Genomic DNA, 72,089 nt, shown 5'->3' with positions numbered 1-72,089 from the left:
AGTTGGACGCTTAACCAACTAAGCCACCCAGGCACCCCTAATTGGGTTGTTTTTTTTATATTGAGTTTTGAAGGTTGTTTATATTTTCTAGATACAAGTTCTTTATCAGATACATACATTGCAAATATTTTCACCTAGTCCATGGCTTGTCTTTTCATTCTTTCCAAGAGCAGAAGTTTTTAATTTTGATGAAGTCCAATTTATGAGTTTGTTCTTTTATAGATCGTGCTTTTGGTGTTATAACTAAGAAATCTTAACCTAACAATGTCACAAAGATTTTCTCCTATGTTTTTGTAACAAGGTGTTTTCTTTTTAAAGTTTATTTATTTTGGGAGAGAGAGAGAGAGAGAGAGAGAGAGAGAGAGAGAGAATGAGCAGGGGAGGGGCAGAGAGGGGGAGAGAGAGAATCCCAAGCAGGCTCCACACCATCAGCGTGGGGCCCGCTGTGGGACTCGATCCCACAAACTGTGAGATCATGACCTGAGTTGAAGAGTTGGGCGCTTAACCGAGGGAGCCACTCAGGCACCCCTACCTACAAGGTTTATAGTTTTAGCTCTTTTTTACATTTAGATCTATGATCCACCTTGAATTAATCTTTGTATGTGGTACAGTATATGCATTAGAAGTTCTTTTGTTGTTGCTTTTCGCTTTTGTATATCCTATTGTTCCAGCAACATTTGTTGAAAAAACTATGCTTTCACCACTGAACTATCTTTTCATCTTTGTAAAATAGTCATCAGTGTATGTGTAGATCCCTACGTTCTTTATTCTGTCCCACAGATCTATTTCTATCTTGTACCACCACCCACTGAGTTTGAAACCAGATAGTTTTAGTTCTCCAATTTTGTTCTTTTTCAAAGTTGTTTTGACTACTCTGGGTCCTTCACATTTCATTTGAATTTTTAGAATCAGGTTGTAAGTTTTAATTGGGAAAAAAAAAAAAAAACCCTGCTGGGATTTTGATAGGGATTGACTTAAATTTATAGATCAATTGGCAAGAATTGACCTTTTAATTATATTGAGTCTTCTGACCCATGAGAAAGTAGACCTGTCCATTTATTTAGGTCTTCTTTAATTGCAGCAATTTCTTGTAGTTTTCAGTGCACAGGTCTTACACATCTTTTGTCAGGTTTAGTCCCTAAACAGTTCATATTTTTTATGCTATTGTTAGTTGTACTTAAATTTTTTTGCAATTTGATAGTTGCTAGTATTCATTGACTTTTAAATTTTGAGTTTTATTTTTAAATTTCTTGGGAGGTTTTTTTTTTATAAATCTGTTCTTTTTTGTTGCTGTTGTTTAAAAGCACCCCATACTTGGGATGCAAAATCTTATTGAAGAATGTAAGTTTTTGCTTTAAATTTTCTTCTGCTCCCTGAATAGTCTGTTTTCTCCAGGTTTCTCTGTTGTTGCTTATTTGGGTCTTTATCTTTCATGTTAAAGTATTGATTGGGGCAGAGGGGAATCCATTCATATTGAAGAGAAAGACACTAAAAAGCCAATTAGAGCTCTGCATGCATGGGCGAGCACGGTTCACTACTAGCCATCTCTGTAGGGTAACTGTCCATTTCACAAACACAAAAACCCCCAAAATGTTGGAGTCTGTAGGGATTTTTGCCTTTGACTGGACAGGTTCTCCAGAGAAGAATTTTCCAATCTTTTTCCCAGAGAGCCTAGTTCCAAGAAGGCAGAGGGGGTGGGATGAGGACAAGGTTCCGAAGGGGAGTCTCAGTTTTCTGCATGTAGATTTTCACTTAATTGTCGTTTTCAGGATTGTGCTTCAGCGTGCATCCTCTCTGCCTTTGTTCCTAAGTCTGATGCTTCTCTAGTTGAATTTCTTAAAAAAATAAACTTCCTTTCTACTTCCGGAGTACAGGAGAGGTAGTCCCCTTTCAGGGTAGCATATGGAAAGGAATCTGCGGTTTAATTGTTCCTTTTAAAGTCTTTCAACAAATCATCCTGTTATGAGCCCTCTCTCCCTGAACTGGCAGAGTTCTGCTGTGCAAACTGGCATGCCTATTGGCACTTTCCTCTATAAGCTAGGTCAGTTACCACTTGTCCATTTGCTTCCCATTTTCTAATGTTCGTTGACATCTCTAATTCACTAGCTTCTGCTGTCCCGTGTGGATTTAAACGTGTTTATCCTTTGCACAAGGGTGCAGGCCACAACATTTATCTAGAAGTCAAACAGCTTTTGAATTACCAATAACCCTCTGTGGCAGTCCTGACCCTTCATTGCATCCAATGAGGCTGTGGGGCTAAGTCTAACGGAAGGAGTGAGGCTGAAAGGTGGAGTCTGCTCAGTAATTAGTAATTTCAAATCCATACGTGGTAGTTGTAAAGATATATAAGAAAATGTAAATCACTATTTCTACAATGACAAACTGGTTAAAAAAATTGCAACATGTACGTCAGACAGAATGGCCCCAATATAACAAGAACAAAAACAATGCTTATAAATCAGTAAAAGGATGCACGCTAAGAAAATAAATAGGGGCACCTGGGTGGCTCAGTTGGTTAAGCGTCCGACTCTTGATTTTTGGCTCAGGTCATGATCTCACAGTTCAGGAGTTCAAGCCCCACATCAGGCTCTGCACTTAAAGTGTGGAGCCTGTTTGGGATTCTCTCTCTCCCTCTTTGTCCCTCCCTCCTCTGCTTATACTTTCTCTCAAAATAAATAAACTTAAAAAAATTTTTTTAAGGAAAAGAAATATGGTTAAAATATATAAAAATACATTACAATAAATGTGCAAATTAAAATAATATTGAGCTAATTTTCACCTATGAGATTAACAAAGTTTAACAGTTCAACCTTAAAAAAAATAGTTCAGTCTTTCTTGGAGTGAGCAGTTCAATTTGACAATTCCACCAAAATTTGAAATGTGAATAACTTTTTGACCAAGAAATGCCAATCCGGAGTATCAGGTCAAGAGCATATAAAAAATTTTTTAATGTTTATTTTTGAGAGAGACAGAGACAGACCATGAGCGGGGGAGGGGCAGAAAGAGAGGGAGACACAGAACCCAAAGCAGGCTCCAGGCTCTGGGTTGTCAGCACAGAGCCCGACATAGGGCTCAAACCCACGAGCTGTGAGATCATGACCTGAGCTGAAGTTGTACACTTAGTGAGCCACCCACGTGCCCCCAGAGGATCAGGAGCATATAAACAAGTGCTCAAAAGCTACTTGCAAAACCCATCGGTGTGAAATTAAGTTACCATTCTATCTCACGGTGAATATTCTGCAGAGAAGATGATAGTGAACTTAGAGATGATTTTCCTTTTGTTTACACCTATTTGACTGAATCTTTTGTAATAAGCATGTCTTACTTTTATAGTTAGAAAAATTAAGAAAGGCATTTTTGTTTTATTCATTTAGAAGCAATTTTAAATAGTTAAGGGGCACTGGGTGGCTCAGTCGGTTGAGCATCCAACTCTTTATTTCAGCTCAGGTCGTGATCTTGTGGTACATGGGATCAAGCCCTGTGTTGGGCTCTGTACTGTCAGTGCAGAGCCTGCTTGGGGATCTCTCTCTTCCTCTCTCTTTGCTCCTCCCCTGCTCACGCACGCTCTCTACCTCTCAAAATAAATATATATATATATTTTTAATAAAAATAAAATAGTAGTTAAGGCTATGACCTGGGTTCAAATCTGAGCACCACTCCCTCGTTCAGCCTTCAGCAAGTTGCTTCGTGTCTCTGTTCCTCAATTTGCCATTATTACATACGGTCGTTTTAAGGAGTAGATTAATGTATGTAAAATGCAAAGAACCTGCTTGGCATGCAATAAGCACTTGATATGCACTAGTTATTATTTCATTTTGGAAAAACAAAGATTATTTAGTGATTTGTGTTTAGGTTGTGTAAAAATGTCTCTATTGTCAAAACAGCAGACTCAAAATGCCAATAAGTCAATGGGACGAGACAAAAACAAAATTACAAGTTTAAACACTGGAAAGGAAAAGACAAAGTGCAATTATTTTCAAATGCTACAATTGTCTACCGAGGGAAATCCAAGATACTCAATTTAAAAATTATCAGGATTAATAAGAGAATCCAGTGGAATGGGAAAATAAGGGTTAAGTATTCTGAATTCAATAGCTTAACACTATAGTAGCAATAACTAGTTAGAAAATATAATGAAAGTTTCAATTCACAGTAAAAATAAACAATACAGCTAGAAGTAAGCTTCACAAGAAATATATAAATTCCACATCAAGAATATCACAAAAATAGGGGCACCTGGGTGGCTCAGTCGGTTGAGCGTCTGACTTCGGCTCAGGTCATGATCTCGCGCTTCGTGGGCTCGAGTATGAACATTGTTTTTTAGACATACTACTATTATACACTTCATAGGCTATAGTATAAACATAATTTTTATATGCACTGGGAAACCAAAAAATTCGTTTGACTTGCTTTATTGTTTTATTGCAGTGGTCTGGAACTGAACCCACACTATCTCTGAGGTACACCTGTATTTAGACTGTGGTCAGCAGAAGCCCCCAGAGGTCCAACCAGGTTTCTGTCAGAAAACTAATGCAACTCTATTAGTTTTCTATTCTTGTCATAACAAATTACCACACGCTTAATGGTCTGAACAACACAAATTAATTACCACACAGTTCAATAGATCAGAAGTCTGACATTGGTCTCACTTGGCTAAAATCAAGGCTGTGTTCCTGCTCGGAGGTTCTGGGGAGAATCCACGTCTTTGCTCATTCAGGTTGTTGGTATAATTCAGTTCATTGCAGTTGCAGCACTGAGACCCCCATTTGCTCTCTGATTGTCAGCTTGATGGCTGTTCCCAGCTTCTAGAAGCTGCCCACATTCCTTGACTTGTGGCTTCCATCCTCCATCTTCAAAACCACCAATAGCAGGTCGAGTTGTTCCCATGTTTGAATCCCTCCTCCTATCTCCTCCCTCAATGCAGACAGAAAAGTGTCTCAGTTTCAAAGACTCATGTGATTAGATTGGCCCCACCTGATAATCCAAGATACTCTCCCCATATAAAAGTAAATTTACTCACATCAGCAAAATCCTTTTTGCCATAAAGGTTACATAGTTACAAGTTTTGGGGATTAGGACTTGGGACATCTCGGTGGGCAATTAAGTATGTGTGCTCTGGAATCCTCAGGGGTTGGAATTTGGTTCTAATAGCCAATGGCTGAACAACCTTGGACAAGTTACTTTAAATTTCTTCATCTTTGTAATAATGCTGGCACCTATCCCAACTATCATAAGAACTATGTAACACATACACTTAGGAGTGCCTCACATACATAAATGCTCAATAAATGTTAGCTATTATTAAACTTAAATGAGGAACCTTTTCTTATCTCAATTAAATTTCATCTTATTCTTTCCAACTCAGGGCCACAGGCTGTCAAGATAGTTTTTAATCTCAATTCTGTGGTCTTCAATATTATAACTTCCTTTTAGATTTGTGTTATCTTCCCCTTGATAAGCATGCTTGCTCCTTCCTCTCGGTCACACAGTTAGGCAAGGTCAAGCTGCAGCTTTGGCATGAATGGAGACAGCTCTCCTCTTTGAAAACAATTTCATGGGACAGACCCTGACTCGAAGGATCAGGTGCTAAGAAAGGGAAAGGAAATACAAAGATTCCTCTTGCACTTATGGACATTCCTAATCTAACGGCCCCTTTCAAAATGAGAAAAAAATAGGGTCACTGCAAAATGGCACCCAAGGCCTACTCGAAGACGATTTATTTTTAAATGGATAAAGGAGATATTTACATCTCCATTTTATACATTAATAAACAACAGAGGCTCAGTCCATTTTAAAGGACTTGTTCAGGCTCATTATAGCTGATAAAGGGCAGAGTGAGGCCATGAACCCAGGATTTCTGACTCCAAATCCTACCGTCTTTCCCCCTTAGCACTCTTCCTTCTAAGGGTTCTGCTTACCACATCTGGGAACTGGAAAAGCCCCAGAAAGGAGACAACTAAATGATGGAAGAAATCTTGGGTCTTTGATGAAAGAAGAGATACTTCACTGGAAGGAAGGAAGGAAGGAAAAATTGGAACTCTTTTCTTCAGCCTAGAAATGTTACAACTGAGAAAAAAAAATCAAATCCAGACTAACAAAACTAAGATTGATGGGCACTATTTGCTATAACCTAGCTGGCGCCTTTCAAACTCCTGTTAAAGTACTTCTTCACAGAGCATAAATGTATCCAACTCTATATTTCCGTGTAGTGCCAGCAAGAAATATTCAGGTAATCAGTCTTCATAACAGTGAGTTCCTGGAAAAAACTTACAAATTGATCATTAGGAATTATAGTGTGTTTTCCCATTTCCCAGCAGTATGATAAAGAGGCTTGACCAAGGGAGTATTATGTCAAATACATCACACATACAGCCAACATAGGTGAAAATCCAGTATTATACTTCAAAACTCCGTATTCATAAAAAAAGGGTCGATATGTACCACATCCTGGTTGTGCAAGAGATCTCAATGTACTATAACATGTGTATACAAATATATGTAATTTATGTATATTTAATACTAAAAGTGAAATTCTATCATACAAACTTCTCTTAAACAGTTTAATTTTGTCTGCCTTTAGAATTTAGGAGGGCTTTTGGGGTTGTCTGGGTGGTTCAGTCAGTTAAACATCCTACTCTTGGGTTTTGGCTCAGGTCATGATCTCCCGGTTTGTGAGTTTGAGCCCCACATGGGGCTTCTCACTGACAGTGAGGAACCTGCTTGGGGTTCTCTCTCCCTTCTCTCTCTGCCCCTCCCTTGCTCACACTCTTGTCTCTCAAAATAAACTTTTTAAAAAATTAAAAAAAAATAATTTGGGAGGGCTTTTATTGAGATCTAGGAGTAAGCCAAGTCGTAAAAAAAAAAAAACAAAACAAAACAAAAAAAACAACCCAACAAAACTGTCCAACTAGGTTGAAATAATTAGAACCATCAACTTGTTGGATTTTCTGTATCTGAGCTATCCTACTTTTTAATCTATAAAATCCTTTTTTATTGCTGAAAAATTCTCAAAGGAGCAGCTGACCATGAATTTGAAATGACAATGATTGGGTTGTGACCGCTTATATTTCCATCCCAAGTGTCAGCCCCATGGCAGTGCAGAGGCCCTCTCCAATGGAAGTGCCCCCTATCGGTCCTAAAGATTTGTATGGACTACCACCAGAAGTATTTTTATATATATTATTTCATTGTGAGGTAAGTAGGACAGATACTATTATTCTCATCTTACACATAAAGGATCTAAGGTTTAAGGGACCTTAAATGACTTCACTCAAGGTCACACAGCTCATTAGTAGAGTAGCTGGGACAAAGAAGCCAGGTCCCACAATCAAGGCACAGTGTCTTTTCCTGCATTGTATCCACTCACCTGTCTGCCAGGACAGAAAGGTTTCTTCTAAGAATCTTTGGAAGTTGGCAAGATGATCACAGCAGGACTTTTGGTTGATATAGTGTGACTATAGTCCAGACAGACTATAATCCAGGTCTTTCCAGTAAGGTGTCGCCCATTTAATGGAGCTATTTTTAAAATGCCTACGATCACTCCCTCTCACAAGATGGGCAATACACAGTGAGATTTTCTTGTGATCACAAATGTCTAGATTTTTCTCAAAGCCACGTAACTTTGGGGGGAACAAAATAAAAATTCTAACTACTGTGTTTCTTTGCTCCCACTCTGAGTCGGAATCATCCGGTGTACCTCAGATACTGCAAGCTTAGAAAGGCAAACCCAATACCCAGGTATGCCAACACTGTCATTCCCCTCCTCCATCACATAACCTGGCCCCATCTATCTTACCCATAACCCGCATTAAGAGGTGGCTGATGTCATTAGGGAATACCATGGAATGGAACCACTGTTGCTTGGCAATGATCTCCTCAGCTAGCTTCCCATAAGCTAGGATAGAAATTTCTTCCCCTTATCCAAGCTACTTCTGTGACATATACCAGCTTTAAGGATCTTCACATGAACATTCCAGATGCAAGAAATTGGTAGGCAGCCTGATCCTTTCCTCTATTCACTAAAAAATTTGCTACCGAGGGCAAAATTACTAGGCAACAAGAATAATTAATTTGATCCATTTAGGAAACCTATCTGGATAATTCAGACAAAAAAACGCCTGTTACTCAGGAACAATTTTACCGATTTTATCCAAATAATTTCAACAGCCCCTTTCCTCAATTGAGAACTGCTAGGTCAGAAAAGAAACAACAAAACACCACCAAATAGAACTGCTTTCTTGAGCAAACAGCATCACCCAGCCTAAACCCTACACTGTATCAACACTAGACCTAGGAACCATTACTACAATCCAGCTCTCCTTCCTCAGTCTCTGCCCTTTGCACCAAATACAATCACATGCTCTTCATTGGAAAAGCACCACAGCCCATTAAACAACCTTGGGTTATAGTTACAGCTCAGTCCAATGTGTCACACCTGATGGCAAGTAGGTTGAGGGTGGGGCCCTAAGATGTTTGCCCTGTGCATTTTCAGGGTCTTACTCTATAATTTATAAACCATGTGGTCCTCATTCACACATAATGGAAATAATTCCCCAAAGTGGTCCTACCTTCCTCAGAAACATAAATGAACTAAGGAAAATAACAGGTTTTACTAACTGAGACTAGCGTTTAGAGCAGAAACTCTAGGGAGCACAGGGTTATTACACAGCAGGAGGAGGTACAATAGGCTGTGAAGCGATTTTGGTCTTTTTGGTCCAGTGGTAGAAATTTCAGCTCAAACAACAGCACTTTGCTGAGAAGTATCTTGCTGCTAAATAAACAATTGTATGAGGCCTTTTTAGAACAATGAATTTGGATTGGCAACAGCTCTGTAGATATTACTTATAACAGTTTAGCAAGAAAAGCTCTACCACGATTGAGGTCATTGATATTGGCATCAGTCCTCTCAATTATTTTGTATTAGGCAGAAAATGCTTAGGTTTTATCATGTATCATACAGACGCATAAAACAAAATGCATTAGCCTTCTCATTTTAGATAAGTCTCCTAAAGCTCTCTTGAGCAAACCATGAGCAAAAATTTATATATTATATACATAAACATTTTTGGTTTCACGTATTATTTTCTATATAAGCCAGTGTCTAACTGCTCAAGGCTTTGAAGCAACTATGAATGTTAGCAAATGGATCAAAGTCCAAATACAATCAGGTAGACTGGATAAGACAGTCTATGAACTTTCAAGGAAATTTGGGTAGAATTATAAACGTCTGCCTGTAGGCTGAGGCTCCTTAAGCGAAGACAGCTCAAAACTTAGGACAGAGTCCCAGCAGAACCTGAACTGAGCAGCTAGCGCACTACCCTGGTTTAGGAATGCAGAGAAATTCTACTTTTCACTTATGGAATCATCCCTCCCTTTCCCAAACCCTCTTTCCCAACTGCTCACTGTTCACAAAACTCCAGTGGGCTCTTTCCTGGCTCCAACTCCCCTGCCCCATAGTCCAGGATGACAGACGAGAAGCGACCGGCCATCAGAGCAATACAACCATAAACCAGATCTAGAATCACATCTTCTGCTGGTGTTGGTAAAAGTAACCCACTTTCCCCCTATGCCCCACATTCCTTCCTCAACCTATCTAGCCAGCTACATGAAAGTCCTGACGCACTCACTGTATTGACCCTTCTCTAAACTGAAGGGTCGCTGGGCCAGACCTTTTTATTCCCATTTTAACGTGTACAATTCCATGGCATTTAGTACGTCACAATTTGGTTAACCACCACCACCATCTAGTTCCAGAGGAATATCATCACACACCACCCCCACCAAAATCCTGTACCCATTAGCTGTCACTCCCCATTCACCCCTCACCCCTCCCCCAGTCCCCAGCAACCACCTATTCTATTTTCGGTCATTTTACCACAGCAATTAATACTTCAGGCAAATACAGCTAACACTTCCAGTCACTGGGAAAGATCAATTAACTTCATGAAACAAAAGGGCTTTTTTGTTTATATAAGAATCTTAAGGATTAACATCTGGGTTTTACGTCAAATTGAACTTCAGGTCATAGCATCCCTACAAGGTTTTGTTAAACTTTAACAGATCACAGTATCTGGGCTTCTCATCATTAGTTTGTGAAACATAATTATCATACCGCTGCCCTTCACACACCCACGCAGTGCTAATCACTCCTTGACCTCATTTTTCCATTTTATAGAATTCATAAAAGAACAGATTTAAATATATTACTCAAAGATCAGAGATTCACTAATTGATTTTTAGTTCCTCCTACTTAGGAAATAGTGTTTCCTATCTGGGAAGATACCTTTGCCATTCTTCTATTGGTTCCTTTGTAAGCTCAAATTAACCTACTGACTGTTAAAAGCTAACTGTCTGTTTGAACTTCTAATGTCTGGTATATTCCATGCACTTAACAGATATTAAAAAAAAATAAATGAGTTAAATGTCCAAGAAGCCAAATGGTTGCAAGCGACATTTCTGGAATGGTTTTTGTCAAAACTAAGGCAAAATCTGCAGATGGACTGGCTATCAGTAGGATTCTAGTTTCTACTCATGGAATCGTTCCTCTTCCTCAGCCCTCTAACCGTCTGACCCCGCCACCTGCGAAATCCTCTTTTCTAACTGTTGCAAATCATGCCAAGTATTACTATGCAACACAGGTGTTATCTACGTTTTTCTCACCCTACTGTCTTAAAAAAAAAAGGTATTTCAAATAAACAAAACCACTTCAATAACCATCTTAACAACCTAAGTTTCACAGTCCTAAATTATAATCAGGTTTCAAGTCCCCCAACTATCCCACTGGTATTCAGTTACCTAATTAGCTAATACTTAAATTATGGTAATAATCACAATATTTGAGGCCATTTACTAGTTTACTTTCCAGACTTTCAATAATCCATAACTATTCCCCAGAAAGAATTAATATTGCTCTTGATTTCTCTTGGTGTTTCTCAGGAGAAGAAAACAAATGATAACCAGATTATCAAATCAACTCAAAGCAAATATTTCAAGGTTGTTCAGTAGCTTTGGTCTGATTACTGTGTCATATTAGGGAGCTGTGTATGTTTGCAAATCAGAAATTGCCACTAATTCAGTGCTTCTACTTCATTCAATTAAATTCTGTAAGATTTACATAAAAGGATCGAAGTACACAACGGAGAGAATTTTTAGGTTGAGTATATATTAAAAGCAACTCACTAACAAACCTACAGAGAATAGCTTCAGTATAGAAAAGTGTCCAGAGGTATTTGACTTATGTTTAGACTTTATGGTACTACTTAGGACAAAAAAATTCAAAGTGGGAAAATACAATGGGAGTCATAAGCCCAGACTGTCAAAAAGATAAAAATAGCTCAGTTTAAAAACAGGGCTATCTGTCAAACAATTCTCTGTACTCTTTCATTTGTGTTGTTTGTACACTACAATGGCTTAAGGTGAGATTTAGGCACTTAAGACATTCTTAAAAACGTCTAGCTAGGACTTCAAACTCAAAAGGGAACTCTGAAGACAGGAGTCTACGGAGCATGAGCAAAGTAGCCTATGCTCACAGTGGTTTCCACAGCTGTCTAACTTAGTTCTATCCTCTTCTGTTTCTTTTTTTCCCCACCTGCTGGTATCTCTCAAGATAGCAAAATGGCAATACAGTCCCAGGCCTACCTCATAAATGCAGACCACACGACTTTGGGAGAGCATCTCCTTACCCCTTCTTCAACAAATCCTAGGCTTCACTGCCTTTGGATCAACCTAGGTTTACCAGTTCAACCCAGAACCAGATTAGGTTAAAGCAATGGTTCCCAATCCAGACAATCTGACACCTTTAACATTATGCTCAAATAAACTTCCTTGACTATACCTACCTACCCTCCCACCTACCTACACACACATGCATGCACACACACACACAATATTTGAAGGAAAACAACATAAAACCTTAATTATATAAAACCTGACCTGCATACTGTGAAGCATAAATGTTCAGGAATGGTTACAGTAGAAGACAAAGAGATGAGTATGACTGCTGCAAATGAAAACTGACCCTGATGTGTTATAATATCAATGTAATGTCAACTCAATCGTTCAATGACCTAATTTTCCAAAATAGCAAAGAACTCTCGGAAACACTGCAATCATCTTTCCTTGATTTACAAGGTAGTTGCATTCCTATGAAATTCATTGTACTGTATACAAAAAGAGTTTGTATTGACAAAATTCTTTTTTTTAAATGTTTACTTATTTTTGAGAGATATAGAGAGCAGGCATGCATGCACAGGTAAGGGGCTGAGAGAGAGGGAAAGAGAATCCCAAGCAGGCTCCTCACTGTCAGGGCAGAGCCCAAAACAGGGCTTGAACTCACGAACCTTGAGATCATGACCTGAGCCAAAGTCAGACGCTTAACCGACTGAGCCACCCAGGTGCCCCACCTGAAGAACTTTTTAAGTGAAGCAAAGTTCCTTGTGCTTTTGCTTCCTAATTATGGAAGAATGCTCTATGGCCAAAATTTCTTTATTCTAGAAAGAATAGAGTATCAATGGTAACTACTAAAAAGCAGTTACCTAGCAACCTATCCTTGCAATAAAAAAAGAAAAGAAAAGATGAAATGTAACTAACCCCATTTGGTAATTTTTATTTTCTTCTCTGAACTGGAGTCCTAGAAAATATAGTCTGGATAACCAAATCACTAGGATGTTCGTAAGTCTCATGTCAGCTGCAACCGTAAATTTTATTTGAGGTAATACCCTCAGCAGGAAAGTGAGGATTTTAAAAGGCAGCTTATATTCCTTAACTCAGTTATACAGATCTATTTTCTAATATTTAATGGGATTTAGATATGGGATAGGATTCCAATACTTAAAAAATAAACTCAAAGCTAATATTATTTCTTTATAGCTATAGCATCTACTCTTTCATGTTCTCCTAAAAGCAGAAAGATAGCACAAAAAATGTTTATCTAACATTGTTGTTAAGGCTAAGGAAATACGGAATGTTGCCAAAGCCAATTCCATTCCAGGATCAGATAGTATCAGGTATTAACAGTAGTGACACCCAAGTAAACTGTCAAAGACATTACTGATAACAACAGTATAGGGCTGACATACCAGTGTCTAGATCAGCAAGGTATAACTTAACAATACACCTTAGGAATTTACTCATCATTCTGCTGGGGAAAGCATTAAGACAGAGTTCATATCTAAAAGTCAATACCATTTAAACCAAATCTAAATTAAATAAGACTTGTCACCATCCATGGGTTTGTTTCCTAAAATCTTAGGCACAAAATAATCTAGAATGCTGACATCACTATTAGTTTTCAGAAAAGGGAAAGGGAGGGAGACAACTATTACATAAACTCCGAAATTACCTTTTAAAATAAAGATAATTTCATTTTGCAACAAATGTAAAAAGTATAGGGGAGGGGGAAAAAAAAGATTTGGTTATCGTAGAGTTAGGTAAACATAAAATTGGCAACGAATGAATGAGGAACACACAGAGCCCAGTATCATACACTTACAGTTCATACACAAGGTGCCCTTGGCATAACTTACTGGGTTCCATGTAATGCCTCTAGATTGAATTTAAATTTTTCTAGATCTTTAGAGGGCTAAAGGGACACTGGTTCACAGCTGTTAAAATTCAAGGGGAAATAAATGTTAACGTGTGTTTACTTTCCATCTTAACTTCCTATTCAACAGCTCTAAAATGTTTTAAACCCCTGCCTCATTTCTAAATGGATTAAGGCAGACTGTTTTTATGTTAAAATTCAAAATAAAACTTTTACAAAAGATCTAAATAGAACTTCTACTTGGAAATTTGTTTAAAAGTCTCAAGATCACAAAACTGCTACTGCTAACTATAGACTTCAGTTATTCTAGGTAGATGAAACATATTCCCCTTCTATTAAAGATAAATATAAAATGGCTACATCACATTTTTATTATAAAAAAGCTATGAATTTGATAACAAGTGTGCTATAGTCTCTTAATACCATGTTTAGTCCTTACACCTCCTTGAGATATATTATTTTCCAAAAAAAAGGAAAAAAAACAGTTCCAATGGGAGAAAGAATGTTTAATAAATGGTGTTGAAACAAATAGCTATCTGGTTTGGAATAAAAATAAAATTAGATCCTTACACCTTGCACCTTGCACCATATAGAAAAATACATATATTACTGATGGATTCAAGAGTAAAAAATAAAAATGCAAGTACCCAAAATTCTACATCCAATATTAAGGGGTTCACGAACTCCCTAAAGCCCATCCATGGATCTCAGGTTAGCAAGAAGAGGAACTGTTAATCATAACTTCCATTAAAATCTCAATGCCAAACACCACATGTGTTTTCAAGATCAAGTCACATGCAACAAATGAAGATGAACACATTAACTCATTGTTGTAACTTTATAAAATCTCCAAACTGGAACTAGAAACAGGCATGTCAATACAAATGGACAATGACTTAAAAAAAAAAAAAAATTACACCAATTTAAATAAGTTTGAGTGCATACTGTACAAGTGTACCCATGTCTGTTAGCCTTTCAGAAATATAAAATCAGCTAAATCTTTAGTACTTAAAATTCATTATGTGCAATGTTATTCTCAAACTTGATTAAAATACTTAATAAATACAAGTTATGTTTAATATGAATAACTGCAACATACGTAAACATCTAAACATATAATAGGAATTCTATAATATTAAAATGCAATACTTTCACCTGCATTAATCTCATACACAATGGAAAAATACTTGCAGATAGTTAGCATTAAGAATGCAAATATATTTTCACTGTGGAAGAAAAATAATAAGATTAGAAATCATATATTTGAGTAATCTACAAGGAAGCTGTAGATAGTCTACATTATGATATTCTATTTTAAAATGAAAACAATTCAATATTTAACTTTACAACAAATTTACTCAAGGCAAAATATTTGTTTATTACAGAACAGGATCTTAAATCAAAGGAAGCAAGGCAACATTAGATCAACAATCTTAGATTTTTTTTAATGAAGTGTAGCTTTAAAACTGTAATAAAGGTGAACATAAATTCTAACATGCTCTTCTCTTCTTATAAATGGGATGATGTAGAAAAGCAAAGCTTCAATGTGTAGGGATTGGAACCATCTGTAAAAATTAAAAAACAAAGTTAACAGTTCACTTCATCAAACTTTCAAGATTACCTTGAATTAGCAGAGTCAATTATTTCACCTTCGTATAGCATCAGGAGCAGAAACATAAAGAAGGAAAATGTCTATGCAAGGAAAGGGGAAGATTACTTCTGTACATCGCTACCGGCAGTTAACCTACATGAAGACAGGGACTCTGTCCACGGTTACATTCCTACTGCTGAACATTATCTGACACACAGAGGAACTCAATGCTTCTTAGTGAATTAATTAATCATTACAGATAAATAGTATAGGATTAGGCTTATGTTCACCAGCAAAGCTCCCTTTGCAGAATATATTAGAATGGCAGTTCCTCTATAAAAGCCAATTCAAATACAGGCTGGGAAATGGGACAAGACTGGAATGTATAGGAAAATATTAATAAACTGAAAAAGTTCCAGAAGATCTACTATTAAATTCTAAAATTACTCAATAAAAACAGTATGATCCACAAAAATTTTTCCATTTTATACATTTTTCCTTAACTTTTCAGACTAGACAGAAATAATTCTTCCTTACTTGATTATGCAAAGAAATAATTCTGGTATCTTAATGTATTAAAAGCTATCATCCTTCAAGAAAAACATTCCTATAAAGGAAAAAGCTTATAAATAACAAGTATGTGCATGACACTGGAGAGGATAAAAAGATAAATAATTGTTCTAGCCTCCAAGGAGTTTAAAATTCATATACTATCTTGTCTAGGTCTCAAATATACATGTAATTTTAAGCCTTTAAAAAACTTCTATTGAGGGGTGCCTGGGAGGCTCAGTCAGTTAAGTGTCTGGCTCTTGGTTTCGGCTCAGGTCATGATCTCACGGTTCATGGGTTCAAGCCCTGCATCGGGCTCCACACTACCGGTGGAGCCTGCTTGCAATCTCTCTCTCAAAAATAAACTTTAAAAATAAATAAATAAAAACCTTCTAATATTAAGCTATGATTCACTACCTAAAATTTACTTTTGTGACTAAAAAGTTAAATGAGGAGATATTCCTATTTATTTATCTTTTAATTAAAATTTTCAAACATAAAAAAATTTATAGATTAGTATGACAAACCCCTATATATCACCTAATTTTTTGTTTTAATTTTTTATGTTTATTTTTGAGAGTGAGAGAGACAGAGTATGAGTGGGAGAGGGGCAGAGAGAGAGGGAGACACAGAATCCAAAGTAGGCTTCAGGCTCTGAGATGTCAGCACAGAGCTCGATGCGGAGCTCAAGCTCAGGGACCACGAGATCATGACCTGAGCCAAAGTCGGCCGCTTAACCAACTGAGCCACCCAGGTGCCCCTCTATCACCTAATTTTAATAATTGTCAAAATTTGACAGTCTTATTTTATCTACCTACCCTCCACACACTTTTTGGGAGCTAGAATATAAAAAAAAAATTTTTTTTAACCATTTATTCATTTTGAGAAAGACAGAGCGTGAGTGGGGGAGGGGCGGAGACAGAGGGAGACACAGAATCTGAAGCAGGCTCCAGGCTCTGAGCTGCCAGCACCGAGCCTGACGTGGAACTTGAACTCACGAACTGTGTAATCATGACCTGAGCCAAAGTTGGATGCTCAACCGACTGAGCCACCCAGGTGCCCCTGGGAGCTAGAATATTTTAAAGTAAATCCTCAAGATGTTATTCTACCCATAAATTCTCAGTGTGTATTTTTCCTTTCTTTCCTCATCATACCTAATAAAGTTAGGAATATTTTTTCTTCCAATATTTAGAAAAATAAACTTTTAACACCCTTTAGATCCAGGATCAAAGTACACAGCACAACGCTTCAGAAGTTATATACTTGAGTGTTCTTTGCATGGTAGAAAAAGAGGCCATTTACCATTTTGGAAAGATTAAACAGAGAGACAATTTCATTTGATACAAATTAAAACCAGTATTCATGGTAAATCAAATTGTGGTACATCTTTACCATGAATAGCTACTATGCCTATGCTTTTAAAAAAAAAAAAAAAAAGTGGCTTTGCATGTGCTGATACAGAAATAGCTCTAAGACATAGTAAATGAAACCAGTAAGGCAAAGAAGAATATGTACAGGAGAACCATTTTGGGGGCACCTGGGTGGCTCAGCTGGTTGAGCATCCGACTCTTGATTTCGGCTCAGGTCATGATCCCAGGGTCACGGGACTGAGCCCCACATTGGGCTCTGCACTGAATATGGAGCCTGCTTGGGATTCTGTCTCTGTCTCTCACCCTCTGCCCCTCTCTCCTGCTTTTTCTCTCTCAAATGAAAAAATAAAAGATTCTCTCTCTCTCTCTATCCCCCCTCAGTCCCTCTTCCCAACTTGCACTAACAACAACAACAAAGAAGAACCATTTTGTGGGTGTGCCTGGATGGCTCAGTCAGTTAAGAATCCAACTCTTGATTTTGGCTCAGGTCACCATCTCACAGTTGTGAGACTGAGCCCCTCACCTGGCTCCACACTGAGCAAGGAGCCTCCTTAAGATTCTTTCTCTCTCTCTCTCTCTCTCTCTCTCTCTCCCTTTTTCTCCCTCTGTTCCTCCCCCACTTTTATACACACACAGGTATATATACACACACAGCTGCATGCATGCACCCTCTCAAAATATTAAAAAAAAAACAAAACATTTTATGTAAATTTTTAAAATGTAGATATACATACACTGGAGGAGGAATAAAGAAGACAAACAGATTATAAGTTGTAGAAACCTTTAACTTTCATTTTGTACCCTTATGTGCTTTAAGCTTTTTAACCATATAAATGTATGTATTACTTTCTTCTAAAAACATCAAGAGGGATTGTGGGAGCCAGCATCCAAGATGGCCTCGATGATCCACCCTTCTGGTATTCATAGCCCTGTACAGTCTCCTCCCACACTGTACCACAGTTGGTCTGTGCAATTAAAATACAGCATAAATGATAGTACGTCATTTCCAAATATTAGGGTATAAAATACATTGTGGCTTCTGGTTTGGTTTTTGCTCTCATTTCCTTTGGATCACTTACTCTGAAGAAAGCCAGCTACCATGAAATGGCCAATGTAACTTGACTGGACTTGCAAAGGACCACATAAGTGAACTTGGAAATGGATTTCCCAGTCCCCAAGCATGACTTGAAATGACTGTAGACCCAGAAAACAGCTTGACCACAACCTCGAGAGATCCTAAGCTAGAAATACCCAGCTAAACTGTCCACAGATTACTGACCCTCAGTTTGCTATCTTAAACTGCTGAAAGTGGTAATCTGTGATACAAGCAATAGGGAACTAACATAAGGATTGTGTGGGGGGTGGGATTTATATGCCTTTTTTCTTTGTACTTGTCTATATTAAAAAGACAGTAAGTGTTACGGTAAAATTACTAATGTTTTGACAGTAACTGCTATTGAATAATTATGACACAATTTCACTTACTTGGAACTCTTATCTGGTAGTGATTAAGTGCGGTAAGAGCTTCCACTGCATCAGTTTTGCATTCCCATTCTAACAGCCCAGAAAGTGTTTTGGCAGAAGCTAAAACAAAACAAAGAAACACAAATCCAGTTGTTATTTGCTTGTCATCAGTTTAACCAGAAAACCTAAAAAGAGGGAATGTGCACTTACGTTTTGCATCAAACACTTTATATTTGATGAATGTAAGAACTTCATGGTCATTACATAACTGTCAAAGAAATGTAAAACTCCATTAAAAATATGGCCAAAATAATAATATTCCTGTTTTTTTAAGAAAGTAAATTTATGGCAGCATTTAAGACTGGCATGCATGAATTAAATCAAACACTTTTTAGATTAGTAAGTTCTAGGAGAAAATCAACTAAAAAAAGTGATATTCTATAAACTATGTAACTTATTTAGTGCTATACAATAAAACCACAAACTGGTAACTGAAATACGTATTTTCAGAGCTGACCAAGATTTATCTAGTCTCTAAGGTAGGGAGTGGAGTTCCAGAAAATCAATTCTTTTCTGAAATATTTCCTACATTTAGGCAAAAAGGTAGGGATAGATAACATTTTTTTATGGGCAAGATTTAAAGGCATAGTAAAAGAACTTTCTGAATCCAGAAGTAAGGTCTCTCACTCTCAATCCAACTCTCAAAAAGACTGAGCCACAAACCAACAAAAGACTAATGCAGAATGGAAGCCAGAAAAGTACAATGACCAAAGAATGAACTATAAAGTACCAAATAAATAATAGAATACTATTAACATCAAAAGTAGATGAACAGCACAAGACTTTAAAATGAGGCTAAAATATTTTAAATTTTAAAATAAGACAGAACATTCTGCACAACTCTATTTCAGCACCCACCTTGGTAAAGGTCTCCTCTGTGACACACAATGGAACATTATAATAATGCAGCACGCACGAGGGCGGCTGAATTATATTCTTAGATGCTTGACCAGCACTTGTAAAGCGATTATTTTTGCTCATTGCAAAATCTTTGTAGCTACTTGTACCATCCTCCAGCTCAAATATTTGACTTGGAACAACTGAATGTTGTTTAGACACACTAAAGATTGGGAAGGAAAAACGTACAGAACATAGCTTGTTAGATAAAAAGCAGCAAGTAGACAGTCTCGAAATGTTAATACATATGCCTGCATTCAATTTTAACAAATAAGACAAATGTAGCTATTTTAAATGTGGTTTAAATATTTAATATTTTAAACACTTATTTGAATATTTAAATTTAGTTTGAGTTATAATCCATCACTCATAGCTTAGATACAGTCTTGTATTAGGAAACTTTACATAAAACTTGCCCATTTTTACATGCTGTTTTATGGTAACACTAAAAACTAGGTATAGGTGAGCAAAACCTGAATTATATGACCCTAACATACTTTGTCTAAAATGGTAACATTATAGGTGCTAGTTTCAAATGTGCTCTCAATTACATTAAAATATTCTGAAATTGAAATTAATGTTTCTAATAAAAATGAAGTTTTTTTTAACACTTTTAAAATTTACCACTTAAGATAATTACCAAACATTAAGTCTTTTCCCAAATAATTTGACATTGTTAAGGTGTGTGACAGCTCTTTCTACAGCATACTCATCACCCATTTCTACCAGTGCTGTACCAGGAATGGTCTTCATAAACTTTACCTGTAAATACAAAATCCCAAAAAGGTGACTATTTATTTCCCTTCTACAGTAACAGAATTTCTGAAAGATAGTTTGATTTAAGTGGTTGATGTCAAATACAGAAGATCACCTGGAATCTTGACTTTATTCTGCTGTGCTATTACACACTCCTAGCTCTTATCAAAATTCAACAGTTAAAAAGGAAGATGATAGGGGCGCCTGGATGGGTCAGTCGCTTAAATGTCTGATTCTTGATTTTGGCTCAGGTCATGATCTCATGGGTCATGAAACTGAGCTCCCACTGTCAGCATGGAGCCTGCTTGGGATTCTCTCCCCTCCCACTGCTTGTGTGCATGCACTCTCCCTCTCAAAATAAATAAATAAGCTTAAAAAAAAAGGAAGACTATAATTCTATTATATAGCACAATAAAGAAGAGCACAGGCTTACCCTGACTCTGCTATTTATTGTGTGACCTGGGGCAATTTACTTCACTTCCCTGAGCCACAGACTTCCCTATAAAATGGAGATAACGATAACGTCTAGTAGGATTCAACAATATTTACTCATTCAACAAACATTTACTAGGTGCCTCAAATATTTTGATAAACACTGTGTGAGGTGCTGGGAATTAATGGTGAACATAATAGACACAGTCTTCTTGAAACTTATATTCTGGTAGGTAGGTCAAAAATTTTAAAGTAAATAGTAATTACCGACTTTTCAGAATGCTGTTAAGGCAATACTCAAGATACTGTAAGAAATAATACAAGATGGCCTTGAGACAGCACTGCCAGGAGGAAGGCTTGTACAAGGTTAGGGGCACTTTAAAACACAGGCTTTACTTCACAAGTTCTCATAACATCTTGGACAGAGGCCATACTTATCCTCTTATATTATTCCAATTTTAATATATAACAATGTAGTAATGAGGGTTAGATGGGTTAAAGTATGATAATTATTCAGCATAGTACCCCGCCCCTTGGAAAGTCCTTAAAATAGCTATTCTGTACCACTAACATTCACGATACCTTGAATATACTCCCTTCTTATTTGTTAGCCTTAAAAGAACACTACAAACATATTTACACAACAAATGCAGCATAGCATTTATACCCACCCTTGCAACTAACTATCCTTTTTAACGGGCTATCTTGGCATTTCTATACTGCTCCTGTATTTAAACAAAACTCAACTATAGTAGAACTTTTCAGCTTTGCTTGAAATCAACTGTCTTCTTGTGCGCAAAATTTCTATACATTGATTTAATCCAATAACATCCTACAAATCTAATAATGACTAAATATATTAAATATGGAGCTCTTATATTCATGAATCTCAAAAAAAGGTGAGGAATAATTAACTATATATAGGCCTTTTAAAGGATTATCATAACTTGAGATTAGTGTATCATAATATATTATTTAAAATGTTTAAAAATTTTGGGGGCGCCTGGGTGGCTCAGTCGGTTGAGCGCCGACTTCGGCTCAGGTCACGATCTCGCGGTCCGTGAGTTCGAGCCCCGCATCGGGCCCCTGTGCTGACAGCTCAGAGCCCGGAGCCTGTTTCAGATTCTGTGTCTCCCTCTCTCTGACCCTCCCCCATTCATGCTCTGTCTCTCTCTGTCTCAAAAATAAATAAACATTAAAAAAAAAAAATCATGACTTAAAATGTTTAAAAATTTTTGAGATATGGGACTAGAATTGTTCAAATAGCACACAGAAGATTTTGCATTTATCACACAAAGTGATTTATGTTTCTAAATCATGAGACAATTAGTTCATAACACAAAAGACAAAGATATACTGAAGATGTTGATTGAACTGCCTGATTCTGATTATCTACAAATATGATAAGCACAAAGAGACAACCTAAGTGATAAGGCTAAAATACACACTAAAGCCCATTTAGTCATCAAACATGCAGTTCCTAAACCTTAACTAACACCTAGGTGTCTTAAGATAAATGTCTGTGTGAAAAAATTCTGGACTACTTCTCCCAGTATTGCTAAATCTATCCCCTGTATTCCTGGCTAGTTACATAAGCAGAGATATCCCATATGTTAGCCCTAGACCAAAAGTGGAATTTTCTTTCTTTTCTAAATGTGGTCAAATTGTTATGTTGAGGAAATTCTTGTCTCAGAGATTTTCTGAGTTGCTTCCTCAGATCAAGGAGGCTTCAGAATTAATAAACCAAGTAAGAACTAAGAGTACCAACTATTCAAGCCATGCTCCCCCTCCCACACATTTATGACTCACATGCTTATACCTTTTTATTGTAGTGAAAAGGGAACACTAAAATCACTTAAAACAATAGAGAAAAATAACATTACCTCAGTACTGAAACTCAAATTGGCAAGGGTATCGAACAATTGGTGACTTAAGACTACCGGTCACTTCCCCAGTTAAATTTTCCATGATTCTTTAAAAAACAGTTTAGCATCTACTTTAAGATAAGAACTATTTTAAGTATTTATATCAATGAACAAAACATCACAGATCCAGGGAAATAGATGCCTAGTGAAAACAAGGTTACAGCTCTTTAAAGATCTTTAAAATATATAAAATTTAAATGTTTTGCTACTTTTTGAGTGAGTATAAGCCTCCAGACAAAGTTTTGGACACAGTCTTTCAAAGTGGGTCAGTTTCAAATACTGATAGAGCTAAAAGCACATTGTTCCTCAGAAGATACTAGAACTCTAGCATTTGGAAGGCCAAGTATATAAATCCAGGATTTTCCTAAAAATTCATGACTTGTGCTCAAGCTCCACGAAAGTAACTGCTCTTTCAAATTCTACAGTTCAACATGTTAAAGCTAGACAGAAACTCTTTGTAATGATAAAATTAATACAGGCTTTATGTCTATAATACTCTAGTGGTTGATTAAACCATTTTGGACTTCTATTTTTAAAGTATTTTTAGTACCAACAACCTATACTGATGACTTACCAACAAAAAACAATTTCTGAAGTTCCTACCTAATGAATTTTTAGCGTACATTGGTTACTACTAAAAGAACTTGTATGTTCCCAATAAAAGGCGAAGACACATGTATTTACTGCCTTTTCAGACTTTCCTGCTAGATATCCTAGCAAAAGAAATTAATATGAAATGAAACTTACCTTTTCAATATTTCCATATAAGCAGAATAGGTTGAACACTCTTGAACAATTCATTTTTAGCTGATGTAATCCACTAACCATTACAACTGAACCAGACGGATTTCCTCCATGCATGTAAGAGGAAGAAGCCTGTGGTAACGGATACGCCACAAGCTCAGGTGTATCTCGAGAGCCCATTCTGTAACGACTTGGTAAAGGCAATAATGGACCATGGGAGCCTATAAAAATGATACAAAACAAAACACAACTTTAGCAGATACGCTTCATCACACAAAAAGTAAACTCTTACTATTAGCTAGTTTGGTGTATGTCCCAGGAAAACTCAAATGTGTTAATATTCAAATATAACCTGTGGGGATTAATAAAATCTGTAATTCTTTGTATCAGATCCTATATACATTGACCTGCACACCCCTGCATATACATCAGGCTTTAAGTTTGTATTTTTAAAAATATTGTTGAACCAGAAGTATACAAAATCAGGCCATAGATAGTGGGAATAAGGGGAAATCAGTGTAAAACTTTGGGCTGCTGTGTATAAATTATACCTCAAAAGTTTTTTAAAAGCCTCCTGCCAAAATCTTTTGGAGGATAATACAGTAACATACACAATGAAATCTCAGAAACTATCTCTATACAGATATAACAAAAGGAACATCTCTTTAATTCCAATGAAAAGCTGCCTCCTTGAATATATTTTACTATAATGTGCTTTCTAGTTAGTATTTTATCCCCCAATTCTAATTTAGGAAACTAAACCTCTAAATTTAGTTAATATCTCACCTACTCAAAGGTGTCATTTATTCAGCACCCTGCACTATCTGAAACAACATCAAGAGCCCAGAAGAAAATAATGGCTGAGTTGTCACAGAAACACACATAAATCTATGTCTCGCGCTGAGAATCCTTATTAAGAATCAACATGCTAACTTTAGAGTAGTTCTAAACAACTTTATCTGGTTTTCCCATCCATAACAGATTGGAAGTAACAAGAAAAATAAAGCTAAAGTGAATGGAACAGACAGGAATGAGGACGGAGTCTGGAGAAACTGATACTAAAAGCAGGCATAAGGCACATTCACAACAGCAAGAAGAGAGGCGTAAGAACTGAGAAGCAACTAAGAAACAGACTCATAAACTGGAGGTTGTGGGAGGCAAGGAGGGAGGGGGGTGAAATAGGAAGGGGATTAAGAAGTACAAACTCCCAGTTACAAAAAAAAAAAAAAAAATTAAGTCTCAGGGATAAAAAGTACAGCACAGGGAAAATGGTCGATAACACTGTAGTAACATTGTATGGTACCACACTTCTCGTGGTGAGCACTGCATAATGTATAGAATGTCCAATCACTATATTGTATAACCGAAACTAATATAACAGTGTATGTTAGTTGTAGTTCAATTAAAAAAAAAAAAAAAAAAGCAGCAACTAAGATGGAGATATAGCTCAGAAACGTAAATCCATACACCTTCAGTGCTCCTGAGTTAGTGATTACATAATCGAAGCATACTCTGGTAACATGCAAAGGTCTTCTTGATGTGCAAGAAACCAATCCAAAAACCCAAGTCTTTTCCTCATTTCTCAAGAAGTAAAGCGTATATAATACTACTGACTTTCATTTTTATCCAAGACTAAGGGACAACTGTCATCTACTAAGTAAGTCACTAAGAAACTACATCTTGGTATTCACAGCATGCTATTAGAACTTATGTGGACTCCAATTCAGAATTCAGTATTCTAAATACAGTTGCCATTCATAACAATTCTGCAACACTACCACTGAGCACACACACAGTGTGAATTCCTACAACTTCATGAAGGCAGAAACACCTTATCAATTCATCGTTATCAGTGTTGCCTTAAATTGGAATTCAACTGCTCTTCCTGCTGGGAATTGATAGTTTATTAAAACAATCAATATAGCTCATCAATATATACTTGTTAGTAACTATACATATTTTGGCCTCTAATTTAGAGTGATACATATAACGGGGTCAAATATCAATCATTCTTACCCCTACTGCAAACACACACATACATGTTATACCATACATATTACACTACCACCATTTGCTTGTACAGTAATGACATTTCACTATTATCACTAAATATTCTTTTTCATAGGAAGTAGAAAGATGTGTGTATGTGCTAGATGGGCAGTGGAAACTTCCACTCTACTTAAGTTCCCCAAGGTCCAAAAATGCTGAGATTCACTGCCCTAGGTAACTGAATTCAGTGCAAGAGAATAACTGACGTTTGTAATTATGACCTCAGCCATCAGGATTAAATTATGTTATCTACGCTATTTACATTGCTGCCTATATTGTTTAAGAAGATAAGAAAAAATAGAAATCTTTAAAAGCTTTCTATATATAAAACAAAAAGTTCACGCAAAATATTTTGATCCTTAAAAAGCTAATACTTCTGGTATTTAAAAAATTCACTTATGTGGGAAAATACTACCTAAATGGCATTACTGTCACTTTAATAGCATTTCTCATCTTTGATACTTTAAAATCTTTGGTCCAGGAGCATATCCAAAGACACTAGCAATTAATATATAAACTTTTCTTAGGCTCACAGCAAATAAATCTGTATAAAAGTAGCAAAAATCATACTTTTCAAATATGAGGGCATCTGCAAGTTTATCTCATAGGACTGGGCTCCCCAAATTAAAAAATTTAAAATATTCTGAAAGCATAGATTTATACTGCTATAATAAATCAATGAATAAATTTAATCTAATTAAAAATTAAATCTTTTCTATTCCCTCTTTCTCCTATACCATCATAAAAGAAAAGCCACTTACGATATGACACCAAAATGCAAATACACTGGTTTTGCTGAACTACTCATCTGAAGGCACACAGCTGTGATTTGCAATGTTTTTTAAAAGGCTCAGTATCAGAGCGCCTGGGTGGCTCAGTCGGTTGAGTGTCTGACTCTTGATTTCGGCTCAGGTCATGATACCAGGGCTGTGGGATAGAGCCCCACATCTAGCTTCACATGGAGATTCTCTCTCTCTCTCCCCCTCTCTCTGCTCCTTCCCCCGCTCTGTCTCTTAAAAAAAAAAAAAAAAAAAAGTCTCTGGGGCACCTGGGTGGCTCAGTCGGTTGAGTGTCTGACTTCGGGTCATGATCTCGCGGTGTGTGAGGCAGTGTGTGAGTTCGAGCCCCGCATCGGGCTCAGTGCTGACAGCTCAGAGCCTGGAGCCTATTTCGGATTCTGTGTCTCCCTCTCTCTGCCCCTCCCCCACTCATGCTCTGTCTCTGTCTCTCTCTCTCTCTGTCAAAAATAAATAAACATTAAAAAAAAAAAGGCTCAATGTCACTAGCACCTATTCCCATCTTTACTTTTTCCCCCATTTCCTCACCTTACTTCTCTACCTCTTTTTATTCATCTCTCTCTCCTCTTATACTCTATTCTGCTTACTTCCCTAGAAAAGAAGAACAAGTTTTCCTCAGAGAGGTAACTGCTTCAATGGACAGAGCTCAGAATGGTCCCTACACAACCATTCCTGCTGAGCAGGACTCTCCAGAATGATCCCTATTTAACTACCAATGTAAAGAATTTTACACCTCTCCTTAAGTAAGCTTACATTTTAAAATTTACACACACACACACACACACACACACACACTAAATTGGGGTATGAAACTGATAGCGTTGGACAATAAGCTTTTTAAAACTATAAAGTTCTTCTAGGGCATATAACATATTTTTGTTTATATAATTTTTTGGTAAGATGGATTTTACAAAGAAAAGCAACTCTGAAAATCCATACCAAGAAAATAGTGTCAACACTACCACAGTAGGGTTCTGTCCTTCATTTATTCTTTCACAGGTTATTCTAGACCCCTTTGGCAAAACATTTAAACAATTTTTAGCATTCAGCTGACGGCCATGACACATATACCCACAACTACACTACAAACTTGTGATTACAATTCTTTGTAACCCTCCATTATGGAAAGCATAGTGGGCTCTTAATAAGTGTTTCTTTACCACAGGAGCAGAGCCATCCATATGACCAGATTTAATATTTATGCTGTCGAAGAAACAGCTAAGAAAAATTATCAAGGAGCTCATTAAAATAATTGTAGTAAGATTTTCATTCTATACCACACTTACTGTTTAGACAGAACACAGATTGTTTCAATCATTTCTGCCATATAGACTACCATAGCAACTTGAACACACACACACACACACACACACACACACACACACGTAATAAATCCTGGAGTTCAAAAAAACAAACTAAGGAATAAGCTTAAGCTCACAGCTAAGAATAATGATCAAACACGCAGGCATGCTGAAAACATTTCAGAAAACAGGCAACACTGGAAGCTTTTCAAAGATAAGTCCTGAGAGCACAATATAGCAATTTCTATTTTCTATACCACTTCTAATAGCATCATACTTCAGCTTTAAACCACAGAATAGGTGGGGTCACTAACTATTTAAAACTAAAAAATATTTAAAATCACAGAACTTCTAACCAGTTACAAGACTTATCAATAGCAATTCTCAACATCTACCTATAAGGACAATAGTCTGATACCTAACTTTTTCCTGGGGAAGAGTATTATTCTAGGTTTCATAATCTTAAATCTTATCAATATACCAAACATTAAAACTAAGAATTTTTAAAAGAGGAATTAAATACAAACAAATTTAGCCAAAGCCAAAATACCAACTGTAGAACTGTCTTAACTGTAAAAGACTTAAGGCTCTAACAAGAAAACATATTTCTTTTGGACAAATACCCCATCCTTTCTGCCTTTATTACTCAAAGTTCCTCTTTGCTCATAATTGGTATAATGGAAGAAAATATACTTACTAAAGCAGTATCTCTTTTTGGTCTTCTAACAGACCAGAACCCACTACTAATCAAAATCAAAACCAAACCAAAACAAAACAAAATGGTAAAAAAAGCTTTTCAATCTCCAACCAATAGCTCTCATTCATCTCAAGGATTATATATCAATATCCTAAGAAAACAAAGGATTTTGGACAACTCCTTGGGAGTACATTATAAGTGACTAAGCCCCTATAAACCAAGTCAGGTGAGCAGGAAAAAAAGAGACAAGAAATGTGCTATTCTTCATCAGAAATGCAAAAATTCTAGTAGTTTGTCTATACTACCTTCCTTCTGCCTTGACAAACTTACCATAGCCATCATGTCTAAACGAAGAAGGGTGTTCTCCCAAAATGGCTTGTCTCTGGCGACCCTTTCCTCTATCTGACACAAAAGTAGAAACATGGTTTTAACAATTTTGACCCAAGTACTTAACAGTTCTCACATGGGAAACACCCATTCAAAACATCCATTACAATTCATAAAAGAAATAGGATTCCTGGTTAACTTTAAACATCCATTCATATCCAATTTAAATACAAACACCAAAAGTTTAAGGAAATAATTCTATCTAACAAATTCCACTTAACTTGAAAATATCTTTTTGGCAAGTGCCAAATACAATCACACTTTCAAATTTAAGGAAAGAATGGATACTTTTCGGAAAGTGAACATACACAATGCTAGAGTTTGACACTGTACAGAAGTTTTTACCAATACATGTCTTTAAAACAAGCTTTAAGTGCAGTACTTTTGAAAGACAGTACCTGAATCATACTATTAGCTTCAACAGCAACACATTTTCAAAGTGGGCTTCTTTCAAGAAGTTCAGCATAAGCCAACAACAACCTGTATTACATGGTTTCACAATCAGTAAACACAGAGTATTTTGTATGTATATACACATATTTACAAACACCTACTGACTTGAGAGCTGGAAATTTGCACATCACTGGCCCATATTATAGCATGGATTGGTCATTGTCTATAGACCTTAACACCAGGCAGGACTATGAGCACCCTCCAAAGTTTAAATACGCCAAGATAAAGCTAACCAAGGGGGCTACATTATTGGATGAGAGTACTACAATACTCCTAAAAGATAATTTTTATTCTAGCTATGTTTTCAGGAAAGGCATGCCAATTTTCCTAAATCTAGAATGAGAGATCAATAATAAAATTACTTACAAGTTTCTAAAATAGCACTTCCTATGTTGGTTGGTAAATTTTAGAGATTATCGTACAATGCTTTTTAGAAAGTTTGCTGATCAAATCATAGCACCCAATAAGATTTTTTTTTTTTTAATGTATCTTAAGAGTCTGGTAATTCTAATCTTTGAAAATTCAGAGAGAGGCCTTCTATAAATCCTTAGTCACCTAAACAAATGAGGTTTATGGGAGATGAGAAATAATTTTCACTTCAGCCTAGAGAAGTACAATTTTAAGTACCTATTTGAAGTTATCATAGCATTAAAAGGGACCTAAGAGGTCATCTTGTTCCATTTATTTTGTATAAATTCTCTTTACATTATCCCTATCAGTTGGAATCATCTAGCCTCTGCTTACCCAACACCAATTAACAAGGTTCTCATGACTTTCCCTTACATTTTCAGTTAGTCCTAAATAATGAGAAAATTAATGTTTATATTGTATAGAAATTGGTCCTCTACTCATATTCTATCCCATCTGAGGCCTCGTAGACTTAGTCTTTCTCCAAAGACCCTTTCAAAAGCTTCCAAGTTATTAAGATCCTCCCTCCATTTCCCCAGTCATTTCTTCTCCAGTCATTCACAGCTCCTTCTTTCCATTATACGGGTTCCAGCATCCAGTATCATCATTTAAGTCTCACTCCTCTTGAATCAATCCAGTCTGCTAATCCCTTCTGTTAATGTTCCTCTACTTAAATATGCCACCCAACACTACATACAATTCCTCATCTGATCTAAGCAATCTTAAACCAAAACCACCATAATGTCTTCATCACTCAGTTTTATTGATATAGTTAACAGTGTCCTATAAAGGAAAGAGCACTAGAGATTGGGAATCAGAAGATTCCAACTTAAACACTAATTCACTGGATAATTACATAAACTCACAACCTTCATTCATAAAATGAAGGAGTTAAGAGTAGATAATCTCCTAAAGTATCTTTCAGCCGAATATTGTCATTATTAATAGTTCTTTGGATTTGAAGCATTAACTACCTAATATAAGGTCACATAAAACAGAAGTGTGCAGAAGAGTCAAACACTAATTACATCAGTCTATAAATAGTAGTTTGAAACTTTTCATGAATTCATCTGAAATCTGATGGAATCTGTGTACATTCTCCCCAAAAAGATGTACACATAGACAAGTTTTGCTTAACGTTTCTGGAGTGATTCTCTGGAGTCCAGGCTAAGAATTTTTCACACTAGAATGTAGTTTGGGCTGAAAAGGACTTTTAAAAATGAGGTTATATTTATTACAGAGCTCTTTTTAGTAGAAAAAGTTACAATTCATTCACAGGATGCCTGGGTGGCTCGGTGGGTTAAGTGTCTGACTCTTGATTTTGGTTCAGGTCATGATCTCAGGGTCATGAGAATGAGCCCTGCGTCGGGCCCGGCACAAAGCGTGGAGCCTGCTTGGAATTCTCTCTCTCCCTCTCTCTCTGCCTCTACCCCACTCATGCTGTCTCTTGTGTTCTCTCTTTCAAAATAAATGAATAAACTTAAAGTTACAATTCAGTATCAACTTGAGTAGAAGAGGAAGTCACAAGACTTCAAGAATGTAAACTGGTATGGTCTCACCAGACAAGTATCTGTAAGGATTTAGAAAACAAGAGTTTTTCCCTTGAAACATAACCAAGTAAAATTCTACTTTACTTCTTTATATTTTGCTATTTAAATATCTATCTCACCCATTTGTAACCTTTTCTGACACTAATTACTTGTATGAAAAACTAATCTAAGTTGGCTCTGCATAAACTTCAGACCTTCTAAAAGAACAGATGTGAACACTAATAAGAAACATATCTACAATGTTTTTTAAGAGACATTAAGAGGAAGGTTACCAGAGCTATTTCAAAAGAGTTTAAAAAAAAAAAGTGTTTGGGGCGCCTGGGTGGCGCAGTCAGTTAAGCGTCCGACTTCAGCCAGGTCACGATCTTGCGGTCCGTGAGTTCGAGCCCCGCGTCGGGCTCTGGGCTGATGGCTCGGAGCCTGGAGCCTGTTTCCGATTCTGTGTCTCCCTCTCTCTCTGCCCCTCCCCCGTTCATGCTCTGTCTCTCTCTGTCCCAAAAATAAATAAAAAACGTTGAAAAAAAAAAAATTATAAAAAAAAAAAAAAAAGTGTTCAATAACTGACTGTAATTTGACAGAAGTGAGAGATTTCTCATCAACCACTTGTTCTGTTGTTTGAGTACTAAGGCTTTGTTTTCCAATGCTGTATTCAACTGTACTAAGCCTATGCCAAGTGGATTTGTGAGTAGTGAAAAACGTGGGGTCCAGCCGAAGCTGCATTATAATACAAACCTGTTTGCAACCCCATGCATAAGACAAGATGATTTCCTAAGAATTGAGAATTAAGGGGCCAATCACCCAAAGTCCTAAATATTTGAACATGCAAAAGATCATCACATTGTCTTCTTTTTTCTTTTGGCAAGAATACATGCACTACAGAGTACCTACTGCCCACGATATTTTGGATGCCATAAAAATTTTTCCTACTTTGTGGATTTTTACAGATATGCTCATCTTGGTGAGTTTTTTCAACACGTGGTTCCAACACTAATATTGTAGTTGAGGTGTAGCCAATACTGCAGCCCCCTTGTTTTTACAAGATCCACATTTTAATTTGTATATTCCAGAATTGCCACACAGTTAGTTGAACAATTTTATCAGTCAGATCTATGCTCGTGAAACCTAGCATTTATCAGTTATAGGTGAAAATGCATCTCAAATGAAATGCTCTTACTTTAAGATTTATCAAGTTTAAATATTGTCTACCTTGAACAGACATGTTACTTTCACCTACATTTGAAATGTCAAAATTTCTAGTTACACAAGTTAACATGAGTGATAACCTTAAATTGTTACAAAAAGTGACAACTTATGAACAGCCACTTTACAAAAAAAAAAAAAAAAAAAAATCAAACCACACAGAGATCGTCTTTTACATATAATGCATCTTTTCATCATCAGGTTAATCTAGTCAATGTCCACAGTTAAGGAAAAAAAAAACCCAAAAGAGTAAACTTAGGTGCAGCAGGTGTGCACCTTTCTATTCCTTTTCTTTCTAATATCTGTGTGGATTGGTTGAGCATAAGCAGTTCTTAAGACCTGTTGATAATCTGGCCCTGGTTATTTGCCAATTAACAATTTGAATCTAGGCTGCAAACAGTTACAGTAATGGGCGTTAAGATTTACAACATCATAGATAAAGTTCTAGTACCCGTTAGTGAAAAATCTTAAATTCTACAACTGAAACCTTAAGGGAAATCAGACCAATATATACATACAACTTGAATAAATGGGCACAGTCTATCATGGTGTTCATCCCATGCAAGTCTGAAGTACTGTTAAGTGTCCTCCTTTAAAAACTTGGGGTGATGGTGCATGCAGTATGCAGTCAAGGTGAATTGCAAGTCTGAGTTTTTCAGAGGGCTTTCTGCTGATGCCGATGTTGTGCATGATGAAGTGTAGAGTCAGCCTGCTGGAGTCCTCTATCCTTCTTAATGCCTTGTCCAGCTTGGGGGAAAAGTCCTTTCCATAGAGAAGCAGTGTGCAAGTTTGCAGTTTGTAAGGAATATTCTGAATCAGTTTCCTCTCCTCCAAAGAGAGAGAGCTGCTTGGAGAAATGCAAGTCCTTGAACTGCGGGCGTGCCTGTATGTGTGGGCTCCTGGTTGAACTAAATATAAATAACTCCGTACATACCAGTAGGGGGCACTAATTTCAAGGTTATTTTCCAGCATTACATGGCCTTTGGCAACAAAAGCATTCACCAACAAGGTTTTCATTTGAATGAACTAGCTCACCTCAGGAAAAAGGAATCTAACTGCATGTAAAAATTTGTCAGCAGATGTAAGCACATTCTAAAATGCATAAAATACTTACCTCGTCTTCCCAAATATGGTTTAGTGTAGTCCCAACTGTCATTGTCATTCCTAATAACATTTAGACGAGTTGGCTGTTAAGATTAAAAAGAAAGTAAGCTCAAATTGTATATCCAAAGCATAAATATTTCTTTGGCGAAGTGTTGAAAAAATATTTACCCTTGCATATTCGATTTTTAGTGTGCAACATCCAGCATATATATCTGCTCCATTGAGTGCTGCTTTAGCCTTCTGGGCACAAAGGACTGATTCAAACATAAGCTCTATTAAGGAAATTTGGTTTAACGTATCCAATATTTTATCATTATTCGTTGCCTCAGAAAAGGACTGAAAATAATCAGAACTCTCACTTCTAGAAATGTTTTACCAATAAAATTTCTAGATGAATTTTAGGAGTACTTATTTTCAAAATCAAGGGTGCCAAAGAAAACATAATAAACCAAACTATCTACATTAATCCTTCCAAGTCACCTGAAGTACTTCATAAATTGAAAGGAAGAGGGAAAATGGAGCATGGTTACATTCCCAGGCAAAGGACAGTTTGCTATCTCGAAACAGGAAATATTTTACTCTTAAAAGTAGGAAAAACAGGGGTGCCTGGGTGGCTCAGTCGGTTGAGCGTTCAACTTTGGCTCAGGTCATGATCTCACAGCTCATGAGTTCGAGCCCCGCGTTGGGCTCTGTGCTGACGGCTTAGAGCCTGGAGCCTGTTTCAGATTCCGTATCTCTCTCTCTCTCTCTCTCTCTCTCTCTCTCTCTCTCTCTCTCTCTGCCCCTCCCCCATTCACACTCTGTCTCTCTCAAAAATAAACATTTAAAAAAAAAAAGTAGGAAAACCATTACAACAAAACCAAAGTTATATAAAACAAATATTTGATTATATTTCTGAGAAGACAGGGTTTTATAACCATTAAACTATCTTCACTTTGTTGGTTTTCAAAAATTACTTGAGTCTATATATTGTTTAAAAAAGAAAAACAAAAAAAACCCCACCAACGTGGTTTTTTAAAAAAAGGGCAAAAATACCTTGCTAGAAGTAAGCACCATTAAGAATTTGCTGTATATCCCTATCTTTTTCTATGCATACACATGTACATATAGGATGTGGGGCGAGGGTAGTTATTATTCTTTTGTTTACATGGGATTATACAGTACATACTATTTTGCTACTTGTTCTTTTTACTCAACATATCACATATCTAACAAAGAAAAGTTCTTATATAAACCTTGACCATTTAAAAGAGTCAATAAAAAAAGGTAAGAATAGTTTTACTGACTCTAAAGTTTTGGTACTTCCAAACCACCTATTTTAAGGAGAGATTCAGAAAAGTCCGTTTAGGATACATTTAAAAAGGTAGAGATGTACATATTATCAAATAATGTTATTTCTTCTCCCATTAAAAAGACAAAGCACACTATGAGATGAAGCACTGGAATGTTTTAGGTAGCAAGTTATTACCTGTGGGCACTGCAGTTTTTAAATCTAAGACAAATAGATTTTGGGGGAGGAACAGAGAATAAATACCACTTGTCCAGATATCATTAAGCAGTTAAAAGTAAGACGTATATTACACAGCATTCATATACATCAATTAAAAAATTTACAATCAAAGGATATTCAACCATTGCTTGTATCCCATTTCTCTTGAATATAACAATACGTTGTACTTTTCCAACAGGGTTGCATACTGTATATAAAACATCCTATAAAGGAAAGAAAACAAGATTTCTTCACATACAAGATTTCTTCACATTTTATACTTGGAAAAACAACAAAGTTACACCCTGCTTTTTTTTTTTTTTTTACTAAAAAGACACCTGTCAAGATGTCATTTTGATTCATTACTAATTAAACTTTTAAAAATTGTTATCCTTCTAAAGTTACTTCCTCACCTATACAATATACCCAACATTAGAGAAGTTATAATGAAACATTTCAAAAAGACTCGTACCTATTTTATCTCCTAAATAAACCCTCAATTCTTATTTTAACAGGTACTTAAAATAATATCTGACAATACACAATAAATAAGCCAAAACTATAATCAATTAATGGTTTGTTTTCCAAATGTGACTCTGGAATGTTTAATATTATAATCACTTGAATTATAGTAATAAATATTTATTAAGGGGTAGTAATAGATCAACTCAGTATTCATTTTTCAAGGGACAATGACTATAGAGGAAAGACTCAGGAAAGATCATTTATACAATGTTAGATGTCAGCAAACAAGATCCCTAAATTAAGTAAGAGAGAAATTAAAAACCCCCTTAAGAACAATTCTTCAACTGTCAAATTTCTTGAGCACCTACAATTATACAGTGGCACCATTAGGTACTAGGGATACAACAATAAGCAAAGCAGAGTACTTGTGCTAGATTAGGAACATTCTTTCTCCCAAAACACATATTAATACTGCTTATTAATAAGTCTAGAAATATTACAGAGGTAAATAATATCTAACAAAATTTAAATAGTATCTTATGCTTTGTTTTTTAGTTTATGTCCCAGTATCATATAGAAATCATTTTTTCTTTCCCAGAGAGCACAAGCAAGGGAGGGGCAGAGAGAGGGGACAGAGGATCTATAGTGGTCTCTGCAAGCCTGATGTGGGGCTTGAACTCACGAACTGCAAGATCATGACCTGGGCCTAAGTAAGATGCTCAAAGGAGCCACCCAGGTGCCCTTTACTAGAAATCATTGTTTTTTTTATTTTTACTTTTTATTTTCTTTTAATGTTTATTTTTGAAAGACAGACAGAGAGACAGAGTGCAAGCGGGGGAGGAACAGAGAGAGAGAGGGAGACACAGAATCTGAAGCAGGCTCCAGGCTCTGAGCTGTCAGCAGGGAGCCCGATGTGGGGCTCAAACTCAGGAACTGTGAGATCATGACCTGAGCCAAAGTCAAACACTTAAACGACTGAGCCACACAGGCGCCACGAATCATTCTAATTGAAGCTTCCCTCACTGTGATATTCTATTCGTCACAAAAATAAAGTGTCCTTGTCACTAGCTTATTATGAAACATCATGTGATTATGAAGTAGAAAACTTAACTGGTTCAGGACATGAATCCTTTGTAAAAATTCTGTTAATACCACTTTTTTTAAAGAGTTAAACAGGGAATTTTAAGTAAATCAGGTTTTTAATAAATTATCTCAAAACCACTTATAATAATATATGCATTTTATTATATACTATGGGATTCTGTCCTTACCTAGTAGACACTCTTAACACACATACTGGCACATGAGTGAAACAAATTTCTTGGATCACTTCTAACAAGTCTAATTCCTTACCAGAAACAGAGTTAACTCCGATGCTGAATAATAAACATTTTTAAATGTGCTTATTTAATTATGACCACTGCACTTCTGACCTTTTTACCTTTGGTGCTCACCATTTCTTTGTTCATTAAACATGACAGTCAAAATTAAGATTCATTTTAAAAATTCTTTAAAAAAACACTGTTTTTAAATACCTAGATGGCAGTGAAGAAAACTGTAGGTTAGTCACTCTGAAGGCAAATTTCAAAGTCACTGTTAATTTAGTTTATCATACTAAAATACATACCACTGTAATTGGATAAAGAGGATTCTGAATTGATAGCAGAAGAACTTTGTTGCCTCCTGATGGATCATCAGTATTTCCTGGCCGAGTGATCCTTTTGCTCGTAGAATAGTTGAAAAAAGCCTGTTGACCAGCAATGTACACAGGTTCATCCGCAGCAAAGGTCACACATTCTTTGGCACTATCTATGTTTTCAAATTCCACTAGAGCCTGCCGTTTAAATGGCATCATCATAACATAGCTGAAAGGCAGATTGGGAAGGAATACCGAAATAATAAATTCAGTTAACACTGATTCTCAATCAAGGAAAGGCAGACTCTAATAAAAATGTGTCAAATCATACAGATTAGTATTTTTCACTACCTATATTCAATGTTAGTCAATTCTTTTTTTTTTTTAAGTTTATTTATTCGGGGGGGGGGTGCAGAGAGAGAGGAGGACAAAGGATCCAAAGCATGCTGTCAGCACAGAGCCTGATGTGGGGCTCCAACTCACAAACCATGAGATCACAACCTGAGCCAAAGTCAGACAATCAACCGACTAAGCCACCCAGGCACCCCTACCTAATGTTAGTTAATTCTTATAAACTGTGGTACACCAGGCAGATGGTTCATATGTGAAAGCTTATCCTCCTGTGACAGAAAGGTTTTCCATCTTTTGCCTTCCTCAAGCACAATTCTGTTATCAGTTACCAATGACGCCTCCCTGTTTATTCTTCAGGCTGCCACTCCCAAGCAATACTAGAAAATCTCTAGATACAGAAACCAGCGGAGATAAAACTGAACAGAAAGTTAGCAGATGGGACCTTTAACAACAGAAACTCCTACCTCTACTGAATTTTCCAAATAAATAAGTGCCCACACTAATAACCAAGGACTATAAAATTTCGCTTATCTTACTAAAAACAAAAGAATTAAAATATACATAGAAACAACTGCAAACCAACCAAATTTCACACAAATAATCTCTTCCAAAATATTTTTTAAATATTAAAGAATCCATGAAAAGATACTCATCAGATGATGATAATCATGGTTGTCTGTGAACAAAGAGGGTGAAGTTATTTACATTTCATTGTATACTCTTGGGGAGGAACATATTTTAACACATGAAATGAAAAAGAAAGCAATGAAGAGAGGGAGGGAAGAAAGAAATCAAAGCACATGGATCACAGTCGGGGAAATATTATGTCCTCTATTCATAAGAACAAGCACCTTAAAAAAGGTTTTAAAATACAATTAGCACGGGTTTTATAATAGCAGAAGGCTGCAGAAAGAACATCAAGTCAGGTACTCAGTGACAGCACTATTTCTGAATCAGGCATCTAGACCTATCGCTACCCTTTAGAAAGCAGCAAATGATTTACTAGTAAGAAACAGACCACTTTGTAGCCTGGCATAGTATGTAGTTTCTTATGAATTTCACCTTTCCTCATTTATAAAACGTGAAAGACTGTTGTCAAGATTATAGTTACTGAATACAAACTGCTTGCCTCGCCTCATTCATCTTCATATCCTCAGAATCTAGAAACAGAGCTGACACGTAACAGGCATTCAATCAATATCTGTTGGTCTGTGAGGCTTGTTAGCTCTCCCCACCCACAATTGTTCAAACTTAAAGAAACTATTGAAACAGTAAGATAAAGAATTATCAATTATGAATATAAAATATAAATTCCAAGAAAGAAATATTATTTTTAGAAACTTCTTGATGAAGTTCTGAAGTCGTGCATACAAAAAAACAGAAAACCCTGGAATCAGGACTATGCTAAAGAAATTAAAGAAGGAGGCACTTGGGCGACTCAGTTGGTTGAGTGTCCAACTTCGGCTCAGGTCCTGATCTCGCGTTTGTGGGTTCGAGCCCCGCATGAGGCCCTGTGCAGACAGCTCAGAGCCTGGGGCCTTCTTTGGATTCTGTGTCTCCCTCTCTCTCTGCCCCTCCCCTGCTGGTGCTCTGTCTCTCTCTCTCAAAAATAAGTAAACATTAAAAAATCTAAAAAAAAAAAAAGAACAAAAGAAATTAAAGAATAAACATTCTCCTCCCACAAATGTAAGGTGGTTGAATAGCTAAATAGTATTACCAAGTAAGTATGTTAATAATGCCCTTTGATTCTTTGGAACACAGAAAATTATAAAGGTTGAAAATTAAATTTTTTATTGACCTGTCATAGACTTGGTCTTAGTAAAACTGCCTATGGTAACTACAATAAGAAGTGAGCTAGAAGCACAGATTTAGAAGTGAAAAAGTGGCATCACGTGAAAATAAAGAAGGGAAAATTAGAATGTTGCAGACATTTTAGAATGCACCTAAATTATCTGTCACGTAATTTTTAAGAAATCTTGAAAAGCATAATGAGGAAGATATGAGATAACAAAGAAAAAAAATAAAAGGGCTAAGGGACATGGTAGGGTCAGTGCTTTCAACTTATAACTCAAAACACATTTACTAATATTTAAACAAAAGCTGGAGGAGGCAAAAGATTTTATTATACAAATTGGGTCCCAAAAGGTTTGTTTTAAAATATTAAACCAATATAGCTAATTATACCTAGCATGCTCTCCTTTAATGGAAGGGGAAAAGGGAAGAAGAGAGAGTACATCTTTTTAAACATTCTTTTGATCCTAACAGATGAACATACTACAGAATAAAGACAACAAATACACAGAATTTTATTAGACTGACACAACCATTCTCAACATCTTACAGTTTCTCCTCAACTTCTTTCCTACGCATCTAGTTTTCAGGTATAAACTTACTCGATGTTGAACTTGGTGACGCACCTTTCTACATGAGCAGTTTCTATATCATGTCTATAATCCCACACACACCACTAAAGAAATAAACAAACAGAGAAAGGTTCTATAAATGCAACATTTTGAAGCAAAACACCTACTCCTCACCGGAGGCTGTTCAGGGTTCTTTCAGTTTTAACAGCAGCCACCTCTTATTCAAGATCATTTCACACAATTAAAACTCCTAGTGCACATATTTATGCCAATTAAACTTTTAATTTTACACTAATTTGTTCCAATTATTTCACGACTTTTTTATCCACAAAACTACCAATCCTGAGGGCAGAATGATGTACTATGCAAATTAACAGAATTACATTCACATATAAAACACTTTACCATGGACTAAATATCAAAAAGTATACAGGCCACTCAAAAGTGATTCACATTAAAAAAAAAAAAAAAAGAAGAAGAAGTGATTCAAATAATTCAACAACTTCCACAAATAGTTCTATTTCTTTAAAGCCGAACATTCAAATCTCGTGTCATAATTAACATAAAAATGTCAATATAGTTATGATTGCTCTAAAGTTCCCACCAGTATTTGCTCGTCGACCTGTTTTCTGACAGGACTCCAGTATCTCTTGGCTTTAAAGAAATCACTTTAAAAGCCTAAAATAAAATTACCAAATAAAAAATAAACCAGAAATAACCATCTCTTTCTAATCCCATAGGACACTGCAACCCACAGGGTTAGTCTAGTACCAACGTGCAAATCTAAATAAGGTCTAAGTTTGCTTCAATATATAATGTTCCCGACAAACTTAATTTCCAATATCCTCTTCAAATGACTAAATAGGGATGTAGTCATCTGAATGACATTTCAAGAAACGGACTTTCCTTTGCCCATGTGGACTGCCAATCTGTACATCCAATAATAATACGTAACAGTGGTCTCTAAGGTGCATAAGTTGAGGATAACAGGTTTGCCACGTCACCCACCTCTCTGTAAGATCATCAAAGAAATTAAAGAAGATGCCATGATGGAAGGTGTCACCTAACTCTACTATTCCTTTGAGGCAATGATTCCTTTCTGTTGGACATCTCTGCTCACTCTCTCACCATCTATTTATGCATCCTTTCAATACCCAAAACTCCACATAAATTTCCATAAAATTGAAGCAATCAAGTTATCTCAGCAAATACACTGAAATCTCTCCCCTGTTTATGTATTTTGACTTGGACTGTGTCTCTGATGCCTCTAACCAACGTATTCACCAAGGAAAAAATAAAATAAAATCAACTCTACACTATCCATACTAATAAGAGAACAACAGCCGGGCACACTCCAAAAATAATTTAGAAAGAATTTTTGAGTGTCTATTTTTGGCAGTACATTCACTTTTCTGATTATATTTTCATTTGAGTCAATATTCTTAAGCATACGCTAACTATGGAAGAGAAAGGAGGAGACTGAGTGAATACAAAACACAAAAAGAAACTAGGATAAAACACTGACTTCTCATGATCTGCAGAAGAACTCCTGGCAGCACACACCTAAGGCAAATAATGCCTACCCTTCATCTACTCACTTTTAGTTGCCAATTAATTCTTAAACATTCCAAAATAAACAACAACAAATCAGTATTTAAGTACCGCTACCTGAAACTCTAAAGATGAAGGGCGTAAACTCATTCAAACATGAAAGCAGTGTTTAACAAGGAGTCATGGACTCATTTTGAAAGTCAGATAAAAGATGAAATTACCCATTTTGCATATAGCCTGGCTGGGGAGTGATAGGTGATCATGGATCCACAAAAATACATCTCTGCGTCATCCCAGGAAGGAAAAAAATAAGAGGCTTAAAAGGTTCTAAAGAAATACTGTCACAGGCAAACTTAATATATACTATGGTCAAACATCAAAGCTTATATTATAGCAAGCAAGCAAGGCTTGTTTTACTATACTGTTTTCAATCTGCATGAAGTCCCTAGGGTCCTTACCATATTGTCCCAAATTTCTCCAGGGCCTCCACAAGGTCTGCTTCCACCACAGATTCACAGAGTCCTCGAACATGGACAACAGGTGAAACAGAAACTTTATGATGACTTCCACCTGCCTCCTAGCAAAAGAAAATAATTTCTAGTTAAAAATTTTAAAGGTCTAAATTGCATCTATAGTAGATTCAATTCTGCATTAAAAAGCAAACATCAAAAAAAATTCCAAACCAAACTGCATTCACAAGTTAGCAAAAGGACCTGAGAAAAAAAATCATCGATTGTTAGGCATGAAAATTTTGATTTCTTAGAAGGGGGTATTTTCTCTTAATAAGAAGTACAACATAGGGGTGCCTAGATAGCTCAGGGCTAGCTCTTGGTTTCAGCTCAGCTTATGATCTCACAGTGTGGGGTTTGAGCCCCGCGTCAGGCTCTGTGCTGAAGGTGCACAGCCTGCTTGGGATTCTCTCTGTCCCTCTCTCTCCGCACCTCCCCCATTGTGCACGCACACTCTCTCTCAAAATAAATAAAAAGAAGTACAACATAAATTAATAACTTATTTCAACTGCAATAAAATCTCAGAAAAAATTTCAACAGATGCAGAGTATGTTATGACTGGAATTATATCATATACTGATAATTTCATTACAAAATATCAAAATCTCAAGTAGTCCAAATGAACAAAAAAAAAAATCCCAATTTAAAATGTTTCTTTAATACAAAGATTACAAACTTTATATCATCTTTTGTCCTTGTTTAATTGGTTATCTCGTCCCACACTAACTTAAAGCTACTGTGCTTACTTAAGCAGCACACTTGACAGCTTAAATTTGTACAAGGTACCATCTTTGTTGATGAACAAGTAGTGCTCAAAAATGCAAGCCTTCCTGGGCTTCTCTGGAATACTCTGTATCTTTTGAGTACACCCAGGAGGTAGTTTTAAAATACACGTATATGGACTATGTATGAGAATTATTTTGACCGTGAAAATGGCTCTATCATTTACTTATTCAAGTTCTTTTTTTTTTCCAAGTTCTATTTTTTTTCTTTTTCTTTTTTTTTTTTTTTAAGTAGGCTCCATGCCCAGTGTGGAGCCCAATTCGGGGCCCAAACTCATGACCCTAAGATCAAGACCTGCTGAGATCAAGAGTTGGATACTTAACCAACTAAGCCACGCAGGCTCCCCTGAAGTTTTATTAAGACAAAAATCTGTATTTTACAACTAGCCACTGGGCACCTCTCTTGCATCACTTCAGAAATGACTTCCATATACGATCCACACACACACACACACACACACACACACTCAAAATCTATTAAATGAAAAGTTTTTTCTCCTACAAACAGACTAATCTAAAAGCATAAATGTTTTATCATTAAAACTTAAGAATTATTTTAAGAAAATTAAATGTCTTTATGGCTATTTTAAAAGACTCACCAATTTCTCTTTATAATATTATAAAGACTGTTAGAAAAATATAACAGTCCTGTGCACTGCCAATAAAAATGTTATGTCACAGTTTAAAGAGTTGATTTAAAAATATAAAGTAACCATGGGACTACTCTCTTATACTACCGTCAAATTCAACAAATAAATTTAGTCCTCTGCAAATATTAATCCAATACTTGGAATTTCATTTGAATTGCTTATGCTGAGTCAAGCAGATATTCATTACATGCCACTAAGTTTGAAATAAATCATTCTGATTGTACACTATGTAACCCAACACTATTACAACCTTAACAAATGAGACTCTTTCCCTAAATGAAACTCAACAACCAAATGTGCACTGTCATCATTAAACTACTAAGCATAAATGGACAACTATACAAGAGTTCTAAATCATAGCTAAAACCTAATGTAGAGCATATATTTAAATATATTTAAAGTATAAATAACAAATTTTACTCTAAAAATAATCAGACAACAACAGAAGTCAAGAAATAAGACAGTCCTCTCAGTTGATCCCTAGAAATCTGCTGGCAAAGGTAAAAGTGCAAAAGAAAACTTCACTGGCCAAGACTATTCAAAAAGCTACTATAAAAAATAGTGGAAGGAGGATTTCAGGTTAGCTAAAAAGAGACAACAGGGGTGACTAGGTGGCTCAGTCGGTTGAGCGAAGGACTTCAACTCAGGTCATAATCTCACCCTTAGTGAGTTCAAGCCCTGCATGGGGCTCTTTGCTGTCAGCAATGAGCTGGCTTCAGATCCTCTATCCCCGCCTCTCTCCGTACCTCTCCTGCTCGTGCTCTCTCAAAAATAAACATTTTAAAAAAGAGAGAGACAACAAAGGCATTATTTGAGTCTTCATTTTATAATGGATAAAAACTACTATGAAATATGTTTTAGAGACAAATGGAGAAATTTAAATAGAGATAGGATTTTATATTATGTAATAGAACTACTTATTGCCTTAGGTAACATTATAATAATAGTAATGTTTATGTGATAAGAATATCCTTATTCTTAGGAAAGCTGGGATCATTTAAAGATGGACTGTCATCATGTCTCCAACTTTCACAGTTTAGGTGAAAAAATGTATATAAATATAGATATACACATATGGAGATAAAATCCCAAATGGCAAAATGTTAAAAACTGCTGAATCTAGGTGAAGGGCATATGTAATTGAATATTTCTCAGAATAAAAAGTTGGGAAATTATTTTATTATGTATTTAAGGCCTATAATAAGGTATGAGGAACAATATAAATAGTCATTAACTCACCAACCACTTTAATAAATAAAACACTACCCAATAGTTGAATACATCTCCTACCTCCCTTCCCATCATGGATAGCCACTGTCTTGAATATAATGCTAAAAAAAATATGACTATTTTTCAAATTGGTCTTCTCACAAAGAAATGGATCTCAGGACCAATTTTAAAATCCCTCAAAAATATCTAATTTTAATATATTATTATTTAATTACATTTCCTAAATGGAATAGCTCCAGACTTAAAGTCATTCTTCAGAAGTAGGAACTTATTAAATGCAAACAATATGGTACTTAGGGGAAGATATGATTATCTCAACCTCAAGGCAGAAAACATACCCTGTATCCACTGTATTTCCCTATTTCCACTCAATTCATCTGCCATTCATAGAGATTTCTCTAATCTTTACATTATGTCCCCTTTTCTTGAACTTAAAATTTTCCCATCTGTAGTTTAAATAAAGAAAAAAAAAAAAAAAACCTGAAGGAGTCACATCTGAGGGACCACAAAAAAAGAAAAAAACCCTAGGGATGTTTCCAAATATAAAACTGATATATTAATGGTATCTTTTCAAACAATATTTTCACAACCCCCTTTTTCCCCCAATACTAAAACTTTTCTTAAATCAGTATTTTCTTATCTCTACTTATGCTTTATACTGGTGGTAAGAAATCTGCAATCTGTACAGCTTCTTTTACCTACCCTAAAGTTACCTCTTTTAAGCATCACACTATGTATCTGAGTCTGAAATTGGTGAATAAATGAGTATTGTTTGCCCCATTGTCATATATTAACACTTTGATCATGTCTTCTCCAGTTCAACAAAGTTTTTTTTTTTTTAATCCTTTCTCATACAGAAGCCCAAAGTCCTTCCATTTCTAGGTTCCCTCTTCATCTATTTATGTCCATTACTTGTCAGACTAAAAACAGTATTCCAAATAAGCACCCAGCAAATGAAGACATGCCTGCAATTTATATACACTTTTTTTTTTTTTTTTTTTTTTTTTTTTTTAGTTACCCTAGTCCTTCTTTGGGCAAACTCTGTCAACTATAATGGAGGCATTATTTGGTCCCTTGGGCAGACTACCGACCAGTCTAGTCATACCATTCCAAACTCTCAGCCCCTTAAAAGTTATCTCAAGGACAAACTCCAATAATACCAATTTTCAGTGCTAATTTTGACTATTGCAGATTGAAGACTGAGCGCTACTGAAAAGAAGGGAAGCTCAGGAGAGTATAAGTGAAGCTTCTGAGAGGAATGAGATGGGCCCATTAACGCCTCTTCACATAGTAAAATAAATGTAAACTGGCAAAGGCCAGGCACAATGTCCTTATTAGGCTTTTTTGTTTTCCCAACATCTCCATGCCCAACACATGCTTAACAGCATAACACTTGCTCAACAGCAACTGAACAACCTTCTTCTGCCCTCTCAGAATTATAAAAAAGACCAAACTCAAGTTCAATCATTCATCCCCCAACACCAGACACAGAACTACTGCCAAGTGCTTATCCAGCTTCTCCTTAAACACTTCCAGTGACAGGAAACATACTACTCATGAGACAATCCATTATATTTTTAGAAAATTCTTCGTATGTATCCAAATCTGTCTCCTTGTAGCTTTGTATCCAAAATGGTCTTTGAAGTCAGACCAGTGTTTGAATCTTTGGATGTTCACTGGCTCCAGTGATCTTGAGCTAATTGCCTTTTTGAGCCTCAGTTTCACTATTAAAAAAAAAAAATCCTTATCATGTAAGATTACACTAAATGGAACAAAAATAAAGTGTCTAGTACAGTGCAAGATGGAGTTATTAAGGGTTCAAGAAATACTGGGGCACCTGGGTGGCTCAGCCGGTTGAGCATCCTCAGGTCATGATCTCACACTCCGTGAGTTCAAGCCCCGCATCGGGCTCTGTGCTGACAGCTCAGAGCCTGGAGCCTGCCCCAGATTCTGTGTCTCCCTCTCTCTGCCCCTCCCCTGTTCATGCTCTGTCTCTGTCTCAAAAATAAGTAATAAAAACATTAAAAAAAAAAAAAAGAAATATTAAAAATTAAATATTAAAGGTAAAGCACCCTTACCCTTATCTACATTTCCCTCTTCTACATGACAAACCTCCAATTATTTGTAATGATTTCTCAAACCACACCTAAATATACCCTAGAGGCTAAATATCCCCCTTGCCCCACCACCATTCTTGTCATTCCTCTTATAATGTGATTTCAAGTGTCTTTTTCTATTCTAGTAATCATTCTCTGGATGCATTAGAATTCATCAACATTAAAAAAAAAAAAGAATTTATCAATATTATACCAAAAAATGAATACAGTATTTCTAGGTATTTAAGGTTTTCCCTTTTACTTTGGATACTGCATATAGACCAAGGAAAAAGGAGTTTTAAGGGACAGCTGAAGATATCTTTTAACCCACTCTATGCTTAGAGTTAACTACATAATTTTTCTTACTAAATTAAACTAAACAATCACATCTCTTCGTCTTTCTTTTTTTAAAGAAACAATACACCAGATCCAAAATATGAGAAATCCTTTCATTTTCTTATCTAAGTTTTCAGGTACACTTGATCCCATAACACAACAAAATTAAAAAGAACAGCCATACCATTCAAATAACTTTTTAAAAAATAACCTTTACTTTTTTACTCATGCAGCAGGGATTATCTGGTTTTGCCTACCCAGATCTCCTTCCCCCTTCTTCTGGTTAAACACATACACAACCCTGAACTCTGTATTATTCCACTGGTATTTTTTTTCTTTTTTTTTTTTTTAATTTTTTTTTTTTAATGTTTATTTATTTTTGAGACAGAGAGAGACAGAGCATGAATGGGGGAGGGTCAGAGAGAGAGGGAGACACAGAATCTGAAACAGGCTCCAGGCTCTGAGCTGTCAGCACAGAGCCCGACACGGGGCTCGAACCCACAGACCGTGAGATCGTGACCTGAGCCGAAGTCGGACGCTTAACCGACTGAGCCACCCAGGCGCCCCTCCACTGGTATTTTCAATCACACAATCATGCCTATCCAACTTCAGAAGTAGCCCAGTGATTAGCTGCAGGGCTAGGGAAGCTAAAAAGTGTTGATCAGAAGGGATAAATATGGACACTGGGGAGAGGAGAAGAGTATTCTCTATTTGCTAGCTATAAAAATTGCAAGTCTAGTTTTATAGCTACATGGAGGAAATAGAGCATATAGAATCAAGTTTCAGTGACATCATCTAAATCCCTAGATCCAGCCATGCCTGAAACCGCGACCACAACTTAGCTTTCTCAGTTACGCGGGCCAACTTTTTGTTTTGCTTAAGCTCACCTGAATTGTGCTGTGGCTGAAACTACAAGCTTTGAAAGGTGTATTCAATTTCAGAGGCAAAAAAAAAAAAAAAAAAAAGGCATTAAATGACGTAGAGTCACAGATTTTTAGATATGGAATTTTTAAAATTAATTTATTTTCAGAAAAAGAAAAAGAGAACTCAAGCCAGGAAGAGGCAGAGAGAGAGAGAGAGAGAGAGAGAGAGAGAGAGAATCTCAACCAGGCTCTGCACCATCAGCACAGAGCCCAACTTGGGGCTCAAATCTACAAACTGTGAGATCATGACTGGAGCCGAAATCAAGAGACCAACGCTTAACCAACTGAAACACCCCGGCACCCCTGGAATTTTTTTTTTCTTTACTTTTATAACCCCATCACAGACAACAGCACCTGGCACATAAAAGGGGCTCATGTATTGTTTTCTGATGAATTAAGAGATCACAGTGATCATCTGATCCAACCTCCTCATGATGGTTGAGTTCCAGAGAGGTTAAGTCACAAAGCATGTTGTTGGTAGCAGAACCAAAACACCTGCCTTGGTTGGGCTTATAGGTCTATTAAAAAGCTCTTTTCATTGTATGTACTAACACGAAGAAATGTAGTCACTTGTTAAAACCAAAAGATAACAAAACCTACTACCTTTCTCTTCTTTCCTAATACAAGGCCTGAAAATCCTCACAACAGCAGCATAGCTAGAGACAGAGGACATTTATTGCTATAGAAGCCTTAAAAATTAAAACTCTGGCGCTTACCTCCAGGGCACACACATCCTTTAGATTTTTCATTCCCCAGGGTGTATTTACTATGCTCACTGTCAGCCTCTAAACTTTTCCTGTGGGAACTAAGCTAACAAAGTGACCTCACCTTATCCCCCATCCCGTATTCATCTAATAAACCATCATTAATATTCCTATACATCTCTGTAATTCAGATCCTTAAAGTATAATAGTGTATCTTAAATTCAAACTAGCTCCTCCACATAATATATATCGCTAAGAAATCCTAGGATCTACGTTTTTATCATGACATTTTGCCATCTTACAAGTCTATTTATTAAACATTGAGAAACTTATATTTTCATCTCATCGGCAAACAAGCCACTTTAACAATCTGATTTGCCTGTTTACTCACTAGCAGAAGACAGTAAAAAAAAAACAAAAAAAAAAACTTGAAAGTCTCCAAAATGAATTAGCATTCCATAAATTTTTATCGATATCAATCTTTATATAAGCAGATCTTTCTAGGTAACCTCTCAATTTAATTCTTCAGTTGGTTTCACCAAGTAGAGCCCTAATATTTGAAGTCAAGCTGCTTTCTAAAAAATAAACAGATATAGAAATTTACTATTCATATGATCTTGAAGGTTGAAGGTCATGACTTCTAAATTTAAGACCACCACTTACTCCACAAGAATAAAGTAACTTATAATACACAGCACACACTTTCATAATCCAGCTTTGTTCAACAATGCAGCAAGTGAATCTGAAACACTCTAGGAATTTCTGGTCTTCAAACTAAGTACCAGAAGACATAAATTTGAAGAGTGTCTTATTTCTCATATCTGAACTACTAACTCACTTCTCTATACACCTTAACACATCATGATCATTCACAGTGATCAATTCATCTTTAACTTAGGAGCATTTGTAGAAACATGGCTTTTCTTAAATACTTTCTTTCCTCTTTACATCTAATTAATAGATTAAATTAATAGATTAAATAGATTAAAGCACTCATGGAAACTTAATTATCAAAAGCTAAATAATGTAAATCCTTGAAGACTTACTTTGCACTTGACAAACCTCCAACTGAGTTGAAAAGATTGCCCATCATTGTACCTAATCTGCATTTGCTGTTATTTAACAGTTTGACCACAAAGTATTTCTTCTCTGGCTGGACTGTAGGACAACTGAGGTTGAGCCAAAACCATTTCAGTTAGATAAATTACCATACTTCTGGCTGATGACGCACTAGACGTTAAACTTTTATCCAGGGAATGCCTATCCTAATAAAATTTTATTATGTACAGGTTTCCATAGTTGCAATAATTTCAAAATAGTACCAAAAATCGCATGAAGAAAAAGGTTTAAACACAGGAAAAATAAGCCTTCATTAGATTTCACAGTGCAGCACTGCTCCTACTGTTAAAAGCAATTCACACTCTGAGAAACAAAATAGCAGTAAATAAACAAAAATTAAAATTTATAACTCAATCTGCATTTATTAGATCCTGTCTGGGTAATTTAAAAGCTGCATTACATTAATCACTGAATTATAACTTCAGGTATAGAAAGGCTCAACTTTTATACTAAAAGAACTCAAGACTAGGGGTGAATTGACTTTCCCAAAGGCACACAGATCATATGCGAGCTAGGACTCCTGACTCTCCCCAAGCCCTGACAAGTACTATTTCCACTGCCAGATACCATTCACTTTGGATATATTAAGCATATATTATTTTCTTCCCAACATGCAAAATAATCTATTGCCTTAATGTTTAATCTGTTTCTCAAAAAAGATTTTTTTTCATTAAAGAATTTAGGTATCTTTCCAACACACTTAAGACATTTCATGCTATTGCACAAAAAACTCAAGACTTGTGGCAAAAGAAATACACTGACCCTTCTAAAAGATCAGTTACAATATTCCTGTTTCCAAACTTCCACAATGGAATTGGCTTTGAACTGAAACATTTAGAAGACATGCATTTTTTAATGCACAAGCCCAAGATACATTTGGAGTATGCCAAATACCTAGGCACAAAAATCAAGTCATACATATCTAGCTATAAGGAAACATTAACTTAGAAGAAGAAAAAGTTCCTTTTTTCTAATGTGTTGAAACCTATGTCACAGTTTCAAATTGGGAAACTAACGTTGGTAACTACTGACCATAATTTTTTTTATATAAAAATTCAAACAGCTAGGGGCACTGGGTGGCTCAGCCGGTTGGGCACCAGAGTCTAGATTTCAGCTCCGATCGGATCGTCATCCCTCGGGTTTGTTTGGGATTCTCTCTCTCCCTCTCTCTGCCCCTCCCCCCCACCCCACCCTGTATCTCAAGATAAATATTTTTTTAAAAATTCAAATACCTAAAAAGTTTATCATTGGCCTCTTATAAAGGGTGAAAAACATTTTAATAGAATATATGTGTACATTTTCTTAAATTTCAGGAAAAGTCTCCTTTCAAAAAATCAATTAAAATGTGTCAAATGTTTAAAAGACATCTAAACCGCTAACACATATTAAGTACACCAAAAAAGGGCAAAGACTTTTGCTTTGCTTTGTTTCCTTAAAGTCTCCATGCAACTGAAGCTGAGTTACAATACTTGCTGCGGATAAGACGATTTTCACATTCCTTCTGCCTCCAGCTAACGTTTCTGATAAGAGCAACAAGAATCTAGGAAGGTGTGTTTAATCCAATTCCGAGCTCAGTCCTTCCTTTCGTGGGGCAAATTTGGAATAAACCGTCCATGAACTGTGGTGATTTTAAGATTTGTTTTACTTGAAAATAAGGGTGGTGTTAACACCTACCAACACTTGTTTTTTTGACCGAAGAGCTAAGATCTGTACTGAGCAATAATCCTAAAACTGGGTAGCAAAGCATGCGCACCATGCCTGCCAAGAGTAAAAATTTTGAAATTAGACCTCCAGGCGAACTAGGGTGTGAGCTCCAGAGCGTAATTTGTCATTCAGTTACGGCTCTGCTCAGGACCCAGGTGAAGAGAGACCCCGGCGGAACCGACGCAACAACCATCCTGCGACCGTGACCAGCGCGCAGATGCTGCGGGCACAGGGGCAGAAGGGAGCCGGGCGTCCCGACACCGGCCAGCAGCCGGAGTTGAACTAACAAAGAGCTTATCGCGCACCGAAGCCCCCCGGGAGCGGAAGCAACGCCGCCCCGCCGCCCCGCCGCCCCCGCCGGGCTACCCTCCCCAAGTTCAGGGCCGGCAGACGACTCGCACGCGGGGCCTGCAGCCAGGCCGGAGCCGGGTTCGCGGTCGGGATGCGGGAAACAGGTAGGGCAAAGAATAAAAACCCCGAAGAGAAAAAAGAGCCGGCGCTTCCCGACGCGGTCAGCGCAGCAGCAGAGGGCAACGAGGCGCGCGGAAGGCCCCGGGGCCGAGTCCCCGCCGCTCGGCCCTGCTTCCCAGGGAGCCGCCAGGCACAGCGGACAGGGCGCCGCGCTTTGTTACCGGCTGTGAGAAGCTCCGGCCGCCGCCGCCGCCGCCATCGCCCCCGCCCCGGGGCGTCGCTTCCCGGCGGTTCTCGCCTTCCTCAGCCGAGTAGTCGATCTCCCCCTCCTCGGTCTTAAGGCGCTTGGCCTGGCTCTCGTACTCGCGGTCCTCCTCGTACGCCTCCCTGGGAGAGGATGAGGAGGAGGACATGGCGGCGGCCGGAGGGACCGGCGGGCAAGCGGGTGGGGGTGGCGGCGGGGCGCGGGCCTCGGACGCCGCCGGCCAGTCCCCGCCACTGGCCGCGTCTCTTCAGCGAAGGTCTGCGCTGCCGGGCCGTCCGCGGGGGCCAGGCGCCCAGGAGCCAGTGGGGGTGCAGAGATCGGGCGGGATGAGGGGGCGCCCCGGGAGGAGGCTCCGGAGCGGCCGCTCCCCTTTATTACGGAGCCAACATTCAGCCTCTCCCTCCTCCTCCTCCGTCTTCGCTCCCAGCCCGGGGGAGCGAATCTAAGGATGGGGACGCGACTGTGGCTTCCGGTCTTCCCTCCTCCCCTAATCCGCTCCCCGCCGCCCAGGCCGAGCCTCCGCCCCCGCCTTAGCTGCCGCCGCGCAGGATCGAATCCAGCCGCAGCCCGCGGGAAGCGCCCCTTAGCCTGGGTCCCGCTCCCTATTGGCAGGGGGAAAAGTCGACCAGGCTTCCAATTGGTTGCAAGGGCTGTTCGTCAAGTGCCGCCCACGGCTCGGCCTCGCCCCCCCTCCCTGCGCCGTGTGAACTCGCCGCTGGCCTGCCAGTCCCGAGCGCGCGACGTCCGCAGCGCGCTGTCCGGGAGCCGTTGCTGCCCGGCGGCCGTTAACGTTGTTCGGCTCCCCCGAAGCCAGGCGCTGAGTGAACCCGGGTGGTGACGAGGCGTGCAGTGAAGCCAGGGCTGCGGGTGTTAACCGCCCTCCCGCTAATTTAAATGCTTTTATTACTTCTCTTCCGAAGAGAATGAGGAAAACCTCTAAAATCCCTGCAGATAGACCTCGCACAGCCCTTAAAACTACAGAGGCTGAGGGGAGGAAAGGGTTTGGAACCATCAAAAGTAGCCTTCTAGGAAGAAGCCTTATGTGGTGTGCAAAATCTGATAAAAGTGGGTGCACCCTGTCCGCCCCTAACTAGGTATTCGAGAACAGCAGCCCACATTTCCATTTAGCAAGGTGCCAGTCAGAAGAAGACGCTCCACATGGGTGAATGTCAGTTTGATCACTTAACACTCATTTGTCATCTAGACCCTTCTTTCCTGACAGTTATAAGGGACCGGTCTATAAGTTCCTGCTCCAGTTAAATGTTTTAAATCTCCCATATAATATGCCATGCTTCTTCCCAGCCCTTTCCTTTCGGGATGATCTGTTTATTTCACATTATCATTTATTCTTGAAAGATACATACAAAAGCCTATCAAAACCCTTCAGGCCACAGCTCACTTCCTCTGTGGAGCCCTGAGGATTCTTCCAAGCTTCTGGTTGCTGTTTTCTCTTTTTGCAACAAGGCCCTTTTATACTTAACCTCCTAGAGTGTTCTAGAAACGCTGGGAGACGAACTTTGCTCTTTTCATCTTTGCAAATCCAGTTCCTGTGCAGACCCCTGGCACAAGTTAGGTACTCAGCAATGCTGAATGAGTGATCCCTAGGAAATAAAGGTCCAGTATCTTTCAGGAGAGAAACTGGAAAATCTAGCCCAACCTAACTGCCCTCTGTGACTTAACCCTTGGAGGATTGTCTAGGATCAGGAGTCACTTGAGTGTTTCCATTGTCCTTGTCCCTCAGATGCTCCCCTAAATGTGGCTCTTCCTTTCCTAACCATGTGGATTGTTTCCTCCTCCAGCCTAGTTCTCTCATTTCCAAGGTTACTTCCTCCAAATAAGCCATTTTTATTTATTGCTGGCAATGCTTTAACATATACTATTTTATGTTTTATAATTTACACTGCCTGTCATTTTGGAAAACAATTGCAAGTTTTTCACAGCACCATACAGCTTATAATCAGATTTGTGCGCAGTTGCAAGTGTCTACTGACAAAATAGAACAACAAAAAATTTTAGAAATGTATTTTTTAAATTAAGATAGAATGGAAGTGGACAGAAGAAATATCAAAGGGGGGAGCTGCAGTGCTAGCTACAGAGCAGAAATATTATTGGCAGAGCACTGCGAAGAATGAGAAGAGCCAGAAGGAAGGCCTTATACAAACTTTCCAAATATTTCATAGTAATGGTGAAAATGTTTTAAATTCTCAAAACCTACCTCCAACACGTAGATTATACCAACTTAATATGCAAGTCTCACACCAATCCATAAGGAAACCCAGCCTTACTGAACTTTGTTGCTATACTGTTTACTAACAGAGGGTAGGAATCAATATGTACCAGCATGAAACTTCATCTTTTGATGAATAGCTCACATCAAACTGTTAAGTAAAAAAAACAAAACAAAACAAAAACTGAAGAAGTAAAAATGTAGAAAGCATGTTTAAAAAACATAGATCAGTATGTTGGCCATGGGTTATCTGTGAGCTTGTTGCTGATGAGTTGTTCAGTGACAGTAAGTCCTTCGATAAGGAAAATGCTAGCTAGCTCATCATTCTACCATGAGAAGAGCTAAAGAAGGAGGGCATAAATTATATTCTGCATGGTTTAACTTAGATGAAATAAAGAAATTACTTGCTGTCCAGTAGCCAGAAATGCCTAAGAAACCCAGAAACAGCTCCTAAATGCCATGACTTTCTGGAATTTCTGTTGCAGGACACATAGCTTCAGTCTTTTGGCTGATTGTCTAAATGTTTGATTGGATTGGCCGCTGTTGATTAGGGTAAGAAGCAGCCTTGAACTACCATTGCCACAACTCAGAGTGGATTCAGGGGTTATACTACAGTGAGAGACAAGTCCAGAGGAACCCTGGGGAAATCGATAGTTAAGGTCCTTTATCTAACCCCGAATTGCCCTTTAGTTTTAAATCTCCATGCTGACTATGTAATTTTTAAGATACTGTGCCAGGTGATGAAGGGACCAGAAAACTATATGAGATGGTCTTTGCCTTCTCAAAGCTTGCAATCAAGTCGAGGAAACAAGGCACATGTAATATACATGCAGTAATAATTACAGCCATTTACAATATGCCAGGCACTGTGCAAACCACTGTTAAGGGCCATGTGAACAAATTCTGACAGAAGCCCTCTAACAGGCATTATTATTGCTATGCCCATTGTATGATTAAAAAAAAAAAAAAAAACAGTGTAGGAAGGGTTAAGGGACCTGCCCTAGAGACAAAGTAAACCAGAGAGCCGGTATTAGAACCCAAGCAATCTGATTCCAAAGCCAGTATACTTCATCAAGAAGAATGATTGAATTATTATATTTTTTTTACTGCCATCAGAACACAGATCTTATAGTCCTTTATCATGATACTAATTTATTCGCTAATTTCTTTTTTTTTTTTAATTTTTTTTTTTAACGTTTATTTTTGAGACAGGGAGAGACAGCATGAACGAGGGAGGGTCAGAGAGAGAGGGAGACACAGAATCTGAAACAGGCTCCAGGCTCTGAGCTGTCAGCACAGAGCCTGACACAGGGCTCAAACTCACGGACCACGAGATCATGACCTGAGCCAAAGTCAGATGCTTAACCGACTGAGCCACCCAGGCGCCCCTTATTCGCTAATTTCTACCAGGGTTTATGCAGCTGTATGTCTAGAAAGAGGTGAATAGATTATAATTTTCACCATTTTCATTGGTATAAGGAAATTCAATTCGCCTCCGTAAGAAATTACAAATATAATACACTGTTTTAGTATCTTTTTTTTTTAATGTTTATTTATTTTGAGAGAGAGAGAGAGAGAGAGAGAGAGTGTGTGTGTGTGTGTGTGAAGGGGGGAGGGACAGAGAGAGAATCCCAAGCAGGTTCCATGCTGTTTAGTGCAGAGCCCAACACAGGGCTCAAACTTGGGGTTTGAACTCATGAGCCATGAGATCATGATCTGAGCTGAAACCAAGAGTCGGACACTTAACTGACTGAGCCACCCAGATGCCCCAATTTAATGTTCATTTATAAATTTAATTTCTATAGAAAAAGGCTCAAAAATCATGAGAAAAGTATCACAATCTTCTGATGGATACATCATTTGAACCAGAGATGCAAATTGTGAACTTTTCATGCCCAAACTCAATTTTCAATATTGCTGCTATTTTTTAAAAGTTTTTAAAGTTTTATTTATTTATTTTGAGAGAGACAGAGAGAACATGAGCAGGGAGGGGCAGAGAAAGAGGGAGAATCCCAGTCAATTAGTTCCTATGAAATCAATTAGTTCCCATGAAACTTTGTCAAATCCAGAATATGTTTGTGATGATACCACTGCCATGTTTCACAGAGATCCCCAAGAAAGGGCACTGTGGTGCTGTTACCCAAGCTAGTCCCTTTAATTTGATCCACATTTGGTTTGTTAGGGTCAAAAGAAGCCACTGTTCCAAGAGGATGCACCCCGCAGGAAGTGCCCCGAGCACTATTAGCTCACTGTGCAGTCAAGTGTAACCACAGTGGTATTCTTTTTCAGTTGCTATCATCATGCACATCTCCTTTGGGGCTAGAACTACAACCGTGTTTGGCCTCTTTAAAAATAAATAAATAAATAAATAACAATCTGTGATAAGTCAGCAAAAGTAAAATAGATTAACCTTACAGAACTAGCTCATATACCAAATAATGATAGGTAAAGTTCAGATTCTTGTTATAGCCACTTAGTCTTAGAAATAATACTTAAACTATTTCCACTTCTAACTCCTGTGAATTGAGACTGCTTTACACATCTTTAAAAATAATTTTCGTAAGTAAAAAGAGTCAAATCCTGGCATTTCTATCCACAGTTGAGAGTAAGTAGAATCTGTCAAAGCAAATTCACCTTGCATATGAAAATATAGATAAAACAAAATTAACACGTAGTTGCTAACACTTAACAAAATGGTATTAAGTGCTACTGATCATTCCCAATTGTGTGGAATGTGAAATAGTTGGTAGTAATCAGTAGTTCTTAATGCCTTTTTGTTGTTAAGTATGAGCTCTTGGTTCTTTTCTGTCTTTTTTAATTTGAGAAAAATAAAAATATCTTGGAAATGGCCCACTTCACCCCATCAGGGAAGTTTCCTTAGTAAGTAAGTTACTAATTCACTCCTTCTTCCTTCCTGATCTTTGATGCTGGGACCACTCTAAAAATGACAAGGAATACTACAGATAACACATAAACTAGGTTTTTCAGGCCTTTTTTTTTTTTTTAATGTTTTTATTTATTTTTGAGAGAGAGAGACAGAGCACAAGCAGGGGAGGGACAGAGAGAGGGAGACACAGAATCTGAAACAGGCTCCAGGCTCTGAGCTGTCAGCACAGAGCCCAACATGGGGCTCGAACCCACGAACCAATGAGATCATGACCTGAGCCGACGTCGGATGCTTAACTGACTGAGCCACTCAGGCGCCCCTTAGACCTGTTTTTTGACCTTTGCTGTCTTCAGCTTTTTTGGCCTGGTGGTATCGTTGCATTCTGAATATGTTAGGGGACATTTGAATCAAATAGAATAGATTTTTAACAGAATTGTATAACTGTTTCCCTTGATACTATGTACTTTCCCAAACCATCGTGGCACTTTCCCCACCACCACCCCTAAGACCAGAAAATTAATAGACCACCTTTGTTTTAAGACAGAAGAAAAGTGTTTTTTCCATGCATCCTAACCACAAGTCAGCTACTGAGTTTGGCTAGGCCTGTGCCATTCAATACAGTGGCCACTAGTCACACATGGCTACTTTTATTTAAATTAGTTAAAATTAAATAAAATGTAAAATTCCGTTTCTGAGTCACACTGGCCACATTTTAAGTGACCAATACCCACATGTATGACTGGCTCATGGTTTGTGAGTTCAAGCCCCACATTGGGCTCTGTGCTGACAGCTCAGAGCCTGGAGCCTGCTTCGGATCCTGTTCTCCCTCTCTCTCTGCCCCTCCCCGGCTCATTCTCTCTCTCTCTCTCTCTCAAAAATAAATAAAATAATCATCATCATCATAATAATAATTACATTTTTCAACCAACTAAGCTCATTTTGTACACTGGATGTACCAAAATGTGTATGATTTAAATTCATAGGCGCGCCTGGGTGGCTCAGTCGGTTGGGCTTCCGACTTCGGCTCAGGTCATGATCTCGCGGTTTGTGAGCTCGAGCCCCACGTTGGGCTCTGTGCTGACGGCTCGGATCCTGGAGCCTGCTTCAGATTCTGCGTCTCCCTCTCTCTATGCCCCTCCCCGGCTCATGCTCTGTCTCTCTCTGTCTCAAAAATAAATAAAACATTGAAAAAAATTTTTTTAATTTAAATTCATAAATCAACCAATTGTATTAAATGAGACACATCTAGTGAAAGAATTCCTATTGTGAATCCTCTTCAAAAGTGAAAATTCCTTTCACAAAGCAGTCACTCTCTGATTTATCTTTAAGAATGCCATTACATGAACATCAGAATTTGCACCGAAAGAAGGATTAGGCAAACAAAAATAGTTTTCTTTAAAGGTGCTATCATAAGCATCCAAAGCAAGGGGCGCCTGGGCGGCTCAGTTGGTTAAGCGGCCGACTTCGGCTCAGGTCATGATCTCGAGGTCCGTTGAGTTCAAGCCCCTCATCGGGCTCTGCGCTGACAGCTCAGAGCCTGGGGCCTGTTTCAGATTCTGTGTCTCCCTCTCTCTGACCCTCCGCCGTTCATGCTCTGTCTCTCTCTGTCTCAAAAATAAATAAACGTTAAAAAAAAATTTAAATAAGCATCCAAAGCTAAAAGTTTGTAGGATAAATTTACTATTATTACTACTTACAAATAAAATAACCGGCACTACATAGCACTTTAATATTTCCGAAGCAGTTTCATATATCTTGCCTTATTTGATTTTCACGGAAACTTTATGAGGTAGACAGGGTAAGTCCTTACTATCTCCATGTGGCAAAGTTCAGAAAAGTTCATCTTTTGTCTCTAAATTGCCATCGTCTTTCCAGTATAACAATGAGGACATATGAAGTATTTTTTTGTAGTGATTAGATTGGAATTGGAACTTTTAATTTTTCTGCCCTATTTGGATGGAACTACTTTCTTAGGAATATAATATTTAATCATATAATGTGTGTATGTGTGTGTGTGTGTGTGTGTGTGTATACCTGTTCAGAGAAGGCCCTCAATAAATACTTGCTAAATAAATCAGTGAATACATGCATGATCCTGAAAACACAGACTCTTATCAGTCAAAGTTTAGTTTCAGAGAACAGAATCCATTCCAGTTAGTTTAAGCTGGAGGTATTAAAGTACTTTAAGAATAATGGAGAGTATTACTAGAATGATTCTCAAAACCCCACCTCAGAACTAGGATACCAAAAGAGCTGTGCTCTCCCTCACTCAGACCTGACAGCTGCAGAACTGCACCAACACGGCCGCTATCTGGCAGCCACCAGAATCCACTTCCACAGCCAGCCCCAGAGTCCTACGATACTAACCATCACCCGAACCGGCGAAATGGCTGCCCCACCCCAAGCTTCCCAATGGTCACAAAGCTAATGACTGAACGCTAGAACCTATACAGAAGAGACAATGCCTCCACGATCATGGCAGCGGAGAGGCAGCCTTCCAGGGCTTCCGTGGAAGCCTCTGCTAATTGTTGAAACCTAAGTACTTCCATGATAATAGCTGCAAGAGAGTCTGGAGGATGTCATTTGTCCTTATCAGCCACTGCAGCACAGGAAGCATACTCCAAAGCGAGAAGGAGGATGTAATGACTGCCAGGTGCAATCCTCCCTATCCTCCACACTCACCTAAAGAAGTCGATCTGTTTTCTTAGATTGGTGCTTTCAAACTTCAATGTGCATATAAATCACCTGGGAATCTTATGAAAATGCAGATTCCGACTCAGTAAATTGGCATAGAGCCTACAATTTTGCATTTCTAACAAGCTTCCAGGTGCTGCTGCTGCTGCTGATGTTGAAGACCACATTTCGCATAGCAGCGTGTTAGATACGTCTCCTCCACCAGGCTGCCCAGTGAATGCGGTGTGCTGAGGTGATGATTCCCTTCATCCCTTGGGACAGCTAGGTGAGGCCACGGGCACACACAGCCTCCAAGCCAGTTGGCTCCAGCTTCCCTCAGTGTGCCATGCAAGTACCAATATTTTTTCCCTGTACTGTGATGTGGGAAGCATTGAACTATTTGAATAAACATGTCAGTTACTGAGTCTTCGCAAGTAGTGGCCAATTCATGTGCTCTTTCTGGAATCTTTTAAAAATATCAACTATTCTTGCAACAAGTTTAGAGAACTAAAGATATCTGTAGTCAACTTACATATCACCAAGTCAACTCTTATAGTGAAGATTTAGAGTGAGAAAAGATAGTATTGGTATATCATGTTATCTCAAGCAAGGTCTTTAAGATGGCTTCAGCTCTTCTGCCAATGACATCAAAATGACCATCGGGAGGGAGAGGAGAGAAAGTCAATCTGCTTGATTATTTCTAGAGTGCAATGGTGTTTTGCACAAAAGAAGGGGAAATTTATAAAAACAATATTTGGAACTGTTTCTTCATAAATACCAATGTGTACATCTGCAATTTAGACGTAGAAAATCTGTGTGTGTGTGTGTGTGTGTGTGTGTGTGTGTCCTGCAGACAGTAAGACAAACTCTAATCCTTTTAAACCAGGTGAGGCAACATTTTCAGTGAGTCAAACTGAGTTGTTTTTTTCACAAGCAGCAACCTTTCAACCACTCCTTAAATCCCTTCTCTGTCCCCAACCTCCCAGCCTTATCAACCAGCTAGAAGTGGAACACCTCAAAGTGTAGTTGTTGGGTAAGAAAAGAAAAGAGAGGGGCACCTGGGTGGCTTGGTCGGTTAAACGTCCGACTTCGGCTCAGGTCATGATTTCACCGTCCGTGAGTTCAAGCCCCGCGTCGGGCTCTGTGCTGACCGCTCAGAGCCTGCAGCCTGTTTCAGATTCTGTGACTCCCTCTCTCTCTGCCCCTCCCCTGTTCATGCTCTGTCTCTGTCTCAAAAATAAATAAACGTTAAAAAAAAAATTTAAAAAAAAAAAAAAGGAAAAGAAAAGAGAGAATTTTGTAGTCATAGCCTTACATGGAGAGCAAGCCTGCGAGACCGGTGGTGTGGGGTCCTGAATGGTTGGGGCACCATGGCTGTTGTAGGCCCAGGAATGGAGGGCAAGGAGCTGAGAACCCCAAAGATAAATTTCACCCAGTTCACAGCTTCAAAAGATTAAGTCTGCCCAGTATTGTTGTGGGGAAGGAAGATTGCCAGTGACCTCCAGATTACCAAGCCCCAGCCTTAGAAATTCAAATATAAGACAGAGAAGAGTGGGTTAAAGAAGATAAATGATCTAGAAATGAAATGGTCTGAAGAATCAGGCTTGTATTGATTGCTGTTTACTGTATTCCTGGTTCTTTGAAGGGATCTAATTGTGACATGCCAGACATCCCCACAATTCAATCCTGAGACAGATTCAGTGATTCATAATCCAGTTGACATCATTGCCACATTGGGAATGAATCGATTCTTACTTTTAGACACCCACAGCTACAACATCAATTCTCTTCTGCATTTTCAGCTGGACCTATAGCCACCTCAGTAAAGACTGCATTCCCAGCCCCCTTTGTAGCCGGCTGTGGCCATGTGACAACGTTCTTGCCAGCGGAATATGAGTAGGTAGGATGGTGGAACTTAAATCCCTTCTCTGTCTGCATGATTTGCTTAAAAAAGATATTGTTTGCCTCCATGTTCTCTCTTTCCCTTCCCACCTGCTGGAGTGCAGATGTGGGATTGAATTAGCTTTCACCATGCAGAACACTATAAAAGATGGCAGAGCAGCGAGATCGAAGGCACTAGGTCCCTGGATGATTTTTATGGAGCAAAGCCACTCCGCAGCCTGAACCACATACTTCCAGACTGTTACATGAGAAAGACAAACTTCTGTTTTGCTTTTATGCCTTAGTTTGGGATCTCTTGGTAAAGACAGTGTCTAGTCTGTACCTAACATACCTATGTTAGCCCCTCCAGGGAGGGATACAGGATTGCTGGAAACCACAGCTTAAAAGAATACAGGGGCGCCTGGGTGGCTCAGTCGGTTAAGCGTCCGACTTCAGCTCAGGTCACGATCTCGCGGTCCGTGAGTTCGAGCCCCGCGTCAGGCTCTGGGCTGATGGCTCAGAGCCTGGAGCCTGCTTCCGATTCTGTGTCTCCCTCTCTCTCTGCCCCTCCCCCATTCGTGTTCTGTCTCTCTCTGTCTCAAAAATAAATAAACATTAAAAAAAATAATAAAAATTTAAAAAAAAAGAATACAGATTCTTTTACACTTTACAATTTTGTGCCATATACACATATTTCCTAGTTATTAAAAATTCATCAATTGAGGCACCTGGGTGGCTCAGTTGGTTGAGCGTCTGACTTTGGCTCAGGTCATGGTCTCACGGTTTGTGAGTCGGAGCCCCGCATCGGGCTCATTGCTGTTGGCACAGAGCCCACCTCAGATCCTCTGCCCCCCTCTCTCTACCCCTCCCCAGCTTGCTCTCTCTCTCTCTCTCTCTCTCAAAAATAAACATTAAAAAAAATTTTTTTAATTCATCAACTCATTAATTTGTTAGTGCCTTTGTATCCTTGTCAAATTAAACAAAAACTAGAGTTACCTTGCTAGAGAACTCTCAGCACAAAATTACAGCATTAGAAACTGGTTAAAGGCAAATTTTAATTGGCTTTGAGAAACTAATAATAATAATTAATGTATTTTGCCAAAGTTAATGTTTATAAGGTCCCCCTACCAAGTTTAAGAGTCGTTAAAAACGATAATACCCTTTACTGAGGTCATTTTACTCATGAGAAATTAATTCAAACTAATACAGAAGCCATCTGTATGAAAATTTTCATCATGTTGTGATATCTAAGAGTGGGGAAATCGTTACATAAATCGTGATCGTCAACTGGATGAAATAAGTGAAAATTATAAAAAACTTGTAAAAATAAAGAAGGATTTAATAGTTGTTAAAAGCATAATGTGTGTGTGTGTGTGTGTGTGTGTGTGTGTGCATACAAGGGTTTCTCAACCCTGGCACTACCGTACTATTGACATTTTGGATTGGATAATTCTTTTTTTGAGAGGGAGCTACACACTGTAGTATGTTTGTTGAACAGCCTGTTCACTAGATGCCACTAGCACCGACCTGTCCCTAACAGGGACAATCAAAATGTCTGCAGACCTTCCCAGCTGTCTCCTGGGGGACAATCTCCCCTAGCTGAGAATCCTTAGTAGATGAATTATGTGTATCGTGCATATTCTGTGATCGTGGTTATATAAAATATAGGCACCTATGGACAAAGGTGGAAGGAAATTTAGAAAAATTAAAAAGATGGAGCTCCTGGGTGGCTCAGTTGGTTAAGCGACGGACTTCGGCTCAGGTCATGATCTCGCGGTTTGCGAGTTCAAGCACCATGTCAGGCTCTGTGCTGACAGCTCAGAGCCTGGAGCCTGCTTCAGATTCTGTGTCTCCCCACTTTTTGCCCCTCCCCTCCCACTCTCTCTCTTTCTCAAAAAATAAATGAACAAAAAAAATTTTTTTAAAGAAAAATTAGGGGCACCTGGGTGGCTCAGTCAGTCAAGCGTCCAACTTCTGCTCAGGTCATGATCTCCCAGTTCGTGAGTTTGAGCCCCGCGTCGGGCTCTGTGCTGATAGCTTGGAGCCTGGAGCCTGGAGACTGCTTCGGATTCTGTGTCTCCCTCTCTCCCTGCCCCTCCCCTGCTCATGTTCTGTCTCTCTAAAATAAATAAATGTTAAAGAAAAATTAAAAAGACATCTTTAACAGGGTGATGAAATTATTGAAGCTTTTAAACATTCTCTTTAATATTTTGGCAATAAAAATATTAAGAGGGTTAAAATAAAACTGAGCACTGTTATGATTCACAAACTCTTCTTAAGAGTTTTAATCTTTAAAGATTATTATACATTTCATTATTAGAGATAATTTTCTTTTTTTGTTGTTAATTTTGAAAGTTTTTATTTTAATTCCAGTTAGTTAACATACAGTGTTATATTAGTTTCAGGTGTACGATATAGTGATTTAGCACTTCCATACATCCCCCTGTGCTTATCACAAGTGCACTTCTTAATCCCCATCACCTATTTCACCCACCCTGTCATCCCCTCCCCTCTGGTAACCATCAGTTTGTTCTCTATAGTTTAAAAAAACAAAAAATTCTCTTCCTTGGTTTGTCTCTCTTTTCCTCTTTGCTCGTTTGTTTTGTTTATTAAATTCCACATATGTGTGGAATCATACGGTGTTTGTCTTTGACTGACATTTCATTACCATCATACTCTCTAGCTGCATCCATGTCATTACAAACGGCAAGAGATAATTTTCACCTTCCCACTATAGTCGTATCATCAAAAGAGATTCCTCAGATGGTTACAAAATCATTTTTAAGGGAGCCAAACTGATAGGTGATTCAGATGCGAAAGGACACAATGACCCATTAATACTGGAAATGATTCTTATTCTGCAGAATGCTTCTTGGAGCTAGCCTACATTCAAAATTCCCACTGATTTCAAAAGAAACTTTGTGCAAGAAAAAAAAATGAATTGAGAATTATTTCATCACTGATCCCTATGATTTGAGTAAGAACTTAATGTTGTGTTTGGCTTCAACAAGAAAGTCACTGAAAATATTTGGACGATGCCCAATGTAAAAAAAAAATGTATTAGGGATTACAGCATCTAATGTGCAGAATACTTTACAGCACTTGTCTTATATAATGGATGTGAACACAAGAAATAGAACCTCAGTTATGAACATATGCTGAGTAATAGGGCAAGTGTATAATATAGGACAAAGTGTAGGCTACTCTAACACTGTAGGATTCAGAAAGAAAAAAACCATTGTCAACACTTATACAGCCATTCTCTTCCTTGCTCCATTAGTACAGATGATTAAAATGATTTTTCAAAGTCTCAAAGACATTGTTCTGAAAAGGAATCTGTCTGAGAGGCAGGTGATCCGGTGGACCTACTAAGCTTTGGCACAGGTGGGGATGTGGGTAGTTGATACACACCTTCTCCTGTTCTGCGATGTAAATTTGAATCTATAAACAAATACAGGAGTGTTTGACACTTGATTCAGTGAGTTACATTCGGAGCCTTGGAGAATTTGGAGGCTGAGAAAGAAAGGAAAAGAGAAGATTTCAAGCAAGAATCTGGAAGAGCAGAGTGGAAGGCATGGTTTCTCACCTCTCCACGTCTACTCCACCCCAACCTACCTGTTCCTATGGACTCATTAGGTCCTTGCAGAAAGAAGTGTTAGAATTAGAAGCTGATGGGGTGCCTGGGTGGCTCACTCACGTAAGCGTCTGACTCTTGGTCTCAGCTCAGGTCATGATCTCACGCTTCACGGGTTCCAGCCCTGTGTTGGGCTCTGTGCTGACAGTGCAGAGCCTGCTTGGGATTCTCTCTCTCCTTCTCTCTGCCCCTCCCGCACCTGTGCTCTCTGTCTCAAAATAAATAAATAAACTTTAAAAAAAGAAGAAGCTGAAACTTTCTCATGATACTTCGTTGGATTGGGCACCCACAGTGCTGTTTTGAGACCCAGGTAAGAAAGGACAGAGTGGGCTGAGGGCATTGTCTTCATTTCTGAGTGGATGGAGCAAATCATGCCTACCAAGTGCCTGTAGGTCAGAGCAGCAGAAAAGCAGAATTTACATGGCAGGTCCTAGCAACAGGGTGGGTGCCTCCTTCAAATAGATTTTGAAGAAGGGACTTCTACCAGGAGATGGACCATCACAGGAACATGAGCACATTTGTTCCTAAGCACATGTAAGAAACTCATTCACAACTCCCAAATTAATTAGTGAAGATTTTATGGGGGAAAGTTATTGAAGTCTTTTAGATAGGCATGTATTGTTAATGTGACTTCTTTGGTTTCCATGGGCTGAACAGGTGTGAGAACATTCCAACTACAGCTGGATTACCACAAAAAAATTCCCCACTCATTCCCAATTTTATATTCCATAGGTACTCCTCACTTTATAAAATTGTATTTCAGAAAAGTTGACTATAAATAAAATGTAAAGCAAGTAATTTTTTCTCATAGGTAGCTATTTTTGGTATAATTTACATACAAGGTAATCATTAAATTATTTTCTAGTGGAGGAAAAAATTCCAATAAATGGGACTGAAAACTTTTGATAAAGGGGGACATTGAAATGAAATGCCAGGCTGGGCATTGACAAGTCAATAGGGGCACATCCCCTACTCAAATTATTCCTCTGCTATTAGCCTCTGCCAGTCTCCATGTTCACAATTACCAGATTAAAAGAAATTTTTTTTAATGTTTTTATTTGTTTTTGAGAGAGAGAGAGACAGAGTGCAAGTGAGAAAGGGGCGGATAACGAGGGAGGCATAGAATCTGAATGCTGTCCGCACAGAGCCTGACATGCGGCTTAAACTCGTGAACCATGAAATCATGGCCTGAGCCATGATACTCAACCGACTGAGCCACCCAAATGCCGCCACAACTACCAGATTTTTAAGCTGATATTTACGGAGTCTAAAGAATGAGACTGTAATCGCATCATTTCTGCAGGTGCTATGGTCATCACACCAAATTAAAATTTACTTAAAATTATGTAGAACAGGGGTGCCTGGCTGGCTCAGTCGGTAGGGCACATGACCGTTGATCTCTGGGTTGTGAGTTTGGGCCTCACACTGGGTATAGAGATTACTTTAAAAAAACCTTTTAAGTGCTCGCTTCAGCAGCACATATACTAAAAAAAATCTTTCAAGAAAATTATGCAGAATAAATCAGTTCCATCTTCATTCCAAAAGCTTAGAATGTTCGAGTGCTATACTCCCTATTAGGGGCCATGCTGGTCAGCACACAAGGACGAGATTCTAATCCATTAGTGGCAAATGAACCTGTTATGGACATCTCTTGTTTTTAACAGTCTGATTCCTCCCCTTTATGTCAGAACTCTTCTTTCCTGGGAGGAACCCACTCCTGTGTCTTAGGTGGGGCTGAACTCTCACTCACATGGCCATCGTCGCAGAAGTGTGCAAGTGACTAAGGCAGGCCAGTCAGAGTTCCTTGTTTCTTCAGTGTCATTGCTCATTTCAGAGATGTATATGTAACCCAGCAGCACATATCAGAATTGCTTCCAGGAGTTTTTGGTCAGAACTATTCGGAAAGATTCTCCTTTTCGTTAGATCTGCTAAGCTGGGAGCATAGGCATCTGGGGCTGAAGAAGCCCAGAATGAAATTGCAAGAGATAAGCAGAGCTAGGAAACAGGCCTGATGACACCATTTGAACTGGATCCAGTTATGCCTGAAGCCAGCTTCGTGATGTCTCACCTTGCTTCTCCTGCCATCCATTCTGGAGGAGGAGGCTCAATGACTTCAATCCCAAATCAATTTCCCTGGCTCATCAAGAGTAAAAACTCCTACCACTTCCCAGTCCTGGGTTCCTGGGATTTGCTTCTGGGCAGTGGTGCCAATGAAGCAGCTGGTGAGGCAATAAGAGTGTGCAAGCACATGGTTCTTTACTTTCATTCACTTGGGTCAAAGTCAGGGAGAGAGACAACAGTGTAGAAGTATCTAGAAGCCCTCTCAAGCCCACAGGATCTAGGTAATACTTTTTATAAACAAATAATTTTCCTAATGACATTATTATTTTATGTGTGATCAAATCACTTCCAAAACTCCCCTCCAGATAGTCTCCCACGGTTTAGTTAGCTACACTACCTGTGGCTTTGCTGCTAATTGTTACTTAATTTTTTGCATGTGCTCTTTGTCATTATCACAAAGAAGATGTCCCATCGTCAGAAGACCTGTGGGTAGGGGTGCCTGGCTGGTTCAGTCCACAGAGCACGCGACTCTTGATCTTGGAGTTGTGAGTTTGAGCCCCACGTTGGGTGTAGAGATTACTTAAAAAAAAAAAAAGAAAGAAAGAAAGAAAGAAAGAAAGAAAGAACACTTGTGGAGAAAGAGGAGCACATCACAACTTTAATGAAGCTTGAACCATCCCAAGTTCAATCCCCACTGTGTGCTTGGCTCCTCTTGCCTTTGTGTTCACAAAAACAGATGTTCTGCAGTTCCTGCCCATTTTCCTTGTTTTGTCTCCAAAGCTTTTGGCTGACATGTTCATTTTGCCCTGAATTTACTGCTTTAACTTATTTTATCTTCACTGGCTAATGGAGATAGCTTTTCTTCCTCCTACATGATAGATTCTCTCCATGAATTTCTCTTTTGTTTTTAAACTTTTTAATGTTTATTTTTAAGAGAGAGAGAGAGAGAGAGAGAGAGAGTGGGGGAGGGGCAGAGAGGGAGACACAGAATCCAAAGCAGGCTCCAGGCTCTGAGCTGTCAGCACAGAACCTGATGCAGAGCTTGAACTCACAAACCTCAAGATCTGAGCCGAAGGTGGACACTTAACTGACTAAGCCACCCAGGCGCCCTCCGTGAATTTCTCTTTTAGACCAAAATTGTCCATTCAACCCCCTGAACCTCCCAACTTTTATGAGCCAATAAATTCTTTTCCTTAGGCCTGTTTAGGTAGGGTTTCTTTCACTGACAAGTGATTCAAGCTCCTACCACGATGTGCTGACCCATTAAACCATTCTCGGGGGCTTTCCTTCCTACAGCCAGTTATTAGGATATTTACTATCGCAGTTCCTGAGATTCAAAATGAGGTCAATTGGGAAAATGAAGGAAAACATTCTAGTGTGACCACACACCTGTGCTTTCTCCCGAACACTAGTAAAATAACAGTAAAAGAATACAGCAAAGAGGTATTCGCCCCAACAAGAAAAAATCGGAGAGGAAACAGAAACAAAGACGATTCAACAAGCTTCTAAAAGATGAAAAGTGAATGAAGAAGTAATAACTAACCCAATGGAACAGAGGAAGTTGAAATCCAAGCATCTCAGAGGGGGATTTCCAGTGAATAATGAGCTAGAAACTGAGAGTCTCGGTGCTTGGACCACAAAAGGTAGAAGTGTAGGTGGACTCTAAAAGTAACAGGATTGGTGAGCTCTATGTGGAAAATGGTTGGACCTCTAGTCCCAGGTCCCCTTCTCAACGCTAAGGAGCCAGAGAAATGCCACCTCACAGGAGAATGGAAGTTTGTCTTCTGGGAAAATTAACCCAAGAAGCTCTGGACTTGGAGACTAAGCCACATGCAGGGTGAGGACCAGTCATTGAGTTAAAAACTGGAGTATTAGGTAAGAAGTTAGCACTGACCTATTAGCTTAGGTCAGGTATGTCCCTGTCCCCTGCTCGTACGCACTCAATTAGAGATTCTCCTCTGAAGAAACTAGACAGTCCCAGAGGAAAGACCTCCAGACACTGACATTAGAGAGTCCCCAAATAATAAGGCTGGTTCTGGACCCAGGGCCCCTACAAAGGCTCTTCAGGCAATAAACCTTGTCAATGCACCTGGAGCTCCCAAAGAGCTTTTTCATGAATCAGTCTTAAAGATTAGTGGCCAGCCAGGGAAGCCAGACATTTGAAGAAAACCTGGAATATGAAATAAATATCCCCAAACAAACAGAAAATGGCAGCCAGAGAGTCCTTGACCCTGGAAAGAGTAAAGTCGAGTTACAGTCACTGCTTCTGAGGATGTTTGATCAGCAGAGTGAGCACTACTGTGCCCGAAAAGTCCCATATCACTAGGATCACATTCAGCTGCAAGTGACAAAACGAGGCCGTTATCATATAAAGAGAAGTTAAAAATTCAGCAACAGGCTGCTGGAACTCAAGCTCCAAGTTCAAAGATCTTTGCTTTGAACAGCACCTGGAATATGGTAGGGTTCAATAAATATTGATGAAATGAATGAATCTCTTCCTCTTTACTCCTTGGTCCCCTACCTCACCTCCTGCCTCTTTTAAAAAAAATTTTTTTTAATGTTTATTTATTTGTATGAGAGAGAGAGTGTGTGAGCAGGAGAGGGAGACACAGAATCCAAAGCAGTCTCCAGGCTCTGAGCTGTCAGCACAGAGCCCCACGTGGGGCTTGAACTCATGGACCATGAAATCATGACCTGAGCCGGAGTCAGATGCTCAACTGACTGAGCCACCCAGACACCCCTCACCTCCCACTGTTTGAAGAAAACTGTAACATCTCAGGCATATGAGGGACTTCTTACAAAAATGGAATTGTCTTCTAGTTCCCATTCTGCACTACAGTATTTTCACATTGTCCAGCCAGCAAAGAGTATTATCCACCTTCTACAACTCTCTGAATGACTAGCCTTTTTAAAATTTATGCCCCCCAAAATGTGATGAAGAAAAATAAATTGCACAGCCTTTCCTTCTGCCACTGCTGCTGGTTGCTTATGAATAGATCCTTAGTGACCACTGCCACCAGGAAACCACTCCTGTGTTCTTTAGGCTGAAGTGTTAAGGAGAAGGATGTACAGCAGTTATAGTAGACTGTGGTTAGAAGACCAGACAAGACACGGGTCTGAAGCAGGGCATTTTTAAATTTTTAAAAAATGTTTATTTTTGAGAGAGAGGCAGAGGCAGAGAGAGGGGGAGACAGAGAATCTAAAGCAGGCTCCAGGCTCCCAGCTGTCAGCACAGAGCCCAATACGGGGTTCTAACTCACGAACCATAAGATCATGACCTGAGCAGAAGTTGGACGCCTAACTGACTAAGCCACCCAGGTGCCCCTGAAGCAGGGCCTTTTTAAACAGCATTTTGATGTAGCCAGGTCCAAATAGCCTGTAAAATGTAAAATCACTATCTTTAAAATGCACCAAGTAATGGACGCAGCCTACGTTCTTGACCTTAGCCTACCCCCTGTCAGCACTATTATCAAGACACTGTTTTTTAATTTAATGATGATTTTTGGAACTTAGAATAATAGATCCTGTTTGATATATATTTTTTTCAGCCTAATTGTATATCAGATCATCAAAGATCACATAATCAATGAGGTCTACAGGAAGTATCTCTCCTCTAGTCTAGGCCAGTATTTCTCACCAGTAGGAAAAAAAAAAAAAATCTTTCTCCTCTTTCAGTAAATACAAGGATCTCAACTCCTATAGAAATTCATTTCCTACTGGCCAAGGAGACTTTGTCAAGCTTTACTTTCTTCGGTTACAATATGAAATTTGTTGAACTAGCCAATCCAAAGTCTCTCTGTCTTAGCTTTTGAGCGGTCTCTGGGATAATTCAGTCACCAGGGTAGGTGTTCAGTGATGTCCTGAGGATAGTGGTTCAATGATGGGGACGGCAAGGTAGTGGGGGAGAGGGACCTCAGATCCAGGTGGTATCCGGGATCCTTGCTGGTCTCTACTGGGAACGGCTGGCGTGGTCTTGTCCCTACATGATGAATTCTGAGTGCAAATGTTCCCTCCTCTCTGGCCATATGAGATATTAGGCAACCATCACTGATGAAGCTGCTGGCTTTGTCTATTTGTTTTTAGTCACAAAAATCTCCACGTGTGTGGCTCTTTGTCCTGGCGCAGGTGTGCTGCTACATGTTTAACAACTGTCTATTTCCAGGGGCCCCTGGGTGACTCTGTCAATTAGGTGTCGACTCTTGGTTTTGGCTCAGGTCATGATCTCACGGATTCCTGAGCCCCATGTTGGGCTCTGCGCTGACAGCTCAGAGCCTACTTGGGATTCTCTCTCTCCCTTTCTCTCTCCCCCTCCCCTGCTCATGCTATAAGTAAATAAATAAACAAACAAACCAACTTTTAAAAACCCCACAACTGTCTATTTCCAACTCACATCGTGTCCTCAGGCCCATAACTGCACAGGGCACTCCCTAGGGTGCCTCTTCTGGGACTGTGTATTTGTTATTCTGGCTATGCCCTCATGAATCCTCTTGAATCTCTGGCTGCTATGGAAGACAAGAGTGTCTCAAAGATCTCCAGTGGTTTTCTCTGGTCTCTAGCTAAGTGGAGATGAGAGCCTGTGGTAGCTGCGAGTAGACAGGGACTCCAGAGAGTTAACACTGAGTAGATCCACGGTGGTGTCCCCACACCCACCCCTTCGGCCCTCTTCTCGAGCAAGACTGTCACTGGCCAAGCGAGGGAGAAACTGAGAGAACAGGAAACTTTGCTTTCCCCTCCTGGTCTCAGTCTCCAGTAGCTGCACATCCATCTTGAGGGCCCCACTCACTTTTCAACAAATATTTACTATTGTCCTTTATGTACAAGGTACACACTGTGTATTTCAGGAAGTGCAATAGTGAACAAAAACCACG

General features: G+C 38.4%; 1 protein-coding gene and 1 non-coding gene across 4 annotated transcripts; both read right to left on the bottom strand.

Moving 5' to 3' along the window:
* Positions 1 to 14,364: 14,364 nt before the first annotated feature.
* HNRNPLL (heterogeneous nuclear ribonucleoprotein L like) lies at positions 14,365 to 52,405 on the bottom strand. Of its 3 annotated transcripts, none has more exons than XM_049652273.1 (13): positions 51,815 to 52,405; positions 41,588 to 41,706; positions 36,856 to 37,093; positions 34,902 to 34,987; positions 33,443 to 33,539; positions 33,285 to 33,357; positions 28,503 to 28,574; positions 23,332 to 23,549; positions 20,112 to 20,233; positions 19,433 to 19,634; positions 18,725 to 18,782; positions 18,536 to 18,634; positions 14,365 to 15,105 (listed from the first exon to the last, which is right to left on the bottom strand). In XM_049652273.1, exons 1-13 carry the CDS (start codon positions 52,004 to 52,006, stop codon positions 15,050 to 15,052), a joined length of 1,632 nt encoding a protein of 543 aa, XP_049508230.1. In that variant the 5' UTR covers positions 52,007 to 52,405; the 3' UTR covers positions 14,365 to 15,049. The 3 variants fall into 3 exon arrangements, with proteins under 3 accessions (XP_049508230.1, XP_049508229.1, XP_049508231.1); XM_049652272.1 differs by having other exon boundaries at positions 33,443 to 33,544; positions 34,907 to 34,987; XM_049652274.1 differs by lacking the exon at positions 28,503 to 28,574 and having other exon boundaries at positions 33,443 to 33,544; positions 34,907 to 34,987.
* On the bottom strand, positions 21,041 to 21,141 carry LOC125937830 (U6 spliceosomal RNA). The gene has a single exon (XR_007462518.1). It is a non-coding gene; the product is annotated as a U6 spliceosomal RNA (small nuclear RNA).
* Positions 52,406 to 72,089: the final 19,684 nt, after the last annotated feature.

The sequence above is a fragment of the Panthera uncia genome (genome assembly GCF_023721935.1).
Source record: "Panthera uncia isolate 11264 chromosome A3 unlocalized genomic scaffold, Puncia_PCG_1.0 HiC_scaffold_12, whole genome shotgun sequence".
NCBI lineage: Eukaryota > Metazoa > Chordata > Mammalia > Carnivora > Felidae > Panthera > Panthera uncia.
The sequence above is the reverse complement of the archived record's forward strand: the minus strand, read 5'-3'. Positions and strand labels throughout refer to the sequence as shown.

What these genes read in the sequence shown, in the direction of transcription:
- HNRNPLL (XM_049652273.1), bottom strand. Translation starts at nt 52,006, where the DNA reads ATGTCCTCCTCCTCATCCTCTCCCAGGGAGGCGTACGAGGAGGACCGC. An exon ending in GCCGGAGCTTCTCACAGCCG is followed by an intron (nt 41,707 to 51,814) that starts GTAACAAAGCGC and finishes TTCTTTTGCTAG; the next exon opens with GAGGCAGGTGGAAGTCATCA. An exon ending in CAGAGGAGACCTTTACCAAG is followed by an intron (nt 18,783 to 19,432) that starts GTGGGTGCTGAA and finishes TTTCTTTGACAG; the next exon opens with TTATGTAATGACCATGAAGT.